At 34.4% G+C, this 72089-nt stretch overlaps 1 protein-coding gene across 1 annotated transcript; it reads left to right on the forward strand.

Moving 5' to 3' along the window:
• The first annotated feature begins 24389 nt into the window (after window positions 1-24389).
• LOC149532427 (uncharacterized) lies at window positions 24390-25010 on the forward strand. The gene has a single exon (XM_089805715.1). The coding sequence runs from the start codon at window positions 24390-24392 to the stop codon at window positions 25008-25010; it is 621 nt and encodes a 206-aa protein (XP_089661841.1).
• Window positions 25011-72089: the final 47079 nt, after the last annotated feature.

Consider the following 72089-nt stretch of genomic DNA (forward strand, 5'->3'; position numbering starts at 1 on the left):
GTTAATACTGATAGATGAATGATAAGCTTAGTAGCAACTATAGAGCTTGGTAGCAATATAACCAACTGACTAAGTTTTGAGTCACTACTAGTTAAATTGACCTTAATGTCAACAAAAAAGCCATTGTAATTGACTCAAGGTCTTGATGAAGATGAAGAACAAGACAATGATGATGAGGAAGAAGAAGCAAAAGAGGAAGAAGCTGACAAGGGTAAAGCTGTTGGAAGCATGAATGCTAATGAAATTCCTATGGGGGAGTATTTTAGAAACATGATTAGATCATTATCATGATGATATGTTACATTCATGAATGTGTTTTTCATTGATGTCAACATAGCAGTTTTCTGTAGTATCTGACATAAGAACAACAAAAAGATCAAGTTGGCACAGATAGATAATCAAGAATTTTCACTAAGAGAGGTTAAAGGGAGATACTACTAAGTGTCTAGTATATGCAACTAACCTTGGAAGCATAAGATATTAAGTCTAGAAGAAGTTATGCAAGTTCTGGTGAAGAATGTTCCGAGATAGAGTTTACAAGGTCGGATATAGAAAATGCAGTTGGAATTGTTGCAAGATTTCAAGCTGACCCCAGAGAAGCACATTATGTAGTAGTCAAAATGTATTTAGATATCTAAAAGGAACACTAGAGTTTGGATAATGGTATAATAGATCTAATGATTTCACTCTATATGCTTATACTAATGCTGATTGGGCAAGTAGTATGGATGACATAAAGAGTACCAGTGGTCGAGCCTTCTTTCTTGGAGGAAGATTGGTTTCTTGGTTAAGCAAGAAGTAGTATAGTACCTCATAAACTATAGTAGAAGAAAAATATGTTGCAACAACAAACAATTGTAATCAAGTTGTTTGGATGAAGTAGATGCTGAAGGATATAAGGAAATAATTTAGTGAACTTGTTGTCATACATTGTGACAACACAAGCACAATAAATATGTCTAAGAATCTAGTGTTGCATTCTAAGACTAAGGAAATTTCTATCAAGCATCACATGTTGAGAGAAAAAGTTGCTAGAAAAGGAAATTCTATTGGAGTATGTAAGCACTAAAGCGTAGATTGCAAATATTTTCACTAAGCCTCTTCCCAAAGATACTTTTGAGTATTTGCGAGGTATGCTAGGGGTTATGCCCCTTCCTACATCAGAGAAGATGATGTAATAGTGCATCAGTCCAGTGTAACAGAGCACTATTTTTTGTCTGGACTGAATACTGATGCTTCCTATATGAGGGAGTATCTGTGATGGACAGTGTCATCTAGGACTCTTGTTGGATGTTGTTTTAATAGTATCTTTGGACACTTGAGTAGGTCAGAGACAATTGTTGCAGAGATTGTTAGTTGCTGAAACTTTTGAAATTGATGTCAATAGGAGAGAAATTTAGCATGGAAAATAGTTTGAAAATAGTAAGACAAATTAGCATGGAATATTTTTTTGGAAAAATATAGCATGGAAGAATGATTGATGAAGATGATTTGAAAAGAAAGGTTAACAATCTTTTGCCTTTGGTATTCTTGGAACTAGATGTTTTTAATCTATGTTGCCATCAATACCAAAGGGGAATATTGTTGGAAGCATGAATTCTAATGATATTCCTATGGGGGAGTATTGTAGAAATGTGATTAGATCATTATCATGATGATGTGTTACATTCATGATGGTGTTTGTCATTGATGTCAACATAACAATTTTTCGTGGCCTCTAATAGAAGAACAACAAAAAGATCAAATTGGTACTACTGAAATCTAATTGAAAAGATCATTGATTAGAAAGATTTTTATAAGGGATATTGTTATGTGTTTTAATCATTTTTTTGTCATTGACATCAAACTTGCTATTTACTGGTAAGACAATTGCTTATATGTTTCAAGTACTATCACTTTGTTGATTGATGAGGAGGATTTGATCAACAAGATGTAACAAAAGCACCCAGAGGAAAGGTTGAGTTATGATTATGTAATGAAGTACAAGGATTAGTTAAGATAGTGATGACATCATACATTGATGGTCTACTTAAGGTTTCAAAATGGCTGGCTACAGTTAGAAAGTTTAGAAGAATAAATTAAAGAAAGTTTGTCTGCCAAGCTTTGCCGAGTGGATAGTAGGTGCTGAGAAAAGTTAGTACAAGCTGAGCAGAAAGTTAGTTGGAGCTAAGTGAAAGAAAATTCTAGTGGATGCCAAGCAAGATAGTGGATGCCAAGTAAATTTTAGTTGATTCCAAGAATTAATAAAATCTAGTTGATGCCGAGTGATTTTATAGTTGAGGCTAAGTAACACAGTATGTGTCGAGCATCAGAAGATTGATAATGCTGAGCTGCTGAATTATGAAAAAGATCGAAGATTTTCCAAATAAAAGCTAACAAGTTTATTTTCTTGGAACTTGTGAACTAGGAGGAAGATAAGATTGATAAGCTAGTGGCACAAAATTTTGTGTAAACCGTTTTGGAGGCAAATTCAAATAAATTCTAAGAGAAGTTTCTAGAGAAGACAAGATATGGGGTTCTTGACTAATCCATCCAAAACCCTAATTTAGACGATGGATAATGAGCAAGAAAATATCCTAATTTCTTATATATAGGAGTTTTTGGTCATGAAGCAATAGAGTTGGAGAGTTTTGTGTGAGAGCCTAAGGAGGAGAAGGAGAAAGGGTTTTGCTTCATCAAGTGACCCAAGAGAAGTGTCTACAATGGTGTGCTAAGAAAGAAGGCTTAAGGAGATGCATGGTTGAAGGGTGAACAAGCTATCACAGCTATAAAGAATGAAAGCCAAGTAGAATTGAGGACTGAACATAGATCTATAATCTACAAGTGAAGTTGTAAGTTGTATCAAATCAAAGCTCTATTGTTACTCTCTAACAATTGTATTAGTCTAGGGTAAATCCATTGGATTAAGGTTGACTTAATAGTCATTGGAAAATCCTTTAATAGGGTGACATTCCAAGTGAATGGTCTAAAGTCCTCTGACAATACTCACTTTTAACAGGATGATTGAAATCCCTTAACTGGGTCACATTTAACAGTGTGTATTGTAACATTTAATAGGGTTGGCCTTTCACAAGGCATCACTTCAGAAGAGTTGTGTCAAATGTGCTAATGAATGTGTTGTGTTTCATGCTTTAAATTTTTGTAAGTTGATTTAATAGTAACATATAAGTTTCAGTAGATACACAATGAATGCATGCATGGGTATGAATGTTTTATGGGTTCACTGAATTATGAGAAAGGTTTTATTTCTTATATCTAGACCTTGAATAATTGATTCACCCCCCTCTCAGTTATTCTAAAAGATTTCCAAAAATTGGTATCAGAGCCATCTGCTTAAGAGGACTAGTTTTAAGGTACTAGAAGCATAATGATCAAGATGTCTAAAGAGAAGTACCCAAGCTTAATAGAGATAACTTTTCTACATGGAAAAGTTTGATGAAGCTACACCTTGGAGGACTTGGAGATCATGCACAATCTTCCATTATAGTGGAGCATGTTGATCTAGTAGGAGCCCTAACTATTGAAGATATGAAGAAAAAGAAAGAACACAATCAGGCGATGTTGGAGATTACCTCTACCCTAAGCTATGCCGAATTTGATGATATCAAAGGTCTTGACAGTGCAAAGAAAATGTGGGATGCCCTAGCAACCATCTATGGAGGAGACAAAAATGTTCAAAGAGCCAAGTTTGAGAGTCTCAGAGGTAAGTTTGATGACATGAGAATGGAAGAAGGTGAGAATATTGCTCAATATGTTGCTAGGATAAAAGAAGTTGTCAGTGCAATAAAAGGTGCTACTAGTCAAATAGATGTTGATATTGTGCTAAGTAAAGTTTTGAGGACAATACTGCATGTTTATGCTATTAGAGTTTCTGCAATCCAAGAGTTGAGATGTATACTAGGAAATAATCTAAATGTTGAAGGTCTGGTAGGTAGACTCACTACTTTTGAGCTATCTAATTTTGACAATTATAAACCATAGAGTCTTGAATCAGTTTTCAAAGCTAAATTGTTATTGAAGGATTTTGAGGAGGTAAAGTAGAAGACGAAGAGAAAGAAAAAATATGCATCCAGTGACAATAATAAAGATGAGGAAGATATTGAACAATTGGAAGCACTAATGGCAAGAAGATTTCATAGAGGAAGGCAAGTTCAAAGGTAAAGTTACCCGTCATTTGTTTCAATTGCAATGAATTTGATCATATTGTCGCAAGATGTACACTAGAAAAAGAAGTACAAAGAAGGAAACAAGCACAAAAATAGAAGAGAAGATGATGGCAGAGATTACAAAGACAAAGGCAAGAAGTCATGCTACATTGATGATGAACATGACAATAAAGTGGTATATGTTGCAATGAAGGATGAATCTGATGAGGATGAGGCAACTATACTTGTGACTTGTGTGAACAAGAATGATAAATGGATCATTGATAGTGGATGCTCACATCACATGACTGGAGACAAAAATAAGTTCATTACCTTAGCTTGTTATGATGGAAATAGTGCAAGGTTTGGCAATGATGCACCATGTTTGATAAAAGGAAAAGGGTCTATCAAACTCACAAACAAGATTTCATGTGACAATGCTTACTATGTTGAAGGATTAAATTATAACTTGTTAATTGTGTCACAATTGAATAATTTGGGATGCAAAGTTGAATTTGAAAATAAAACTGCCAAGATATATAACACAAATGAGAAACTAATTGGAAAAGGTTATCAAACTAGAAGTAATCTATTCTATCTAGATATAGAGGATACTACTTGTGTTATTGCAAAATTTGATGATGTATGGCTTTGGCACAAGAGATTATGTCATGTTAATTTTGATAATCTGGTTAGTATCAGTAACATGAAAAGAGTTAGAGGTTTGCCTAAGTTGAAGAAACCTGATAATATAGTATGCAAACAATGTCAGCTAGGCAAAATGACAAAGTCAAGCTTTAAGAGTAAGGTTTATACCTCTAAAGAAATATTAGAGATTGTTCATATTGACTTGTGTGGACCTATTGAAGTGCAAAGCTACAGAGGAGATAAGTACATAATGCTATTTTTTGATAATTACTCTAGGATGATGACAGTCATGTTTCTAAAATAGAAATTTGATGGTTTTCAAATGTTTAAGTAGTAGTTGCCAAGAGTTGAAAAAGAAACAGGTAAAAGTCTAAAATGCTTGAGATCAGACAGAGGAGGAGAATTCACTTCAATAAAGTTTGAGATGTTTTGTAATGATAGAGGAATCAAAAGATAGACATATGCACCTAGGACCCCTCCACAAAATGGAATTGCTGAAAGAAGAAATAGGTCCATAATGGACTATGCTAGAACACTTATGATGGAGAAGAATGTTGCTCTGAAATATTGGAGAGAAGTTGTAAGTATTGCTGTATATACCTTGAACCGCGTGCAAGTCAAGAAAGGTACACATTCAACACCTTTTGAACTATGGTATGGATATCCACCTAATGTGAAATACTTTAAGGTATTTGGAAGTAAATGTTATATTCCTAAAGATGTTAGGAATGGAAAGTTTGATGCAAAAAGTGAAGAAGGTATATTTCTTGGATACTCCACAAGAAGCAAAACCTACAAGTGTTTAATTACTAACACTAACAAAACCGTGGAAAGTGCAAATGTGAATTTTGATGAATTTATAGAAGTACATGAGGCTGAACCTATAAAAGAACCAAAAAAATACAAATCATTTGTATACTTATATGAAGGAATGCTTGTTGAAGAAGATGCTACAAATCAAGTTGCAAACCAACAACAAGTCTTAGTAACTGCCGAGTCACAACTTGTGAATGTTTAGTTGCATTCAAGAACTGAGTTGCATTCAGATGTCGAGTTGTAGAATGAAGAAAATGCACATTCTAAGTCTGAGGTCAGTACATATGCAAGAGATGCTGAAATACCTGATAGAGACTTACTTAGTGATACTGAAGCTGAGAGACAAAATGTAGTTATAAGAACTGAGCCAAGACTGTCCAAATATGTCAAAAGACATCATCCTACATATCAAATCATTAGAAACAAAGATGCAAGGCTAATGACAAGAAATTGATTGAGAAGTGAACCATGGTTGTTAAGCATGAAGGAACCTAAGATAGTAAAAGATGCATTAGAAGATGATGACTGGTACAAGGCCATGGAAGAAGCAATTCAATAGATAGAGAAGAACAAAACATGGAGTCTAGTTCCTAGACCAGAAGACAAGAATGAGATTGGCACCAAATGGGTATTCAAAGACAAGCTAGATGAGAATGGTGAAGTGACAAGAAACAAAGCAAGATTAGTTTGCAAAGGATATGCACAGGAAGAAGGAATTGACTATGGTGAGAAATTTTCCCTTGTTGCAAGAATGGAAGGAGTGAGAATTCTACTTGCTTATGCTGCATACAAAGGTTTCAAAGTTTATCAAATGGATGTTAAGTCTGCATTTCTGAATGGCATACTAGAAGAGGAAGTCTACATAGAATAGCCAGAAGGATTTGTTGATGAAAACAATAAGAACATGATATATAGACTGCTCAAAGCCCTATATGGATTGAAGTAAGCACCAAGAGCATGGTATGAGAGACTTCATACTTATCTTGTGAGGATTGGATTTGAAAGGACTGATGATAACAACAATCTATGCATGAAGATAGAATAAGGCAAAGGTATTTTGTTATTTGAAATATTTGTTGATGATACCATATTGGAGGACAAGATGCTTTGTGTAAGGACTTTGCAAATCAGATGAAGGAAGAATTTGAAATGTCTATGTTTGGAGAGATCAAATTCTTTGTGGGATTACAAGTATATCAGATAAAGTATGCTATATATATCACTTAATCAAAGTACATCAAAGAGATATTGAAGACATTTGGATTAGAGGTTTCCAAACTAATAAGTACACCTTTAGTGATAGGACTCAAGCTATCAAAGAATGATGATTCAACTGAGGTGAATCAAATGTTATATATATCCATGATTGGCAAATTGCAATATGTAGTACATAGCAGACCTAATATTGCATTGTTTGTCGGGATAGTTACAAGATTCTCTACAAATCCCAGAGAGAATCACTTGATGACTGTGAAGAGAATAATGAGATACTTAAAAGGAACATACGAGTTTGGTTTATACTATAAGAAGAATGAAAAGTTTGAACTGAGAGCCTACACTAATGCTGATTGGGCTAGAAACATTGACGACAGAAAGAGCACCAGTGGAGGAGCATTCTTCTTAGACAAAAGACTAGTTACATGGACTAGCAAGAAGCATAGTTGTACTTCCTAATCTATTCCTAAAGAAAAATATGTTGCTACTACTATCAACTGCACAAACATTGTATGGATCAAATAGTTACTTAAGGGTATGAAGGAAGAAATTAAGGAACCGGTGATAGTTTATTGTGATAATACAAGTGCTATCAATATATCAAAGAATCCAGTAATGCACACAAAGACAAAGCACATTTCCATCAAGTATCATTATGTAAGAGAATTGCTTCAAGATAAAGAGGTGAAGATGGAATATGTTAACATGAAGGAGAAAATTGCTGATATCTTCATGAAAGCATTACCTAAGGATGCTTATGAGTATCTAAGAGGCAAACTAAGGGTGATACCCCTATCAAAGGCTATGTAAGAGACTGAGGGATTGCCCTGCATCAAACAAGCTGATGATCATATAATACAAATTGATGTAGTGGATCTTACTTTAGGAACTGCGTAAAGTAATCACATAGTTGGAAACTTCAAATCAGTCACAAGTAAGGTGATAGAGGGAGAAATTGAAGAACTTGAAAAAGCCTATATCTACATGTATCAAAGATGCCAAGTGTTTGGTATATATTTTTGGCATTGTTATTAAAGAGGGAGAAAGTATATTAAACTGATCAAGTGCAAGAGGAATAGTGAAGAAAGTACATCATCAAAAGAAAGAAAGAGGGAGAAATAACATAAACTAATCAAAGGATCACAGAGGGAGAAAGATTGTAAAGGATTAGAACAAAGAAGGAGACATTGATTAGAGAGTTAGAAGGATCATTATCAGAGGGAGATATTTTGTTGATCAATTCAGTATGAAAGAGAGGCATAAGAAGGAACTTGGAGTTATATTTTGTAACCCAATCAAAAGATGGAAGTTGCTGATAGAGAGAGAAATTTCAATACAAGTTTTTTTTTGGTATTGTCTTACTATTTTAACCTAGTTAGTTTAATTGAACAAGATGTTCATCATTTGATTGACTTGGTTGATCAGTTTGGTTTGCCATCAATGCCAAAGAGGGAGATTGTTGAAATCTGATTGAAAAGATCATTGATTAGAAAGATTGTTATAAGAGAGATTGTTATGTATTTCAATCATTATTTTGTCACTGATGTCAAACTTGTTATTTTCTGGTAAGACAATTGCTTATATGTTTCAAGTACTATCACTTAGTTGATTGATGAGGAGGATTTGATCAACAAGATGTAACAAAAGCACCTAGAGGAAAGGTTTAGTTATGATTATGTAATGAAGTACAAGGATCAGTTAAGATAGTGATGACATGATGTATTGATGATCTACTTAAGGTTACAAAATGGCTAGCTACACTTAGAAAGTTTAGAAGAATAAGTTAAACAAAGTTTGTCTACCAAGCTTGATCGAGTGGATAGTAGGTGCTGAGAAAAGTTAGTACAAGCCGAGCAGAAAGTCAGTTGGAGCCTAGTGAAATAAAAGTCTACTAGATGTTGAGCAAGATATTAGATGTCGAGTAAATTTTAGTTGATGCCAAGCATCAGTAAAATCTAGTTGATGCTGAGTGACGCAATATGTGTTGAGCATGAGAAGATTGATAATGCTGAGCTGCTACATTATGACAAAGATCAAAGATTCACCAAATAAAAGTCAACAAGTTTGTTTTCTTGGAACTTGTGAACTAGGAGGAAGATAAGAGTGATGAGCTAGTGGCAGAAAATTTTGTGTAAACCATTTTGGAGGTGAATTCAAATGGATTCTAAGAGAAGTTTCTAGAGAAGACAATATATGGGGTAGATACATTGTATCCTACCTAATCCATCCAAAACCCTAATTAGAAGATGGATAATGATCAGGAAAATATCCTAATTTCCTATATATAGGAATGTTTGGTTATGAAGCAATAGAGTTGGAGAGTTTTGTGCAAGAACCTAAGGAGGAGAAGGATAAAGGGTTTTGCTTCATCAAGTAACCCAAGAGAAGTGTCTGCAATGGTGTGCTAAGAAAGAAGGCTTAAGGAGATGAATGCTTGAAGGGAAAACAAGTTGTCAGAGCTGCAAAGAATGAAAGCCAAGAAGAATTGAGGACTGAATAGAGATCTATAATCTGCAAGTGAATTGTAAGTTGTATCATATCAAAGCTCTATTGGTACTCTCTAACAATTGTATCAGTCTAGGGTAAATCTTTTGGATTAAGGTTGACTTAACAGTCATTGGAAAATCCTCTAACAGGGTGGCATTCCAAGTGAATGGCCTAAAGTCCTCTAACAAGGCTCACTTTTAATAGGATGATTGAAATCCCTTAACTGGGTCACATTTAACAGTGTATATTGTAACCTTTAATAGGGTTGGCCTTTCACAGGGCATCACTTCAGAAGAGTAGCATGTTACTGGAGGTTTTTTCCAAATTGGGTTTCCACGTTAAATCATAATGTCAAATCTTCTGATGAATGTGTTCTATTTCATGCTATACATTTCTACAAGTTGATTTAACAGTAACATATAAGTTTCAGTAGATACACAGTGAATGCATGCATGGGTATGAATGTTTTATGGGTTCACTAAATTGTGAGAAAGGTTTTATTTTGTACATCTAGACCTTGAATAATTGATTCACCTTCCTCTTAGTTATTCTAAAAGATTTCCAATAGGTATGGATAGACAATTGAGCATTTTCACTAAATGAGGTTAAAGTGAGATACTACTAAGTGTCTAGTATATGCAGCTAACCTCAGAAGCATAAGATATTAAGTCTGGAGGAAGTTATGCAAGTTTTAGTGAAGATTTTTCTGAGATAGAGTTTACAAAGGCATGTTCTAGTAAACTTGTTATATCTCTTAGTAGAGTTGTTGTTCTGAGAAGTTGAAGTTAAAGACATGAAAAAGACATTTTGGAGATGATGTAGCTAAGCTCGCTCGTCATAATGATACGTGTACAGAAAGATATTCAAGTTACAAGGTGAAAGATTAATATTATCGTTAAGTAATAACATGTTCTTAATGTGATCCTATAATAATTAATTGAGAAGGTGTAATAGCCGACTCAGGGAATTGTTGTATAGATTCAGTATAAAGGAAGGATATTTTCCTTTATCATGAGTGGATAAAAAGAAGAGGATTGTAAGCAACACAAAGAGTCAAATGCGAAGTTAAGTAGAGTAGAGTGAAGGTGAAGGAAACTTCATTGCCGAGGTTTTATTGTGTGATCCAAAGTTTGATACTTGGATCCGAGGTTCGTGACCTAGTCTACAAGGTCAGACAATGATTGGTCTGGTTGAAAAGATAGAGGAAAGAAGTTAAAGTACAATACACACAATTATTCTATAAGGAATAGTTGAGAGATTAGTTAGACAATTATTTTGGTGATCTTTCCCTAGAAGCTATTTGGATAGTGGGTCCTTCTGTCTTTTACAACTCCTAACAGGGTTGGGATCTTCTAATAAGGATTCAAAGTCTCCTAACAAAGACTCATATGTACTAAATGTTGTAATAGACTCCTAACAGGGTCCATCCTCTAACAAGAAATATTTATATTAGTACATCATCTTGTGGGCATCATTCCCATTAGGGTTTTCCCTTTGATCAAGGGTTTCCCCAGTTAACATATTTGATGTAATTGTGTATGTGCACCTTTGTATGGTTGCTGTTTACTTTGGTTGAATGGTTAAGTTTATTTGAGGTGGATAAATGTTTTAATTATTGGATAACTGATTCATCCCCCCCAATTATCTTGGTGGACTATTATTTAAAAAAAAATCCCTAGTTGTTGTCATGCCACCAAGAAAGAAGGCTCAGAGATCAAAGAAGAAGGAAATGACACCTCCACCACCAACTAAGCCAAGGATTAGGGTAACTGCTATTGCCAGGTAGTCTATGAAGTTGAAAGTAGTTAAGACTACTGAATCAAGTGAACCTCAAACCAAGAGAAGGAGATTGGTCAGAGGACCACCTATCAAGAAGATCAAGACTATTGAAGAGGTATGCGATAGCCTAAGAAGATCTGTAGGATTATCTAGTTTCAAATATGTGAGATTGATACAGTAGATAATAATGATATAAATAAAGTTGAGGAAGCTATTATAGAAATGATTGCAAATAAAAACTAGCTCCTAGTGCAATTGAGAAGAAGATACCCAAAGATTTATATGATAGATTAGAAAGAAGATGGCGACAGGATGAAGCAACAAAAAATCACATAAGAACTGACAAACTAGTCAAAGTTATGCTTGATCTGTCTCAAGAACAACAAGTCACATTTTTAAAAGATCATAGGAGAAAATTTGTTCTTAAACACTAAATGTTCTTGATACCACAAAATAAAGAGGTAGCTGTCCGAAAAAAAGTGAATTGTTGTGGAAAATCATTTTGGGCTTACAACAAAGAAGGTAGAAACTGTGAATAATGATGTTGAACACAATAGTGGACAAAGCTCAGGTGTCCTAAGCCCACAAGAAAACATGTCTCCTATACATGCCGACACTCCTAGCACTCCAGAAGTCTAGTGTTATGCCCAAAATATATGGGCAAAACACACAACAATTGTTTTTTTGAAAGTTAAAAATTAAACTACTCTAAGTTTGATATGTTTGTGTTCAAGGCTAAAGTAAAGGTTCTCTAATTACATCTTAAGATTATAAACTTGAGGAGAAATAAATCGTTAATTAGAACTCTCGCTATAAGATTGATATTAACATTTGTATCATTAATCCATTAGTCTAACATAACCTTGTTTTAAACAAAACATACTTATTGGTTAAAACTTTACTTAATTTAAATCTAAATTAATCAATCTGCAAACATCTACACGATTAGTACTAATTTTTATAAGATAAGATGTAACTACACAATGTACTTGAAACCCTTAGGATATACTAATTAAATTTGTTACTTAATTAAAACTAACATGCTAACAGAAGACATCTATCCCTTAATTACTTATTCTAAATTATGATCAATATACAAACTAACCTTATAATGAACTAATTAACTAGTCCCCTTTCTTAACTTAATATCTTGATCGACGTTACAATTAAAGTCATTTAACATTGAGAGAATTTAAAACTCTAAGAGATCAGTTAAATTTGACTATTCAACCCATACTAACTACTTTTTAAAGACTTTAGTCCAAAATCTAATCTCTCTTAAGGTGTACGCATGCAATAGGAGTAAACTTGTTATCAGTTATACTATCTATATTTTACTTTATAATATCCTCCAACATACCTATAACAATCTTATTTATTAATTCATCCTTTACAATTAAAGTTAAAGACTACGTTCAATTTAATAATCTATAAGTTAGTCTGACTTTAGCTAAAACTATTACCAAATTTAAATTCAACATTAGAATGCAAATATTGAAATCAATCTAATTTAACTCACAATAATATACGACTAGTTAATATAACACTAAAATTATTTTATTTAAAATACCCTAATTCCCTATTAAAACCTTTAAACTAGCTCTACTTAAATATTCAAACAACAAACAAATTAATATATACTTACATCTAAATTAACATGAAAAAATTATAATGCTACACTTAATTTAAAATTAAACATAATTCTAAATCCTAACTAACATTCTACTAAGCTATCCTAAATCTACATACTACTAGCACTAACAACTTAAGACTATCCTAAGTTAACACTAACTTATAATGCTAACTATTTTCTAATGGAGTATATTAACTACTGATCTAACCCTTTTAACATTGCAAATCTTATTTAGATCTGATAATAACTCTAACTAAAATCACATCATACTCTAACCTAAACTAGGTTACCTACTAGCCAAGTGGCCTAGCCACCACTTGGCTTCCCTTTCTTAATGCCTCACGCTCCCCCATGAGACCTCACGCTACCCAAGGACTGCTTGGGGCAAACTTGCCTCCCCTTGCATGTAATGTGATTGATTGAGGAAAAAGCAAGCGTAGAGGGGGGAAAGAATATGGGAATAAGGTTGCCATGAGGTATGTTTAAAAACAAAAACTTTATTTGCTTCCCCTTTGAGGTGATAGGGTCATCGGGTGACATCAACACAGTACACCAAGTGGCAGGTGTTTGGATGAAGTCACGCCTAGCTTCCAAATAATGCAAGATGTGAGGTGAAAACAAGAGAGTGCATTAAGTGGGTGACATTTCAAATTATTATTTTTTATTTATTAAATGACAAGATTTGGAACCCTAGGCAAGTACCTTGCCCTTTGTCACATGGAGTTTAATGCTGCAGCATTTAACCTGCGCCCAAATTTGGCAGAGGTGATATGAAACTTGATTTAGTGGAAGCTAGATGGCTAGGAGAGTAAAAGAAAAAAGTTTTATGGGTGAAAGATGTCAACAAGATTTGTTATCAAATATTTTAATTTCAAATATATTGTTTTATATTCTTTTTTTAAAAGACTTAATAATGATGTTTAGTTGAAAACCCAAGGAATAGTTTAGAGAATATTCTCTGTGACCAAGGGGGAATTAAAATTTTTCCCATACATTTTTCAGAGAGGTTTTTCACTCCTGGAGATGTACATTTTCTTTTAAAAACAATTTAGTCTAAGAATTGACATGTTATATACTTTCTTGTTATACAAGGAATGAATATTAACCTATTAACAACATTGATTACCTATGAACACGCATACTAACAAGGATGTGTAAATAGGTTATATTTTCTTTTATCATTCATCCTACAATTCATGTTTTATTAATTATCATAAACAAGGTGTGTGTCCCATTTATCCAGAATTCAAGTGATGCATGTTTTTTAATCAAATCTGATTGAGTCAATTATGAAATTTAATAACGAGGGAGTTAACCTTGTGATCACAATGTAGGATTTTTATCTCTTCTTAATACTTAAAAATCAAATTGGAATTTCAACATATCAAATTGCTTTTCATTAACATAATTGAAAACTTGAAAGTTCATAATTTAAAGTCATTATCTATCAATCTATTTTCTCACAACATATGCAAAGTTTGAAGTCACATGAGAGCAATACAAGGAGGCTTTCATAATTTTTTTTTTCTTTCTCTATTATTCATCCTGGTTCAAGGCTCCATCGGGAAAGAACCAGTAAGAAAACCCGATGTCTTTGTCAATACATCAAAATTCAAATACATTTCAATTAATATTACAATTCAAAAGAAATCTCTTCAAAATCCTTCACAAGTACTCTCTTCCAATACCTTCAAAACTTCAAGGAAACACAAGGAGAAGACAAGAACTGACCTGGATGAATCATCACAACAACAAGAACAATTCAAGCATGCACCCTAACCCGATTTTGCACAATAGGTCCAAACATGGAACTTGACTAGGGGGGAGGTGGATTTTCCCAATGGGAGATGTCAATCACCATGCCATAACATAGCCCTTTCGAGGCTAAAACTTCAAGAACTTCTGTTCTTCTACAAGGCCCTTTTGAGGCTAATACCACAAGGATTTTCAGTCCTTTTCATATTCAAGAATTCACAATATCAAACAAGGCATGTGATGACAAGTAGGGGCCCATACACCCTACCCTCTTTCCCTCCTCTCACCATGAGAGGAGACTCTACACCATTGAGGTCCAACTAAGGCCCTACCCTTGTACATGGCCACTTTTTCCCTATCCAAGGGTGAGTAATGCCAAAATAATCCCCATGAAATCCCCTCAAAAATAAATCATCAAGAACAAACAAAAAATCCATCCAAATCCATCCCAACACACAAGCAAGCAAAAACAAGAACAACACAATACTTTATGCAAGATTCAAGCATGAAAAACATGAAGAACAAAACCAAAAGAGTGAAGAACTCCTACCTTCACGAAATGTTATGGCAACAATGGGAAGTCAATAAGATCTTTTCCCTTTTCTTCCTTCAATCTTCCAAACTTTCTCTAAAACTAGAGATTGGGTAACAACCCCAAAACTACTCCAAAATGCCTCTAAGTATCATCCCTTAACTCAACTAGACTTCAAGTAACTGAAGATGGAGTTTGGGTCACCAACTCATGTAGATGACAATCAATTTTCGCAATCCATCAAAAATAGGGCTTTTGAGTGACCCTAAAAGTCAAACTAAGAGGCTAAGGGGGTGGGAAGTACTCCCCACCCATACCCTTACCCCTAGGGCACTTAAATTTAATGATTTCAAGCCTTAAAGACTTAATAGGAACAAATAAAAACTAGGGGAATAATAAGACCAAATAACAACCTTTAAAGCAAGACAATGCAAGGATAGCACATTTAAACAAGGGGTTCAGTTCTGTCTTTCCTTTAGGTTTCTCGACTAAATTTTCCTACACACTCATTGCACACATCAATAGTTCAAGAAACACATGTATATATATATATATATATATATATATAAAGTACGCATTAAGAACTTCATGTAATTTAAAACATCCATTTTTCTACAATTCAATTGTTTATCTTATTCTATTCATTAAATTGGAAAATTCGAAGTGTTAGTTTTGCATTCATTCACTACATCATCATACATGTTTATAAAGCATTAAATGGCGAAAACAAATATCTAAAAGTAAAGCATCACACATCACAATAGTATAATAATGTTCAGTGCATCAAGTAATGTTCTGACATATCGAGTCATAAGTATCAAAATAATAATGTATCATCGATGCTAGGATGGGTCGGGGCGAGGCCTCACATCTAGTAGTCAAGGCTTACCAATGAAGAAGAAAATGATGAAGATGGAAATGATAAGATAGTTTCAACAACTCAAATTGAGGAAAATAAAGAATTAAATAAGGCTAAACCAAGTGGTACTGTTGTTGTCTCGAGCATCGATGCACAAGCAAGACTGAGTGGTGACACTCCCTCACCTACTCATAAGGCAGTGTGAAGAAACATCACCCCTTCATTGAAAAGGAAGAGAAAATAAATAAAGGATATTTCACCAGATAGTGAAGTTAGTTTCGATGAACATATTGAGAGGCCACAACTTGATTTGGCAAATCTCACCTTGCAACAAAACATTTTGCTACAAGAAATTTTGAAGAAGAAAAAGAGGCAAGAAGAACTCAGGAGAGAGCTAAGGTAGTAGCAGATGCTACAAGATGTAAAGAATATTTTTGTTGATACTTTTGACATACAAAATGTAGATGAAGAGACACCAATCCTTGATCAAATTGTACATATCATTGATCAAGTGAGTGCTAAAAATTTTGAATCCAATGAAAAATGAATGGATTGGTTAGCAAGAAGCGTTGAGACCAAGGTTATGGACAAAGTTTTCATAACTATAGCTGAGAAAAAGGTGTTATTACAAGAAAAGGAACAAGTGATGATGATTACTATATAGAGGGTACAACAGGTGTACACAATTTTGTTAGATGTGCCAAGATTTACAGATACTATTCAGACATAGGTAGATAAGACTCAAGCTAAGATGAAGGCATCCAACAATGTTATCTCAGAGCCAACAGGATCTAGCATAGATCACTACAATATTTTATTGAATGTTCAAGGCACAATGGCTGAGCTTCAGACAACTGACAACACTATGAGATCCAAATTGATCTCAATTTAGGCAATGTTGATACCTCATTTGGAGGTCATGTAGAGAGAATTGAAAACAACCCTGGATCTTATCATAGAAGATCATAACCTGTCAGAGGCTGAGAGTCTAATAAAATTAGCTGCAAGATTAAAACTATAGAATCAAATTTTGGAGGCAACAAGAACCACATGGAATCATAAACTGGCCATGATTACCAGAGTTCACAAGGAATTCATTGAAACATATGGATTACTTCAACTCTTTCAACCCTAGTAGTAGTGACATCAAGTGTTAAAAAACAAGGGGGAAATGTATACAAGGGATAATTGTATATAGAAGGAGTATCATGTATAGGTAATGAATAAAGGTTGGAATTAATTTTTTAATTCATTTTTCACAAGTCATAAGACTTAGGGGGAGAACTCAATTTTTGTATTGATATGACAAAGTGTTTTCCACTAATTTTAAAGGGGGAGATTGTTGGTATCTCTAACCATTGTTGTCTCTTAGTGTCAATCACTTAGTCATTTACAAGGCAAAGTCATATGATCATCACTTACAACCGAGCTACTCTACATAGGATGAGTCATGTACATAAGATAGTATGTACCGAGTAATTCTATAGAAGCCGAGTAAGTATGGTCATAGGGCAATTTTCTATAAGGACCAAGCTCATTCAACGACCGAGTGAAATTCCAAGTATATAAGTACCAAGTGGTATAGTATGTGTCGAACACAATATATGTTGAGCATTAGGAAGTTAATAAAGTCTGAGAAACAACAATGCCGAGTACCGATAATAGTAGAGGCCGAGCAATGCAGAGTCCACATAAAATTCAAGAATGGAACCAAGTTTTAGGAAAAATAATTATTAGGCTAACTTGAAAGGATTAGTTAAGTTCTAAAGAAGTTGTTATAGTTTAACATTTAATACTTGTTGAAGTTGTTACAACACATTTACATGGCATGGATCACATATCTTCATGTGTATGTTCAACGATCGGGATAAAGAGGCAAAACATAGAACCATCTACAAGACTCTTCATGGGATCTTTATATAGCAATAATCTTAACCTAGATCAAGTGTGTGTGTGAATATTAGAGAGAAGAAGATCATAAGTCATTCAAGGGTTCTGTTATCATCTAACAGAACAAGTGACCTATTCATAAGTAGTGGAAGTGGAAGGGAAAGACAAGAGTATCTAATCAGAGGAGAAGATTAGTTAGAAAGGAGAAGACTCAAAATTAGCTTACAGAGTAAACCGAGAGTCAGGTACTGAGTTAATTTTAATAGACTTAAATTAGGGTAAATATCTTAATAGAGTGATCATAATGGATCTTTATAAATCTCCTAAAAAAGTTCTTGTAAGTGTCAAATCCTCTAACAAGGTGAAACCTAACCATTTCTTAAGTCTTTAACATGAAAGACTCCTCATAGAGTAGATCATATATTATGGTCAAACATTGTAACCTTAACTGGTTAACTTTATTACTATAGTAGTGAAGATTTGTGGGTGTCATCCCCACCCCAGTTTTATCTTCACCTTGGAGGGTTTCTGGGTAACAAATACTGTGTTATGTGTTATTACTTTCATGCATGTGATTGAATTAATTTACATGTTACAACAAGTTTACATTTATAGATTTGCATGCATAAGTTATTGTCGGATGTGGGTGAATTTGTGAAAAGGTATAAATTGTTATAGATTTTGATTTACCCCCCCCAGTATCTAGTTTACTCCTCTATAAATCAACACATACAAGAATATACATTTTAATTTTTTTTTTTCCATGATATACAAAAATTGTGTAAACCACACATTGTACAAAGAACATCTACAACCAAGCTCTAGCTTAAAAAGTTATTCTAGGGGCTAGGCTAAGAATCATTAGTATCTATGACTCTACAATCATTATTATTTCTTCCTACATATTTTGTCTTCCATTGTACCCATGGAATGCACCTTGTTAGACTCTTCCTTTCTTTTTTAGTAAATTATGTTCTCCACAAGTTTTACCATTATCTTTGCAACCAATTTGGTCCAGAAGGAATGTCACATGCTCTAAATTGGACTAACTTTTGCTTTTATTTTCCTCCTCAAGAAGAATGGGTGAAATAAAAACATCATCATTATCATTAGTAAAACACAAACTATTCTAGTGATTTTCATCATGATATGAGAGATGAAGTATAAGAGTATCTTCACTAGAAAAATTGTATATCTGGGTTACTTGGCCTTCAAGTGGTGCACATGAATATTGGTGCGAGTTACCATTGATACTACATGTAGCTCACAACAATCTACTCATGATCCAACTTTTGCCATTTTTTCATAGTATTCCTCGAAAGACATTTCATCTTCTTGAGAAAAGAAAGGCTCAAAGTCTAAATGATGCTCCATAATGTAGCCCACCACCAAACCATGATACATTGAGTGTTATTTTTTATCACCTTCAAGATGATGTGATAATAAATAATTTCTATCTAGTATCATTTCCTCCATTCTCATCTTCAATTCATTCATCTTAGCCTCAAATTCCTCTTGACTCTTCTCTTCATTTTTCTCTTCATCTAATAGGGTACTTAATTGAGATTATTTTTCTTCTTCATTGGTGGAAATTTTGAGAAAAGGAAGAGATCCTATTATTTTAAGGTCAAAAAATTCTATTTTTCTCTCTATTATCTCATGGAAACCTAAAGTTCTAATTTGATGTTTTCCTTGTGAGTGGAGAGATTTCTAGCAATATAATACTCAAAATCTTGATATGATATTTAAACTTTTTCTAGATATTGCTTCTAAATGAGATGATTAATGAGAAGTCAATCATGCATAGTTAAAATAGACTCAATGTATATGCATTGAAGACTAGGGGATAAAAATATACACACCATTCATTGAATCTCATTGTTAATCCTTAGAAATGGGATTGATAATCAATAGAAACCAATAATCTCCCATAGTGCCATTACATTTAAACATATAGAAAGAAATGTCTAAAGACAACCATAGAATTAAAGCTAGACAAGAGTGTGCATACACGATATGGAAAGACTCATAAAGACAACCCACAAATAAAGTCACAAAGAGATCCAAAGATGTAGACAAAAAATTTAAGCTACTCAAGAGTTAGATAATAAAATGATATTTTCAACTAGAGGAAATAATTAGTTGCAATGGTACTTGGCAGATGGAGTTAGGGCTAATAAAGAGAACCAAAAATAAGTAATATGTTTTTAGAAAATTGTGTCAATAAATAAATATGCACCCTATATATAGAAAGAGATTTTAATAAGAAAGATGGTTAAAGTTAATGTTTAGTTCTACCATGATTACATGCATGTATCGATTAGAATGAGACATCGCCACATAACTTACCATCGTGGAAAGTTTTTATGATACTGTTACCGCATCTAATAATGGGTGTACAAAAATAATACACCAATTATATCCATATTACAAGCCATCTTTCTACACTAGTAATATAGTGGTCTCATTTAATACGGATATAACACTATCTGTGTAACCCCTTCACCGTTCAAAGATACATAAATATAATATATGAATTTTATAAAAATTGGATGTATAGGGAAAAAAATATAACACATTAATTTTAATTATATTTTATAGAATGATATCTCCTCTTTCTATTAAAAAAATTATTGCTTCAATTATAATGCCATAAAAGCAGGCGTAACTTGAATCGAGTTATGCTTTGCTTTTTTAAATGTGTAATCCACTAGTAATACATCATTTTTTGGTTGACAGGTACATTGCACTAATTTTGATAGGTACAATGTTTAACGACATTACGAGATCAATCAAGAATTTTAAAGATTCTCTTGCATGTGGATTTTTGTGATTGGGTGCAAAAGAATTTATAATCCACCTATACAATTCATGAACATTGAAATAGTAGAATGCAATTTCTAGAGACGTGTAAATTTTCAAGTGAATGAGAAAGCTACATAAAGAGATACATTGTATGAGGATGAGCAACGATGATAAATGATCATTTCATCCTCAATCTTCACCTTACCTTTCTAGAGATGCTAATAACTATGCATAGCCCTATGAAAAATAAAATCAGATATGTAATTTGGATACTTGAGATAGGAACAGTCATATGTCTTTGGCGACAATGTTTACAAACATTTTAAATGATAAGTTCTATTAGATCTAGGGCATAGAATTATTAACATGAAATTTGGTCTACATTTTATTTATTTATATAATAAAGAACTAGTGTATATATTCTTTTCAATACTAGTTCCAAATGCAAGATGACATTTTAGAGTCAATTTGAGTCAAGCTTCTAACATAACAAAAATATAGAAAATAATGAACTAAGCAATAAGAAGAGCAACAAGAGGAGGTAGAAGGTCCTCATCATCCAACCTACTCAAACATTAATGGGATATTGTCCACCGTCTAATATTTCAATGTTCTCAATTCTTGTATTGACTATATTGTATTTTAGTATATTTATGAGTTCTTTTTACTAATACCATTTTGAACCCATTAAGCTATCAAGGTAGTGAATGTGAAAGTATTACTAAAGAGATATTCTACATTATCAATTATCTATTAAAAAAATTAAATTTCATATATAAGATCAAATTCACAAGAATTAGGCAATAGCCTACAACACAAGGATAAATTGTGAGCCTCTTCTTTGAAAGGTCTTGGGTTCGAGTCCACTCGAGCTTAATAAATAATAATAATGAATTACAATACATAATAATTAATCTTGGCTTCAACCTCTTACCGATGAGAATAAATAAAAATAATTCACAAGAATCAAAGATCAAAGCAAAAAGGACATGAGATTAAACCTCATAGAATTTTAAAAGTGCAAGAAGTCTTACCTTATTCATTGAATAAAGGACAATCACTTTTTCCATTATCATGAATGTAAGCACCCTATCTCCTTATTTTAATATCAATCCTAATACCATCCATTTCTTAATCTGAGTAATTTATTCTAGATTAATTAGATGTATATTTATTAGAAATCTTATTCTAGATTTAAAAAATAAAAACCTATTTTTAAATATTTGTTGCAAATTCAAATATATTCATACATGTAAGCTATTGTTCAATATAAATGATTTGTCTCTTCTTTAACTTATTGAATTTTATTTTTTTATTATCCATTTCATATCTAATTTAGAATAACAAAGCATTTGGAAATCCTGGGAAGCCATTAAGCCTCGGCTTTGTTGGGCTGGAAATGAGTTTAGAGATGGCCTCTATATGAACCAAAAAAATTTGTGGTGGTCTCCCTTGTTTGATGTTCAAGGGATCCCTTTGGCAAAAGTCCAGTAGGCCAATGCGCTATGTTTTTTCAAACATGACATCAGGACTCCTCGTGATCTCTTTTCTAGAGTCACCATGAACCTTCTCTTGTGGGAAGATATGTAGGTGTAGTTTCGTCTTTCCCGTCTAAATCACCAGACATTTGATCTTCTAGTTTTTGCATTGCTCCCATATCTATTACACAAGATAGATATCCAATTTGTTAAACCTTGGTGGAAGGATTAGAAGTGGCATCTTGCGACCCCTATGACCAATTATAAACCCAAGTTGGGTTATCATTGGTTGGTTTCTCACTTGCATATAGTGGATGTGCTCAACCAGCGTTGGCATTTCCATTCTTCTTAGTAGACATGGTGTTATAGGTTGGCTACTGTGTGGCAAGCCATCATTGAGCCAATGATTGTGCACTTTGCTTGGTGCGTCCTTTTCCAGGGACTACCTTTGGGTGTCCCTAACCCCAAATACCCTTTTTGTGGGCAACTTGAGATATTTCTAAATATTTTTTGGTGTTGCAAACATACCCAATAGTATTGGCACTGAATTCATGAATTTTTCAAGCCTTTTTGCCCACAAGCTTTTTCTTGGTATATGATCTTGTTGGGGGATTTGCCCAAGCTTCCCTATAAGTACTCTCAAATATGACATGCTTTCAGAATGGAGATTTTATTCACTATATGGAAGGACATAAATGTTGTTGTGTTTTCTCAGAGCTCTCTTGATATAAATGTTTTAATGTATACTAAAGCTTGCGTGTACAACAATGTAATGATGTAGATTCAAGTACAAATTGATAAGGTGGCTCTAGAGGTGGCCCACTTGCAAGATCTTTTAGCTCATTGGGGGAATGCTCCCTGTATGGTGGCCAGGGTGCCGCCTAATGTTTCTAGAGACCGTATGCTTCCTTGTGGTTGTTGGCGGGGCCGTAGCTCTTCAGCCTACCACTCCCACACCCCTAGGTCGTAGCCTTCACATCGCTCACCTAGTGGTGGTTTTGGAGGTTGTTGACACTTGATTTCTCCTCCCCCGAGGCATGGTTCTAGCTGGTCCCTGATGGCTCCTCCTATTGCTCCTACTCCTGCATGGCCTTCCTCCAATATAGATCCTAAATGGTTTTTCCTCTAGTTGGATTTTGGCAATCTCGCCTCTGAGGCCAAAGGGAGATAAAGAAAGATAAAGGGAAGAATGATGACGCTGCTAATGAGTGGATTCCTCCTATACCCCCCACCAACCCCACTGATGTATGGGGCCATGATGATTGTGAACCTCCCCCCCTCAGCTGGCACTGCTCTTGCAGTTTAAGGGTTGTTTTTTTATTTTTATTTTTATGGATAGTTAAGTGCCCGACCTCTGGCCATTTGAACTCTCGCGGGTTGACCTTGTGTCCCCCAACCCTTTTTTTGTGAATACGTAACTTTATATTTAAATTAATAAAAATGGACTATTCATCAATTTAAAAAAAAAGATAATGTCCTTTCCATTTCATATTTTTAAAGGTTTTATTTTTCCTAAGAGTTAAGATTCATTTTGTCTCATTAATTGTATGAACCATATCCATGCTCAAGTTTGAGCACTAAGATTTCATTTATGATTGTTGGATTGATGCAAAGCCTATCATTGCTATAAACTAAGGTGATAAAACTTTTTTAAATGGATAAAGGCTAAGGTGAAGGAAAGGATGCAATTATCCTCCCACAAAAATGTACAATTGACCAATTTTCAAAAGATTGAAAACATCATAATTTTTTTGAAAATTTCAGCGTTTGATTTGCATGATCTGCATAGTTTGTAATCGAAAACAACAAAAAATTGGAAAAAAAAATTCACTATGTAAAAAACAAAGTTTGACTTTGTTTTGTCTTTGGTACTTTTTTGTGGGAGATTAACCTTACCCCTTTAATGTTGATTTGACAATTTTAAATCAACGGTATTTAACATATGCCTTTTTTTTAACAACATAGATTTATAAATTCTTTAAGGGGATGCATAATTGATTTGAAGTATGCGCGCCATTAGTGCACATTCCGAATAGAATAAATGGTCAACGTGATTTCCTTAGACCTGTCTGCTGTTGCTCGGTAGGGTAGTCGGAACCTTCAAAGCAGGCGCAGGCTTTAAAGAAAGGCATTGAAATTAGATCACATGTTATCAATGCAGCGTGAGATGGTACTGCACCCCCCATAAAGTACGTGCGCCATTATTCACGTGCTTTGAAAGACTAGCCCGCGTGTCATGCACACCATGCTTTATATGCCTCCACTGTTCCTCCTCTCATCCCACATTTCATATCATCTGAGTATTTTTCTGGATAACGAGCTCTTCTTTGAAGAACAAGGAGATTCAATGGAGGAGACAAGGCCAGGATGCTCTGTGCACCTCAAGTTAGACGTCATTGGAGCCACAAATATTGATCTTGATCATCATGGCTGCAAAAGAAGTCTGTTTGTTCGGTATTATCTCAACAAGAAGATCGCTGTGAATACGAAGGAGGTGGAGGCTTGCCCAGATCCACAGTGGGGAGAGACATTCAGCTTGGAATGTGAGGGAAAAGGAGTTGATGAAATGCTGTCTAAATCAGAGTCGGTTGTGTTTGAAGTGAGGTGGAGAAGAAGAAGAGGAGGAGGAGAAATATTTGGAGGATCGAAGAGCAAAGTGTTGGGAAGGGTGGAAGTCTCGTGGGAGGAGTTGTTGTCATCTCCCACTCTTTCTCTGCAAAAGTGGTTTCCATTGATGGGGAAAGATGGTGATGATCTGTGCATGCTTAGTACTCCTGCTTTGAAGATTGCAATGTCGGTGACAGTTGCAGCAGCAGAAATATTTCCTCATCAGAAAGTAAGCAAATTATGCAGTGAAGAAAGCAGAAATGAGAGCAAACGTTTAAGACGTTTGGAAAGGGATGAGTGTGGCTGTGGAGGAGAGCTGTGCGGGGCCGATAATGGGGGTCATATATTCAGTCAAGTTTAAAGGAAATTATGATGATGATGTTCATTACGAAGTCCAGAACTTTTGGCGATGTTTCTATTTTTAAAATGTTAAATTTCAATAACGTATTAATTGCTAATTATAGGATGCGATTATCCTTCGACAAATTGATCTTTAACTTTTTTTTTTCAAAATTATGATTTTACAACATTTTTTTACGCGATAATTTCAGGGTGAATTCGTATTGATTTCAATGGTAAATAGGAGAAAACAACACAAAATCTGCAAAAAAATTGCTGTTCTCAAGACCTTTTTTTTTGTTGAAAATTTTGACTTTCAGATGGTTTTGCCGGAAGGATAGCCCGCACCCTAATTATATAACCACCTTCAACTTGCTAGTGGAATGTCTAATCACCTTACATAAGCATGTGTCAACAAATTGTTTTGAACTGCTTTGCTTGGTTCAAATTGCAATGCAAGGATAGTCTAAGCTAACGTACACGTAATGATCATTTGTTAGTGTAATGAATAATTGTTATTCATACGTTTGAACTATGTAAGGCTCTCGTTGACTACACTTGCATGGTTGCACACAACTAAAACACAAGCAAAGCTCACAATGTCAAGAAGTATGCTAGACTGCTTAGTTGATTTAAAGATTTTGAGAGCACATCTTACAACCATGGCCATCCACGAGACTACATTTCTTTGAAGTATGTTGTCAAACAATCTAGGTGCCTTGTCTATGAATTCAAGAGTCTCGAGGCCCTATGCTTCTACATTTTGCATACATGTCTACCATGGAATTTGCAACTACAACTCCTGACAAAAACTCACCTTCCATTATGCTTTGATTGTTATCCATAAAATCCTTAAAAGATTCCATTTTGGTGTAGGATGGAAGGATGATGGAAAAGGTTGTGGGATTGGCTTTACATTTGCAATTTGCATTTCATTATAAGTTTATAAAGCCTTTTCAATAAAACCACTAAGCACACAATTGATAATCATTGTAGTCCACACTCCATGAAACTGCATCTCTTTGATGTGGTGTATCAAAAGGTTCACATGTCTTTCCCATGCTTCAGTGTTTTGTATACATGTCTATTAGAGCGCTTGTAACTAAAACATCCACTTGAAATTCCCTTTCAAATATGATTTCATGGATGGTTGTCCCCAATTCCAAACATCTAATTTGAGCATAGGTAGGAAGTATGCTAGAAGAAAATCTTCAAGAGTTTAGCTTTGTATTCACTAGTTGCATTTTTTAAGAAGTATTAGAAGCATTTTCGACAAACCCATTTTGAATATTATCCTCAAATTATATCAATTCCACAAGACATCTCTTTGATGCACTCTGTTAAACAATTTACAAGACATATTTTCACATTTTACATACATATCTACTAACACACTTACAACTATGTTTGATAAAAATCCCCCTTTCATTATGCTTTGAGATATATCAAAATCTTGTTTGAAAAGAGTCCAATTCTGGCACAGGCTAGGAGGGTACTTGCAAAGGTTGTAAATTTGGCATTTTTTCAAATAGTTGACATGTCTTGTCTATCCCTCCACATTTTACATACATGCCTACGAGGGCACTTGAAACTACAACATCTAACTAAAATTCCTCTTTCATTATCTTTTGATGGATATCCATATCCTTCTCCAAAGCCCTTATTATAGCACAAACACGAAGAATGTTTGAAATTTTGGCTTTACACTTGTTAATTGCATTTTCTTGTAATTTTCTAAAGCATTTTGAACATACAGGGAGTCAAATTAGAACCATTGTATGGTGGAGAAACCACAAACCTTAAATGCATACAAAGTTTAACATCCTAACCTATACATCAAAGTAATTAAGAAGGAATATGTAAAATATGGAAAAACACAACAAAAACTCCCTCAACTAGGCTTCAATGTATTTTCTTGCTTTTCCAAGAGTACATGTGTATCTCCCATGATGATTTTGCACTTATCCATGAAAGCAAATAGACAATAGAACTTCAATAAGATTTTGAAAGATGTGGTTAAAGAAATGAGAGAAAGTGAAGGCAATTTGTAGGATTATGAATCCAAATCACCAAATTAGCAAATGTGGGCACAATTGGAAATGTGACAAATTATGACATTATTGATGCAAAAAAAAGAAAGCACAATTAAAGGATATTGAAGGGAAAGGGATATGCTAGAGTAGTGGGATAAGGGAAGAGGAAAGTGTAAGGAATTCAGAGGCTAGAATATAGGAGGTGGGGGCTAATTAATAGGGATTGTATCCCATGTGGAAATGTGAAAGATTATTTCAATTTAAAAATTCAATATTCATTACAAATTAGTAATTAGGAATTAGGAATTTTGAATAACTAAAAAGTAGCTGGTTAATTAATGTGAAATTAATCAATTGTGAGACTTTGGAAAATGGATAAATAAATGAGATTTTGATAGGGAGGCCCTAGGAGTTTAATGTTTCTTGGACTTTCTCTACAAGAATACAAAAATCTATGATTTTTATTTGATGCTAAGGACATGAATCTTCAAGTTTTGAATAGAATTTATTCCCTACAAGGTTCCTCCTAGAGCTTCCTAGTCAATATTTAGGTAAAGACTACTTTCTCTTCCAAGCTTCTCTTCATACACCTACCAAAACTTTCTCAAAGATCATCATAGTTCATTAAAGAGTGGATTGACTCCAAAAACCTCATATCACACTTGGATCAACCTCAAATACTAGTTTCTTGAACCCAAAGTTCACTGAGACCAAAAACAAGCAAAATAGATCTAGTAGGACTAAGCCCCAATTAGGCCTTTATTTTCACTTTTTGAAACTTTACTACTTTTTTTCCCAAATAAACCTAAAAATAGATAACCATATCATAGAATATTTTGGGAGACCTAAAATATTTTCTAGTTTTTAGGGTTGCAACTTCCAATGTACAATACCCTAATCCATTTTTAGGCGTATTTTGCTTGTACAAGGCAAAGAACCAAAGTTTCTTCCACCAAGTTAACAAACTATATTCAACACAAGGTTTAAACCCTGCACATAGACTCTCCTAACACAACCAATACCACTAGATCATTACTTTCTCAAATCAATAAAATCTTGTAAATGATCTTGTTTGCAATGTTAAGTATCTAGTTGGGCACACTGTCTGCTCGCCTAGAGCTTGAATGCAAATTCACAAACATGACATTTATGCATTATACCAATTGTAAAATGATACACATGGCCTATTCTTCCATTTTTACAATGGCCATTATATTCCTATTGTGGATTTACAAGATAGGGGCCTTTTTATATTCAAACCATGGCAGTGCTAGTAACAAAGCAGTTACAATTTGAATTTTATTTAGGACAGGTCAAAATTCTGAAACTATGAAATAAACTATACAAAAAGGAAGAACACAATGAAAAATATCTGATTAGAACAAACTTAATCACTATTAAATCCAAAAACACACTAGTTTCTCATGTTGGAAGAAACTGTATGGGAAAATTGCAAAAACTATCATTTGTTCAATGTTGCAAAATGTGTTAAATGACTTCCAACCTTTGTCCAATTGATCTAGGAGCCTTACATATGCTTCCTAGTGGAATCAAAAAATGTTCATTTTGAGACAAAATGTGAATACCAAACCCAAATGCCAATTCTGGTTGGCACATCCAAATTGCATATTAGAAATTATAGAAATTAGCAAATACAAATTCTGCTTCATTTATAAAAAAAAAATGACGCCTTAATGATAATCATGCTCCACTTATTTCCAAAATAATACTTTTTCAAAAAATACCAAATATCTTATGACAACCTCTTACACTTTTCTTTTCGACTCACTGGTAAGATCTCTTACACATCTATGACACTCTCTTATATTTGCAAGGGAAGAGACTGAATAGCCTCTAGGGAGCCCAATGACCGACACAGTATTGATACAAATACCCCCCAACTAAAGCTTTTAAAAAATCCCCAAAAATCAATACACATACTAATAGTCAATAAGATGTACTAATAGCCAATCACACATGTTCTAATAGTTGATGCCTTATTAGCTTTCTTGGTTGTTGATATGTCCATTTGTTCCCAAAGTACTATTTTTGTTGGTGAGTGGTTATTGAGGGGTGAACATAATGGGAATGAAGAGAATGTTTTGAAATGACACATTTTGACCACTTTGTACTCCATTGCCTCTATAGAGAGCTTCGTAAATATGAAAACACCTAAACCTTAGCTTTAAGCTCTTTAGTCACCTACAGAGGTTCACTAAAAAAATTAGTAAATTTCAATATACATATTAGGAGTTCTAGATGCACAAAGTTAGTCTAGGAAGTTATTGGATTTATTCCCCTACTTGAATTATGTTGGTTAATTATTTTTTCTCTTCAAATTATTCATTAATTTGACTCACTTTAACCTGAATCTAGGAAACCAATTCAACCAACAATTACAAAAATCATTATTGAATTAACGATTTTCCTCTAAATTGTAGAGACACAACTCTTTTGTGGTGGATATGAAATGGATATTGTTATAATGATAGGAGTTTCTTTATGACATATTTGTGGAGATTTTATAAAGATTAATAAATTTAATATCCCACACTTAGCTGAAAACAAAATGCTAATTTCTGATTTAAACACAAGAGTTTTGTCAACGATGAGAACTAAATAAAAGTAAAATAGATAACATAATTCAATACACTTTCAAATCATAAAATTCACAACAAAGTTTAATGTTTATAATCCTTCTTCCCTTTCCTCCATTTATTAATCATCACGACACATAAATTTACAAATTGGTGAACAATTAGTCTCTTAATAATCCAAGACTTGATCAACCATGTCTCAATAAAAGGGGGGATTTTAGAAACTCCCAAATGCCCTTTCTTGAATTTTTCCCTCTATTTATGAGTTTTTTCCCCTTCTCATGACTCTTGGGTTCCCATTTCATAACTATCGTTCTCGAACAAACTGATCATCCCACCTTTTTAACTTCCTTATTCTGACTTGTCTTCCCTTGTGTAACTAAATATTAAGTGACGAGAATGTTTGAACACCGTCGAAGAGAGTGATCCAGAATATCCAAGGACTTCAAACTGAAAAATTCAAATTTTTAAAAAAATAAATCATATTTTTAAAAAGTTTTTTCTAGGTCATAATAAATGACTTTTTTGGAGGCCTTTTGCTCAAAATTTGAAGTTGAGAGTTTCATTAGTCCCTAAAAATAGGTTGTTGAAGGCTCCTTGTTTTGATTGAAACTAGATTTTTAGTTCTTCTTTCCAATGGTGCAGACAATTTTGAATTTTGAGCTCTAGGTCAAAAGTTATGACCTTGACAAGTTGGGGTAAATAAATACCTAGTTTTTGAATAGTTATTAGATAAATATTTTTATTTTGAAATCATGGTTGTGGTGACTTTTGATGTTCCATCATTGTATATATTCTTACATTTTCAAAGAATAAGATGGCTTTTGGTTGGCTGGTGTCGTGGACTATAAAAGCCCTTTTCCTTTCCATTCCTTTTTTGAGTTTTTGCAAGTGTCCAAAATTTGAACATTGATATCGCATGTTTTTAAATCATACTAGATGTTGTTGTTTCAGCCCATTTTGTAAATCAAATTAGTGGTATCAGAGTGGGAACGCTCTTGTATGCCAGCTAGCACAAGAACCGCTTATCAAAGATTAGGATTGGCCACACAATTTTTTTTTGAATACCCTCCTTTGTGGCACACAAAACCAAAGTTTTTAGATAATTCATCAGTCACTGTTAAGAAGATGACGGAAGTGCTTTGGCCTGGCAATGAGAATAGATGAATTAGTTTGCATAAATGTTACAGAACTAGCAATCACCCAGTTTGGTAGCACCATTCCATGGAAATACCCCATTTAAGTAAAGGTGAATATTTATATCCCAAATTTTGAAGGAAAAGTTGATGAAGATGCTGTTGATAATTGATTATCAAAATTGGATTGGCATTTCTCTATGAATCATTTCTCTGATGCATAAAAAATAATTTTTCCCTCTTGAAAGCTAAAAATCATGTGAAACTAGCATGGGCAATAAAAATGTTGAATAAAGAAAGAGAATCACTTTTTGGAGTAGGGTTAGAAATACTCTTTGATAACAAGTCCAAATGGGGAGAATTTGTGGAATACATAAAAGAAGCATATTGTCTAGAAGATATATATGAACATAAATATATAGAATGGCAGTTGCTTTGGCAAAAGAGGGACCAATCTGCACAAGATTAAAACATTACATTCCATGCACTTTTTGCAAAACTTGGTATAGAAGATTCAAAGAAGCACTGAATTTTGAAATATCACATGTAGCTTCATAGCTATATTCAAATTGAGATTTAATTCTTGAATATTGAAACATTAAAAACTCCCTTCAAATATGCTACAAAAATTGAAGAAAAATTCAATCAGCTCAAGGGAAAAGATATTACTTTTCAAATAATAAACCAAGGGGTGAAGGTAGCAATACAATTGTAGGAAAACAAGTGGAAAAGGAACCTCCCTCAAATCCACCCAAGAATACATGGTGAATTGCTAAAAAGACACAAAATGATACATGCATATGGTGTGAGATACATAAGAGCCCAACCCATAACACAAAAGAGTGTTGAAGCATTAAAAACTTGATGACAGAAATACAAGGAGAAGAAGTTGAGCCTAAATAAACTCCAATAGAAACTTTTGGTAAATAAGAGAATGATTCAGTGATAGAAGAAGACTCGTATGTTGTAGTTGCAACTACAAAAGTAGTGCCACATGAAGATGAAGAGGGATTATTCCATTCACAGATGTGGGTTGATGGAAAGCCTCTACATTTTATCATTGATAGTGGTAGCCAAAAGAACTTAATTTCTATGGAGACAATCAAAAGGTTAAGTTTAAAAATGAAAAGACACCCACAACCATACTTTATGGGATGGGTTAATGAGGAGAAAAACATTTAGATAAATCAATAGTGTCGCCTACCATACTCAATCAAACCATTCAAGAATGAAGTATTTTGTGATATAGTACCTTTAGATAGCTATACATGTATCAAATGCATGGGTTGTATGAATCTAGACCATGTAGTATCAAATATCACATGTATGTCCAACTCAAGCTGCTTCTTTGATTAGTAGTAAACAATGTAAATGTTTAATTGCTCAAAATATAACTTTTGTCTCCCTCATGATTTGTCCTAAGAAAAAAAGCCAGTTCTTCTTCACATGCATGCTAAGGTGGCCATGTAACAATATATAAACAAAAAGAGATGGAGTCAATTTTGAAAGAGTACTATAGTGTGTTTAAATCACCAGTAGGGGTCCTCATACACAATCACGTCAAGCACTCTATTGATTTAATTCTAGGAACACCTTTACCACATGAGCCAATATATAGGAGGTCAGTTTTGAAAAATGATAAAATTAAGCGACAAATTCAAGAACTGATTTAAAGGGACACATCAGACCAAGCGCTTCACCATGTGGGAATCCAATTGTTTTGGCAAGGAAGAATGATGGGAGATGGAGACTTTGTATTGATTATAGGGCACTTAACAAAATTATTGTAAAAAATAGATATCCAATTCCTCAAATTGATGATCTTTTGGATCAACTTAGGGTGGATAAGTTCTTTATAAAAATTGACTTGAAGTGTGGATATTGAACCAAGTACCAATTGATTAATAGATCCATGCAGATGACTGCATTCAAACCAAGGAAGGTGTATTTGAATGGTTGGTTATGCCTTTTGGCCTTAAAAATGTTCCTACCACATTTATGAGGTTGATGAATGATGTGCTTAGACCATTCATTTATTCTTTTACATAGTTGTTTATTTAGATTATATACTTATTTTTAGCAAATCCTGGTATGAGCACTTGCAACATGTTGAACAAGTGATTTTGACTTTGCAAAAACATAAACTCTGTGCCAAAATAGAAAAGTTCTCTTTTGGTATGCAAAGCATCCAATACTTAGGGTATGGAATTGATAATGAGGGTGTTCATGTGGATCCTATAAAGATACAAATAATTAGAGATTGGCCACTTCCTAAAAATTTCACAAAACTTTGCAGTTTCTTGAGTCTAGCTAACTTCTATTGCAGATTTGTATTTGTTTTTTCACATTTATCCTGGCCTCTTAATCAACCACTCAGGGGTGTAACACAAGAAAAATTTCAGTGAACAAAGAAAAAATAATAAGAATTTGAGGAATTAAGACTAAGATTATGTTCAACTCCATTATTGGTCCTTCTAGACATGCAGCTATCATTCAAAATAGAAACATATGCATCAAATTATGCTCTTGGTGATGTACTCATGCAATATAGGTACCCTATTGCATATCATAGTGAAACATTTTCTAATACAATATGAAGGTGCCCCACCTATGACAAGGACTTATATGCCATTGTCCAGGCTTACAAATAGTGGAAGCATTATATATTGGGAAAGGAAACTATGATACATATAGATCATAAACCTCTTCAATTCTTGCAAGCACAAGGGAAGTCATAGAATGATAGACATCAAAGGTGGTTAACTTATTTGCAACAATTTCACCTCAACATTCATCATAAAAAGGGGATTAGTAATAAAGTAGTATATTGTTTGAGTTGGCCTCTAATCATAGGATTCATAATTGTATTGGATTCCTGTTGCCATCAAACAAAAACTTGGGCTCAACTATATGGTAATGGTCCTGATTTTTTGACATTTGTAATAAAGTTTTATAAGGGAAGCAAGCTTCTGATTTTTATATACATGATGGGTTACTTTTTCATATTGGTCACATATGTGTCCCCAGTGAAGAAAGGGAGAAAGTGATATGGGAAGCACGCTATAGTCGGGTGGCAGAACATTATGGTATTGGTGAGACTACTGCAATTCTCCAAAAGTATTTCTATTGGCCAAAAATAGAATAGGATATATTTTTATATATAAAATCTTGTGTAGCATGTGTAATTGCAAAGCCTTCAAATCATAAATTGGGCCTTTATCTACCATTACCTATGCTTGATAAACCATGGTATTTGTAATGTCCACACTTTAGCAGTTAAATTAATTTCCTATAAAGTTATTAAATAAATTAAAAAATTAAAATGTGACTTTATATTTAATTAATTAAATTAATTATTGTATTACAAGGGAGAAACTTCTAGAGTGCGTATTAATTATTGGAAGAAGGGAAGCCTCTAGTAATTTCATTTTCTAGAAGCACAATTAATTATTGTATTGCAAGGGAGGAGTTTCTAGAAAGTGCATTAATTATTGGAAGGGGGAAGCTTCTAGCACTTGCAATTAATTAATGTTTTAGTTCCTTCTAGAAGGGTGAAGGAAAAGGATAAATAGGGGTGAGAGTCTCATTGTGTAACATCAGATTTTTGTGAATGACATTTGATAAGAACTTGGATGTGTGACTCACATATCTTTTCTTGGCATTAGAGGATATTCATCCTCTCTTGTAATGTTCTAGACATCATTCCCTTGGGGTTTGGCATTTGGAATACATTACGTTGTACTTGATTTTGTCATTTTGAGAACTAATATAATTTCAACATTGGTTCAATCTTTAGTTTCCATAAAAAATCTATTTCAGCAATTGGTTCAATTTCTGGGCATTTCTAGGGTGCCCATTATAGTGGTATCAGAGCTATAAGTCCTACCATCATGTGGAGGTCTTATAGGGAATTTGGAATAGTCGAATAGAGGGAAAAGTGTTTGAAAAAATGCTCAGATGGTTACTAGGTACATTAGAGGTGGGGCAACATTTGCAACAAGAGCAGAATAGGCAAATGGATATGATGTTGTAGCTAATGGCTAGACAGATGGGCATCAATATTGGAGATTTTTATGTTGCTCTAGTGCATGAGGTAGTTGATTCCTCAAATGGGATCAAGACACCACTTGAAAAAGATGTTGGTAATTGTCAGGAGTCCGCATATGAAGCTTTGTTAGGAGATGGTGATGCAACAATAGTGGAATTAGAAGAATGTGAGGATATTGTCATATCAACAGCCACCTCTGTGTTCGTTGAAACATCCGATGAGGAGTTTAGTAGTATGCATGTAGTGGTTGATGTATGTTCTAATAATGGCACACATGTTGATCATGAGTTTTAATCAACTACAGATTCGGTTAAGTTTTCTATTGCAGCAGTTAGTGTTGTTCTTATGTCCACATATTTCAATGCAGATAGACCTATTGTTGATACCATTAGCATGAGTGCATATGGTTCACTTGTCTTTACATCTTCGTCAATACATGTTGGTGATGATGGCGATTCCAGTCCAATATATATTATGTGGGTGGATACAAAGAAGAAAAGGTTACAAAGATCTTCTACAGAGTTACCTTCTAGTGACATTTTGACTTCTACATCATTAGCACAAGTTTTGGGTGCTAGGTTGTAGGATATGTGGTTGGTCCTGATGGTGCTGGTTTGCAATTGGTTTAACGTCCACAAGAGTGTCACATACTACTTCATTTGGGATCCAGGTGGAGATTGGAGTTCATTGTGTCGCTGGATTGCTTGAGGACAAACAATTTCAAGGAGGGCAAACTGTAATGTCCCCACTTTAGCAGTTAAATTAATTTCCTATAAAGTCATTAAATAAATTAAAAAATTAAAATGTGACTTTATATTTAATTAATTAAATTAATTATTGTATTACAAGGGAGAAGCTTCTAGAGTGCATATTAATTATTGGAAGGGGGGAAGCTTCTAGTAATTTAATTTTCTAGAAGCACAATTAATTATTGTATTGCAAGGGAGGAGTTTCTAGAGAGTGCATTAATTATTGGAAGGGGGAAGCTTCTAGCACTTGCAATTAATTAATGTTTTAGTTCCTTCTAAAAGGGTGAAGGAAAAGGATAAATAGGGGTGAGAGTCTCATTGTTTAGCATCGGATTTTTGTGAATGACATTTGATAAGAACTTGGATGTGTGACTCACATATCTTTTCTTGGCATTAGAGGATGTTCATCCTCTCTTGTAACATTCTAGATGTCATTCCCTTGGGGTTTGGCCTTTGGAATACATTGCTTTGTACTTGATCTTATCATTTTGAGAACTAATATAATTTCAACATTGGTTCAATTTTTAGTTTGCATAAAAAATCTATTTCAGCAGTTGGTTCAATTTTTGGGCATTTCTAGGGTGCCCATTACAGTATTATATTTCAATGGATTTTATGTCTAGACTTCCAACTAGCCAGTGGGGAAATGATTGTATAAATGTGGTGGCAGACATATTTTCTAAAATGGCTATCATGGTGGCTTGTAAAAAAATTGTTTCAGCAGAGGAGACTGCCAAGCTATTTTTTGAACATGTTTAGGTTTTCAAAAATCATTATTTCTGATAGGGATAGTAGGTTCATCAATAATTTTTGGTCTTCACTATGAGCTAGAATGGACACAAAGTTGACAAAGTCTACAACATTTCATCCTTAAATAGATGGCCAAACAAAGGTAGTCAATTGAATGATTGTTCATATCCTTCGAATGTATCATTACAAACACCCATGTACATGGGATGAGAGCTTGTCTTATGTACAACATAGCTACAATTGTGCACTCCATAATAGAATAGGGCACAATCTATCTAGGGTTTGTCTTGGTTATCAATCATTGGTACCTATAGATGCAACACTACCTATCTTGCAATCTAGTAGTCCACTAAACACTGAAAAGAAGGCAGATAAAGTAGACAAAATTATTGAAAAGATTAGACAATTGCAACAACAAGCTCATGATATTTAAGAGCATAGCAATATAAAGTGTAAGGATAGACATGATAATCATAAAACTCCCCATCATTTCTAGATTGGTGACAAGGTATGGCTACATATTCAGAAGGAAAGCCTTTAAGGACCTAATAGAAAGCTTCATCCTATTCATTATGGCCCATGTACCCTAAAGAAACAAGTAGATGAAAATGCTTTTGAACTTGATTTGCCACAATGTTTGGGATAACATCCAATTTTTAATGTGGAATTTTTGTGACCTTATTTTCCTCCACTATTGGACATCTCTCAAGCTGTTGAACATATTTAGGCTATAGATTTGAATCCATCCACTACTACTCCATTATAGTGTGATCATGTCACTGAAGTCATGCTAAAAGCTTTGAGAAATCAAAAAATTCCTCCCTATTGTGTAGTTCAAGCTAGTCAGTTCTCTCATCAGGGCAAGTGGTTAACCAAGGAATAGATTGGAGCACAACTCCCTCATATGTTGCAAAAGCTTGATCTTAAGGGGGAAAATGATCTAGAATATCCAAGGACTTCAAATTGAGAAATTGAGAAATTCAAAAAGTTTCATATTTTAAAATATTTTTTCTAGGTTTTAGTAAACTACTTTTTTAGAAGTCTTCTACTCAAAATTTGAAGTTGAGAGTTTCATAGGTCTCTAAAACTAGGTAATCGAAGGCTCTCTATTCTAGGAGTGAAGCTAGATTTTTAGTTATTCTTTTCAACATTGCAGGTGGTTTTGAATTCTGAGCTCTAGGTCAAAAAGTTATGACCTCGGCAAGTTGGGGTAAATAAATATCTAGTTTTTAGATAAATATTGTTATTTTATTATAGCCACATATACATTTTGACTTTTAATGTTCCATCATTGTATATATTCTTACATTTTTGAATAATAAGATGACATTTGGTTTGTATACGACTATTTTCAAATTTTTACAAGTGTTTACAAAATTTGAACATTGATAACACAAATAATGAATCACACCAAACATTGATCTTTCAACCCATTTCATAAATCAGATCAGAGAGACAAAATGAGTATCTTTAGCTAATTAAGTAGAATTGCAGATAATGATAGAGATATTATTTTTCCATATGCTATCTACAATCATCGTGATCCCCTTAATATTATTAGTCCCTGCCTTTAAAAAGGCAGAGACTATTGTTTTCATGCGAATTATAAACTATTAATATGTGCTTCCGAACTTTGAAAAGAATCATATATCGTATGTTTCATGGTGTTTAATATCTCCAATTTGTAAGTAAATTTGAATTTGTCTATTTTCCTAATGGTCCATTGGATTTTTCCAGTGGTTTAATTAATTTTCTAAATGAAAAATATATAAATGCGGCAACATTTCCAAAAAAAAGCAAGATAGCTGTAAAGCTGTCGTTAATGTTGGAGAGGATAGTTCACATGCTTGAATATTAAGTCTCTCCGTTATTAGTATTCATTGCCACATTCAAACCTAGAGCTGGCTTTTTTGGATGCGATGAAATCCATAATCCAAATTTTCTCAGCATTCATGTGATGTGGAGAGAGGTCCAATGCAGAATGCAAAGACAATTTATAGAGCCGTGCCTTCTAGTCCGCACCATAATTTCTCAAGTAAGTTCAATTTTGGAATCGATTAACTTCATGATTTTTTTGCATATTGGTGTTTTCGACGGCTATGTTGATTGTAATTATATCATTACATTAATTTTGATAGTCACAATTTACTTTCAATTTTTTCCAGTGCCCACAACTGCATTCCACTTGAAAAAGTTTTTTAATTCCACTAATTTTGGTTCTGTTCACTGTGATATACTACCCAGAGAAATAAACCCTAATGTATGACCTATTCATGTTTCAGTAGTCATTCCAAAAAATCATGCTTCATCCTAAATTCTCATTTTCTACACATAATTAGTTTAACTGTATGCTTTCATCTTTTGTTTAGTCTGCTAAGAAAGCAACATTAGAGCTAAAGGTTGAAATCTTTATCGAATATGAAACATCAATTTGGCAAGTGCTTCAAGTTTAAACTATACAAGGGATTTTAATTTTACTAATGTTAGAGATATTGCCTTAATCTCCCATATTTTATACACAAGATGTATCCAGTGTAAATCCATACAATAACTAATCTCCCATATTTTATACATCTGCTTTCTATGACAATTAGTGAATATCAAGCCCTTCTTTGAAAGTATTGGTACAGAGACTTGTGATATCCATAGCTTGTTGCCTCCACATCAATTGTTTATGAAGGAAAATTAAGCTTGCTTGCAACTCTGTCAACTTTGAGCAACATTGAATTTCCAATGCAGGAGCTTGGGAAACTTTACAAAGAGCACCCAAACCCATTTAGCTTTTCTTCAAAAGAACTACAAAATTAACTACAATTCTATTAGAATCTCAAAGATAGTAAGGCTTTTGTTGTGAGAATCATAATGATTTTCAACCATTTTGGAATAAGATGCAGGTGACTTTCCTTACGGCAGCTCAACGAATTTAGAATGATTTCGATGAACACTGACACCAACATTTGCAGTTGCTGAATTCTCTTGGCGGCTACATTTTTAGGGCTTACCAAGACAATTCATGGCTGGATGATGTGTGGCCCAAGTTTCGATCCTCTGTTCAGGGGGAAAATCCTTAGCTGTTTGGCTTGCTGCCAAAGTGCTTTAAGGTATTGTAATTACTACACATTTTTTTAATCTTTTCGTTTGGTGATTTGCTGGGGTTTTGTTTGAAAATCAGATCAAATGTATAAAAATATTGAAATTTGGGATAATGGTGACAAGTATTTTTTGGTTTTGGTGGAGGCGATGAGTGACAGATGATTGTTAGAAAAAATTAATAATTTTTTTTGCAATTCGTATAAATTTTTGAATTTAATTACGCTCCTAATCACTCACTGATGCATACTTAAATTCTGTTTTCCTGATTACTAACAGATACAATTTTACTTCCAATTCAAAAGTTTTTTAAATTTGAAATTTTTTATTTAGGTATTTTTCAAACAGCGTTTTAATCTTTTTATGTTAAACTAATATTATTGATATGTAGAAAGAAAGATACAACATAATATAATATAATTTAAGTCTATTATATATATCAAACATAAAATAGATATAGCAAAATATTTTATTGAGACATAAAGAAAAATATTAATAAGTAATTGAAATTGAATTCTCTTCATTTGAATTTTGTATCTTATTCCAATAAAACTAAAGTAAAAAGAAAAAGAGAAAGTTGAGAGATTATATCTATTTCTTTTGAGCAGTGTAGTGCAATATCATGAAAACTAGTATGATCAAATAGTTTGGCACAATCCCAACCTCATCCCTTATGATGAAAACAAGTATGATCAAATAGTTTGGCATGATCCCAACCTCCCTTAGAATGTCAGAGCCTTGCACTCAGCAAGACGACCCATTGACATGATCAAATAGTTTTATCTCTCTAAAAGATGTCAGAAGAATCTTCTATGTATAATAGAATTATCTTCAAGTTGAGAAATATAGAAGGTGAAAATATTTCTAGTCCTAAAATTCTAAATCTCGAACTAATCAAATCTATGAAGGTGGGTGTGGAAATTTGCAAAGGCTGGACTATGCCAGGAGGCAAGATAAGAAATTGATTGTTATAGGGTAAATTGATTAAGCTCTTCAATACACATAGTTGGAATGACTTTTGAAAAGAAAAAAACTTCTGCATGCATTAAAAAGCATCTCAATTATGTGAAGCTGATTGCTCCATCATGCCTTGATGATTAAGAATTCAATTTATTTTATTAGATGTAGTAAATGTAGTTCATAAAGCCAGTTAAAAAAATCTAGAAAATATTGACTTTATACTATTGGATGGAGTAGATGTAGTTAGGAAAGCCCTTCCAAATGATTTTCAAAGCATAATGATAGAATGAGGAGATTAGAATGACCAAGTTGTTGACAACTTTCAACAATAGCACTCTGCACCTATTCATGAACTATAAATTTGGGGGTGTGGAAGAGTTCAACTCTTCTGATTTTTTTTTTTTCAAAAATCAATCAAGTCAATATAATTTCTTGTGGAACATTACCTGTTATTAGAGTTTCAGTTTTTGGACTTTGCTCGGTGCTCACCATACAAGCTTCTGTTTTCGCACATCCCACATAATAAAGGCCTAAACTTTGTATCAAATGAATTTACAAAATCTGAATATAAAAGACCATCTATTCTAATTTATTGTTGTATTAGTTTGCAAGTCTCATGCTATGATGGGATTGGTATTTTATAGATTACAACCAATCAAACAATTTACTTTCATAACAATGCCTATCATTACATAATAGATTTGGGACACAACTTCTAATCACTTTTTTGTGGTTCGGAATATCTTAGCTATTCAGTTTCAGTTTGTCAACAATTTAAATTATAAGATCATTGGTAGAATAATTTTTATATTCTCAAGTTTAGTTTATAGCTATGCAACATTTCAGTTTTAAAATGTCTTGGATTTACCCATCAGTAAGTGATTTTACCATTTTATAATACTATGGATTCCTGAAGTGTCTATATTTAAGGTTGATCAAGACAAAAATAGTGATCATTAGACATGTCCATCTACAACATATCTGATCGGGTATTGGGGCCTCAAGATTTAATTTGAATATTTTAGAAAGTGCTAACTGGATTTTATGTTCAGCTTTAACGTGCTCATTTGATCGGGTATTGTGTCCTTGCTTAGTATTATCTAATAAGCATTTTTTTTTTGCTTGCTGAAGTCATGAATAACGGAGTTTTTTTGACACTGGTAGATAAACCTCCATTTGACCTTATTGACTTATCACATTCTACAATATATGCACCAAACAATGATTTTGTCATGCAACTTGGAACTGCTCTTGTTAGCTTATTACACAAAAAAAAGAAGTCAAAAGAAGTTGTTCATGAGACAGGAATATTTTCAATCAATTTGGATTGCAAGGCCCGAAATGCACAACTACAGTTTGACTGGAAATCTTTTATTTTTTGTTGTTTGGCAATTACTGAAACCAAGAAGCAACCAAGAAGCTGAAGCACAGATGTGAATCTATAAACCTATCTACAAATACACAACACTAAATCATTTATACTAACTAAATCTAATAATTTATCTCTTTCTTCTTCTTATTGCAATAGGCAGGAACTGTAGCTCCCACTGAGCTCTTGTTACCACATGGGCTCACTTCAATTCGTGTTTGAAAATCTTGTATCTTTCCACAATCTGCTTGTCTTTTTTTTTGAAATTTCAAAGGCACTTTATAATAAGAACCGATTATGCTATGTTTTTTGAAACTTTATGTGACAAGAAGATTAACTTGTACTATGGGATTCCCACATCTTTTCTTGATTGATCTCTAGAATACTTAGTACTCGCTTCATGATCTTTCAAAACCATCATGGGGTTGGGCTTGAATTTATCTGCAAACATACCGAATAAAAGTTACGACTCCCAACTAGACATATTATTCGTAGGCCTTGAGGATGACTCCACATTCTCCGATTCAATTTTCTGCAACCCATATCACAGAGTGAGAAACTGATATGTAACTGAAAAACTATGAGTGTCTTCTTCATAATCCATGATCTATATATGACATGGACAAACACCAGAACTCACGTCTATTCATTTTCCCTTTGGCATTTCTTGTTTATACTCAATGACTACAAGAACTCTAGCTACCAACAAATTTAAGATCAATTTTTTTTTCAGATTCAATGTGCTAGTTCAGTGTGCTCAGTTACTATTAGTCAATAGCGCAGCGTGAGCCTAATGTATAACAGAGTAGCTGGGCCCACTGTTATTCAACCCTTCCAGGCTTTCAGTGTGCGGGTTGAGCCTGACTCAAAATATGCAGATCATGAAAATCAAATGGTGAAAATTTCAAAAAGAAATTCTATATTTTTCGATTTTTTAAACTTTGATCAACTGTACATTTTTTAAAGATAGATTTCGATTTTTTAAAATTTGATCAACTATGCATTTTGTAGGGAGGATAGCGATATCCATTCGGCATTGCACCAGGAGATAAGGTCGAGGGTCGAGGCTATCCTCTTGATAAATTACACTGAAAATTTTCAGTTTGTATTTCTGTTGATTTCAACCGTTAAAATAGCAAATAACACCAAATCTCAAAATAAATCAATAAATCAATGTGTTTTCACAGATCGGAAGCAAAAAAAAATTGAAGCGCCCATCAAGATTGGATGGTATGGTATGGTATGGTATGGCCTGATCTGAGAATCACGATACTTGTCAGGTTCTAAGGGTATCCCTTTTAACACTACTCATTTTAGGCCATCTCATCGTGCGTGAGTACCATGTTGTGGGTTATTCCAGCGCCCTATCGAGTTTCAAAGAAAATGTCAACATTCATTTACTCGGCCGTAGGCATTCCCTATTTGAATGTTGCCAAGCTAATTCTGCTGATCTACGGTGCAATCTTGCTTAGATCCTTTGGACGGCCATCAAACTGATCGTCACAATTGATTTAATTTTGCCCCTGTTCATCTGCCACTTTATTACAGAAATCATTGATTCATTAAGAGAGTAATAAAGTCTAATCGTAAATGGTATTCATGAACAAAAAATCTGATTGGAAAAGAGAGTAATCAAGTTGAATCATAATTTGTGAGCAGAGAGATCTGCGATAAGGGAACGAGAGCTTTTATTGGGGAAGAGAACAACTAAAAAGGCAGCAGATATGAGATGGGGTTGGGGAAAGAATGGTCTGACAAAGTCACATGGTTAAAGGTTATTTTCTGCTGAAAGATTTGAACTATTTACTTAGCGCTGATACGTATAACTTCCTTTCTTATCACATCTACTAATTCCCGACTCTTCGTTTCCTTGCCCTTGGATTCAGCCTCTCCTTGTGCTTCAAAAAGACAAAAGACAAAGGTGCAAAGCCTGCATTGCAAAAACCAGACTATATTAGAATTGTTAATTATTTAATAAAAGTGACAAGTAAAATTTAATTTATGAAAATAAAAATGAAATATTCTATAAAGATTATAAAATATAATATTTATATTTTCTTTGCCAAAATGAAATAATATTATACATTATTAGCTTATCCAAATCCATTTTATGAATGAAATATTAAAGTAGAGAATAAAACTCAACATCATAATATTTATAAAAAAAATGTTTTTCATTCACTGTCCTGTTGCTCCCACTCACAGTGCATTTCAAAATGCGGATGTTGCTGCCCACCGTCCTCCTATTGCTACGAATGCCGTGTTTGGGGGTGTTGCTCGTGAGAAGTCCTCTACCCATGCTGCTATGTCTCCTAGTGGTTCTTCTGGGCAATCTTAGACGACCTGCTCCAGGTTTCAGGTTGCTGTGGGGAGGTCTGTGATCTCTTATGTAGATGTGGCTGCTTTTGGGGTAGGTCTTGGTGGTCCTACCTCTGTTGGGAGAGGGGGTCTTCGTTCGGCTATGCCTGTCTCTGTAAGTAGCCCCATTGTGATTAATCTTGATTCAAAAACTATTGATGAGATTTCCAAAAAAGTGGAGGATTACTCTTCTACTGCTGCTATGTTTCGTTTTAGGGGTTTTTGACCCTCTCTTTCAAATTTACTTGATTGGATTTCCAAACACTGGGAACCAATCATAATTGATACAGTTCAGATTTACCCTGTAGCAAAGGGTTTTTTATTGTAAAATTTGTAAATGTTGTAGATAGGAAAACCATTTTGTGTAATAGTTGTTTCCCTTAGGAGGAGAGCTTCCCCCCGATGGCCAAACTTTGGTATTAGGGATTTGATCCGGCTACTTAAGATACCTTTATGGGCAAGATTGTTGAATCTTCCCCTTCACTTTTGGTTGGATTCAGTCTTGGAGTCTGTGGGGGAGGCCATTGGGGATTTTTGGATGGTTGATACAAAGTCTTTTGATATGTTTAAGATGACATATGCTCGGATTCTTGTGGAGGTTGATGTTTCTGAGGGTCTCCCTAAACAGATTACTTTGTCTTCTCCAAATGGTTCTTGGATCTAGAATCTTGATTATGAGGGTATTCCTTTCAGATGCAGGAAATGTCACAAGACTGACCATCTCACTGCATGATGTTCCTTTAATAAGGTTAGATCGAAGAAAGCACCTTCTTGGTGGTTGGGGGGTTTAGACCATCATTATACGGTTCAAAAAGTTTCCAAGGAAGGGGAAGGGGTGGATTGCTCACCTTAGAATGATCTTTCTTTGGCAGATGATAATGTTGCTGTCTTTGATGATACAAATGTTTTCTCTAAGGTGACTTTGGTTTAGGATGTTAAAGCTGTTCCTTCTCTAGAACACTGATATTGGAGCTGGTTTAGATGTCTTATCCCCTGTTGTTGTGGGTATTGATGTCCATTTTTCTTTTGCAAGGGTTTTGGGGGTTAGTAGTGGTGCTACCCCTTTCCCTCCTATGGATACCAAGTTTATCTTTGGATTGGCAGATGACTGCTGAAAAGGTTGAAGATGGATGGACATCAGTTAAAGGTGAAAAAGTCAAATCCTCCAAACCTTCGTTTGATATGTCTTTACGTTTTTAAAAGACTAGACCAAAATATAAATCTTGATGGTCTTTTTTTTTTGGGGTTGGTTTTTAGCCCTCTTGTTGGGAACTATGGCGTGTCCCTCTAGTTTGTTGGGTGATGTTCCATAGTTGTGTTAAGATCCTTCATTGCTATATCTTCTATGTCTCTTTGTACAAGGTTTTGGGTCCTTTTAAAACCTATTTTACTTAATCAAAAAATCAAAAAATATTGTTTGGTAGATGATAAGAGGTGGATTGCTCACCTCAAAATGATTTTTCTTTGGTAGATGATAATGTTGCTATCTTTGATGATATAGATGCTATCTCTAAGGAAACTTTGGTTCAAAATGTTAAAGTTGTCCCTTATTTTGTTATTGGCTGTGTCCAGAACATTGATACTGGAGTTGGTTCAGATGTCTTATCCCTTGTTGTTGTGGGTATTGATGTCCATGTTTTGTTTGCAAGGGTTTTGGGGGTTAGCAATGTTGCTAACCCTTTCCCTCCTTTGGATACCCTTGTAGTTTGCCCTAGGTCTTCAGGTTTATCTTTGGATTGGTAGATGGCTGTTGAAAAGGTTGAGGATGGATAGACATTAGTTAAAGGAAAAAAAGTCGAATCCTCCAAATCTTCGTTTGATATTTCCTTACATTCTTAAAAGACTGGACCAAAATGTAAATCTTGATGATCTTTTTTTAATAGCTAGGTTGGTTTTTAGCCCTCTTGTTGGGAACTATGGTGTGTCCCTCTACTTTTTTGGGTGGCGTTCTACAATTGTGTTAAGATCCTTCATTGCTATATCTTTTCTATCTCTTTCTACAAGGTTTTAGGTCCTTTTTGTTGGAATTACAAGAGGAAAGGTAAACTTTGGCAAGGGGGGGTGAATCAGTAGTTTAAACTTTGACCCATAAAACATTCACCACACATCCATATCATATATTCAATAAGTAAATTGAAATACCATGTAAAGCATGTACATCTAAATCATGTAAACAAATAAACATTCACACATATATGACACTAGACATGATTACCCAGAAACCCTCCAATGAGAAGGTAAAATTGCGATGGGGATAATAGCCACAAATCTTCATTACTGCAGTAATAAAGTGTATCTAATGAAGGTTACAATATTTGATTATGAGGAATAATCTACCCTATGAAAGGTCTACCTTGTTAAAGGCTTACAAATATTGTTAGGTCTTACCCTGTTAAAGGATTTCAACACCCTATTAAAAGTGTGCCTTGTTAAAGGACTTTAACTCTCAATTAAGTAAGCACCTTGTTAGAGGATTTCAATAAATCCTATTAGGACTACTCTATTAAGAGATTTAATTGATTCAACTATTAGAATGACTCAGCATTGATCCTACGGTTAGCACTTTGTTGCTTGATGATAGATCACCTCTAAACTGATGTATTCTTGATCCTTCTTGATCAAATGTCTCTCTGTTGTATACTATTTCCTTCCTTTGTTCTCCTTTAACTGATTCTTCAATGCAATTTCACTTCACAATTCCTTAGTCACCATGAATGCTTTGTTTGCGCATGCAAACTTCTCACTTCGCTCCTTCCACACTCATATGAAGTTTAGGGTTCTGTCCTCCTTAAGAAGCCCTAGGTGACTTAGGGTTAGGTATGAATCAACGATTGTGATTCATCCATTTTGCTACTTAAACCTTCCCTTTTTTTGATTGGATGCATGTCCTTCATGGGGATTCCAACTTAAGATTCATCCTTATCATCAAAATATCGTAATTCAATCTGTAAGTCGATTAAAAAATGGTTTACATAGTAATTTGTGCCGTACAAACAACTATGACAAAACTGTGTTACTCGGCATCTATAGTCTTTGATGCTCAACATATACTAATTTCTATATTGTGACTCAGCATCTGAATGACTCGGTATGCACTGCTTGCTCGGCTCCTGTATCACTCAACATTCATTATCTACTCAGCACTTGAATGACTCGACACATGAGTAACTCAACACTCACTATGAACTTGATATGCTATATTTTATACATGTTGTGCTCGACATATACTACTTGTTCGACATAAACTAAGCAAATGACTTAAGTGTGTAGACACTCACTTTTCAAAACCAATCTGAGATCAACAATCTCCCCCTTTGACATGAGTGTCAAAAACACTTGGTCATGCATTAATATCCTTATTCTTATGAGCATAACATATCTCTTATTTGACTTATGTACAAAATTTCAAAATATCAAAATTTTGCAACAACTTATACCTCAAAATCTTATACTCCCTCTGAGTTGTTTGGATCTAGTTATGTACTTAAAATGTTGCTCCTGCTGAGTAGATATGTCTCAACTGATACTCTTTTACTTCATACTTGCTCCCCCATGCTCTCTTTCTCTCCTTTGCCTAAGCTGACTTTTTCCTCCTTTGGCTCTGGCTACTCTTTCTCTCCCTTTTTACTTTCTCCCCCTTTTCTTAGCTCTCTTTCATCTCCCTCTTTTTGACACTGATGTCAATGGGCTATACACTGATAGTGTGTTTTTCCAAGAAAGATTTATGGACCTCAAGAATAATTTTGAGAGCTACATCCCAATTTTCACAAGTTACATCCAAACACTTAATTTGGATGGCCAACTTGTCAGCAAGGTGGACTAGGCTATCTAATGTAGAAAGATTAGGGTCTTTTCTCATAAGAGTTTTTGCATAGCCTAACTCCTTGTGCAATATCTCCATTTGAGGAGTCAATGTTGTTTGGATGCTAATCAGTTTGGCCCTTATGTTGGCTTCTTTGATAGATAATGCTGCTAACTGACTCTGGGTTTGCAATAAAGTTCTGAAATGCTTTTCACTTTGAGTTGGAGTCATGGGAAATTTAGCTCTTGATGACTGTATGTTGATCTCCAAGCTTAGTATGTGATTCCTTGTTTCTTGTGTGAAGAGTGTCAGATTGCACAATTTAGTGTACAGTGAGAAAATGTTCTCAATTACCTTCTTCACGCTCTTTACCTTAGTTGCTAGTGCAACGTGTGTAAGTGCTATATCACCATATATTTTCTCATTTACTTTACTTTGAAATTTCTTTTCAGACCATTCTAATAATTTTACATTAGTGTCAAGGTTTGCATCATTTACCTTTTCCACTATATTTGTCAATTGTTTAATCAGTGGCTTGGTTCCATCTGGAATAGGCAGACTGAATGCATCTAGAAAAAAGTCTTTAATATCAAGCAAAGCTTACTTCCACCTATGCTCCCTTCTAAGCAGTCCTTGATGCTTCTTTCTAGCTAGGGCTTCTTGTAGTATACCCATATGCTCTATTATTATTGTGTCATAATCATATTTTGGTAAAATAATCTCTTCATCTAAGCTTACATTTCCATATGTTATGACCTCTTCTGCCTTTGATGAACTTGGACTCAACACTAAAAATTGCAAAGGTATTGCATCTGTGCTCAGCCTCTAAAGAGTGTGATTGGAAGGAGTGCTAGATTTTGGTAAAGTTACCAAGGCTTGGATTGCTGCTTGCTCCTTTAGCATTGGTGTCAACTCGGTCTCTTTAGGCTTGTCCTTTTCTAACACAATGCTTTGGATTACACCTTGAACTTGTGCTGGAGGTGCAAATAAATCTATTTGACCTATTTGACTCTATGTTTCAATAGTGGCTTGAGTTTCTACTTTATCTGCTTCAACTGTATCAACTTTTGTTGTTGTAACTTCTGATACTTTATCTAAAGTTTGTACACTAGTGACTTGAGGGGTGATAATAGGTGGTTCTTGTGTACTCACCTCTTCCCTTGTAGTGTCAGTCACTGACTTCTAAATTTCATCTACACTCACTAATACAGGGTTGTCACACAATTTATCTTGTAGTGTAGTTTTATCAAGTATCTTTTTCAAATATTCTTCTGTAAGGGGATTGATGTTCTAAGAAATGAGATTAGAAACATCCTTTACTATAACTATTTCAGTATTTATACTTATTATTTGTTGAGGGCTGACATTTGACAATTGTATATCTTGTAAACTGTTCTTGTTACTACTCTACCTTAGCTGTTGCCTGGTCAACTATATTCATTTTTGTTCCTCCCTCAACTATGTCTTTATTGTTGTCATCTTCTTCATCATCCTTAACCTCAATAAGATCTTGATCACCTGATTTTACTGTAGCTAATGCATATGTGACTTTCCACATTTGTGTGGTCTTCTTTACAACATCTTCAATATTGTTCTGCAATATGCTAAAGGCTCTATATTTGGGTACAAATCTAACAACATATTTCTTCACGACTTTAGCAACTTGTACCTTGCTAAGTTCAGGCATAACTTAAGCAAGTGATGTCTCCCTAATTTGTCTCTCTACACTCAAACAATAATGCCATTTTTTCTCAACTCTTTCATATAAACTTTTAGGCATAGAGTTTGCAATCTCTAGTGGGGCTTTTAAATTTTTTTCCATCATTGCATATATTGCCTCCTCTACTTGATTATTTTTAAATAAACCAAGATTATCAAAATCAATATGAGAAAATCCTGATAAATCTGCATTATTTTTTACATTCTCACATAGATTGTGTAAATTTGAAGATGGATTGTGACTCACTGCTTTGAATTGGCTATTGTCATCAGATTCTTTTCTTTCTTCATTAGATTCAACTTGAGCAATGTACTTTCTCTTTGGCATTTTCTTTGCTCCTCCTTCCTGCTCTATAGGTTTTGCCTTCTCTTTAGCTTTTTGTGCAGTGACATGTGCACTAACCCTTGTGTTAGGTGCTATAGGTTTGAGCTGGCTTGGTTTGACAATATTTTTGGGTCTTGTCCCTACTTGTGCCTTAGCCTTTCTCTTCTTCTTATAAGTAGGAGTAAGTGCTTGCTTGGCTTCTTCTCCCTTAGTACCTTCTACAATTTTTGTCTCTTTGTCTTGCTGATCTTCACCCAGTCCTTGTGTTAATGCAAGTGGTGCTTGGATCTAAGTGTCTTCTTCTTCTTCATCTTCTTCCTCTTCATCCTCTTCCTACTCGACACCTTCACCAAATTTAGCTTTCAATTTCTTTACCAACTTCTCCTTCTTCTTGATGATAGAGACAGTTTTTAGTTCCATGGTAATCTTGGATTTAGCCATTTCATAATTACCAAATGCTTTGGTATTTTTTTCTATCTCTTTTGCAAGTAATGTTGTTGTTGCTGTAGAGGCCTCATCTACATTAATTTCAAATGCTAATGGCCTTAGCCATCTTACTCTTGGAGTTGCTACTTGAACAAATGTATAATCAACATCAACTAGGAAACAAACATCATCATAATATTTTTTTACTAATAATATTGGAATTCTCAATCTTTTCTTCATAGATTGCTTGAAGTCCTCAAAGTAACTAGTCATTATTGATTCAAAATTATCACCTAACTATTCAATAAACTCACCTATTTGAACTACCATAGAACTGTTTGTCTTCCATGCCACAATGCTAAATGTAGGAAATGTGTTTTGAACATAAAAAAAGATACATATCAAAATTGATCCAAATTTGCACTGAGCACTCTTTGTTTTCCTTATTGCTCCTAGGTTTTCAATCAATTGCTATAGCTGTAGCTCGACAAGATCATATATATGATCCTTCTTCACAATATTATAACCCACATCTATTGTAATACAGGGCACACTATTCAATCTGCTTGATTGGTAAAACTTATGTGCAATTACCCTTACTACAAAATCTATTAGAGGATATGTGATGGTGTCAATTTTCATTCCCCTCTTATTCCACACAACCCTTGTGCTCTTCTCAATAACTTCTTTGGATTCACTCCTCATAATCTTAGGTTGATCTAGGGTTGGATACCTTGTTACCCTATGGATTATTCTTTTGGTGATTTTGATAAGCCCATTGTCTAACCATAGTGAAATATCATGAATCCTACTTAATACAATCCTGATCCATTCAGTTTTGAAAACATTAGGGAAATCTAGGGCATGAGTTAACCCTTTCTTTTCTACGATCTTGTATTCTTCCCTTAACACTCCATTTTCACATAATTTACCATACACTTCTCTGATTTTCATATCTCCAATACTACCAATCATATAGTTGTAACACTTTTCGACATCTTGAATCATTATAACTTTTGGTGGTATCATTAATAGTGCATTGGAGGGACTTTGTTTGTATGCTATATCTAGTATGACTTTGAAAATAGGTTGTTTAACTTCATTACTAACCAACTGAACATTCAAAACCTCCTTATCATTTATGCCCTTTGAACTAGATTCTATTTTACAAAACTAGGGTTTACAAAATAAGAAACAACGTAGCTCGACACACAATAAATACCTTGCAAAATCTGATGAAATGGTGTCAAATTTCTATTCAAATTGTTTGCAAATGCTTCAGATGAGTTTTAATATTTCCTCTAGCTCTTCTTACTCTTTCTTGATTTTGAGTGATGTAAAAATGAGTTGAAATTGATCAAATACCCTTTTGAAATACTACAATTAATGTTGAGTGCTTACATAGCTATAAGCTTGACATCAACTAATTTCAGGCTCACTCAACATCCACTAGTCTTTTCATTCATTTGACAACCATTATGAGCTCAACAACAACTAGCCAGTCTATTAGCTTAGCATCCTCTAGCATTTCACTTGACAATCATAGGAAACTTTTCATGCTCGACAATAACATGAAAAACTTAAAGATTTTCTTTGATTCCTAATAACATCTTTCATCTTTATTCATGCTTATGTAGTTTTTTCAATACTAAATCATTTTTGGAGCTAATGTATGATATAACCTTTGAATATTAGTCCCACATACCTCTTAATTGCTTAGTTTGATGAGGTTTGATCACTAACCCATTGGGTGAAGTGATCCCTTCTCCACTTGATGTGTTGCAATCCTCCTTTTTCTTCCATGTCTTGTTCATATCGTTTCTAAAATTTTCAACATCTGCCTTGCTTTTGCCTTAATTGAACTCACAACTTGGTGCCTTTGACCTTGTTGGACAATATCAACTTATGTGACCAATCTTAAAACAACTAAAACATGTGGTTTGACTCAACCACCTTTTGTAATGACTTGTGAAGTGTGTCCTAATGCAATTCTTAGGAGCATGTCCATACTCTTGAAAATAGTGACAACTATACCTTGTATTATAATCCCAGTTGTAAAAGTTGCCATTGTTCTTTGCCTTTTTTTTCCTATCTGATGACCACATGGGTTTGGATTTGCACTCAAAATCTCTATTTCTATACTTTTGATAGTTATAACAATATCCTTCAAATCTTTGTGTGTACATGGTCTTGGTTCTGTATTGATGTGCTTGATGACCTTGTTTTTTGCACCTATGGTAGTGAACCATGCTCTTATGCTTGACAACTATGACAAAACTATGTTACTCGACATCTATAGTCTCTGTTGCTTGCCATATACTAATTTCTATACTGTGAGTAAACATCTAAATGAATTGACATACACTAGTTGCTCGGCTCTTGTATCACTTGGCATACACTATCTACTCGACACTTGAGTGACTTAGCACATCATGAGCGATTTGACACTCATTGTGAACTCGACATGCTCTATTTTATATATGTTGTGCTCGACATATACTACTTGTTTGACATGAGCTAAGTAAATGACTTAAGTGTGTAGACACTCACTTGTCAAAAGCAATCTGAGATCAACACTTTCAAGACCTATTTTTACTTAATCAAAACATCATAATATTTAATTAAATAGATCATGAAAAGTTAAGGGAAATCATAAATTTTCTTGATTAAAATAGCTAAAGAAAAATGGACTCATCCATACACAAAGAGCTTGATTAGGGCAAAGAGTGTGCATATTCATTAGAGATGTAATGAAGGCACCATAGCATAAAAAAATGAAGAACTATTATTAGAATGTGGTCTACTATTGATCCTCTTCTCTTAAAGTGGAAAAATATTTTCTTTTAATCTTTCAAAGAAAATAAGATTATGTAAGCCATCCTAGTAGCCATTTGTTCTTACACTAATTTTGAAAATGGCACCAAATTAGTCAATGAGAAAACTTCTCAGCATATGAGTGACAATTTCCCTTAGAACAAGTGGACTTCTAATTTTCCTCTAAATAAAACATCCAATCTATGAATATAAACATTCACACAATCAACAATTGTTGCATAAGTTGTAGTATAGATTGCTCCTTCTGCAACTTTCTCTATTTTAGTGACATTTGATTTTAAATTTTTTTTAGCATCAACGTTTCAGATCACACACAGTGATCACTTATTTTCTATTCTCTTGCTCTTCATCCTAATGATGGATCACTGTGTGTGATCCAAAACGTTGATGCTATATATATATATATATATATATAGACAATCAAATCCAAAAAACTTTGATTATTTCTCTATTTTTCTCCAAACTAACATTTATCATTAGATATATATAGACTACTGTCATTCAATACAAAGTACAACATTCTACACTTTTACAATCTTATATTTCTTTCTTGATTGAGTGAAAGTGAAGGCAATAAACATTGAGATTACAAACAAGTGTCCATTCATAGTATGAGAAATAACATTACTAGGTGGAGGAGAAAAATGGTCCAAGGGTAGTGTTGGACCTTTCAAGTTTCTCCTACAAGAATTCATTTATTAGAGGGTACAAAAATTAACAATTTAGTATTAAAAGCTTAAAACCACAAAAATCCACATATAATTTATTATAAAATTGAAATGAAAAAAAAGAAGAAGATATTTTCAAAATAACATATTCTAATAGACGTTCTATTGTTAGCATTAATTTCTTGTTTTGTTTTGTTAACTCCATCTGATTCATGACTCATAGGTGGCAAGACTATTTATTTTCATTCATGACCTATGTAATTGGGAATGATCACATTCATTATAATTCTAAGGGAGAACCATTGCTCCTCCTCATAATTTCAATTTAAAGTGTGCTTTAGTATTGTATAACTCATGCTTTTTTTGTACATAATGTAATCAATAAAATTTTAACATTCTACATGGTATCAAAGCCCACATTAACCTCTAAGAATTATATATTATATAAATAAGGAATAAAGAATCACCATATTTTCTAAGATGTGATTATAAATGAAAAAATTAAATGGTTAAAAAGTAATAATATAGTCTTTGAACTATAAATAACAAATTTTCAATACTCCTTAAAAAATGTATCATACCTATTGCACACCAAGATGTGATTGCTAGTTTTACAATGACTTGAGTAGGCATTCAGAAATGTGCAAGCCACTCGAACTTTCAAGAGCATGGGTGATCAACTACTACTTTAGACTTTGACATTTCTAACCACTTATCATGATTTGAATAGAACATATATTGATCCTAAATTCTTAACTTTGAAGGCTTTATAATTATTGTTGGTTTGTTAGTGGGTTAATATTGTTCTAGCATTTTAATTATTAAATTAAGGCCCAATAAAAAAAATATTATTATCACTGGGTTTGATAGAAAATATTGGGAAAAGTAGTTGTTGGGTAGCCTTGGATACCTTCATTGGAAATCTGGACAATGTCAACAACTATGTTTGAATTAGAGCATAGAGAGTACAATCCCAATAAGAGAAAAGTATTGAGTTTTGATATTTTTGGATTCTCTTTATAAGGTAACTATTCCCAAACATACTCTTGGCCAGGTTTTCACATTCTCCCCTTCAACAATGTGATTTGTAAAAGGTTTAGAATTGGAGCATAGAGAGTACAATTCTGATACGAGGAAAGTACTAAATTTAATGTTTTTTGGGGATTACAAGGCAACTATTCTCTAACATACTCTTGCCTGGGTTCTCATCTTCTCTCCTTCAATACTAGGATAAGTGTAAGAGGTCACTATTACTTGTCCAAAAGTTATCTATCTTTGGAGTTTGTATGTATAAACAAGTTCAAAGAGGAAGATCCTAAGGGCATGTTTGGTAGACAGAATTGCATAGGAATTGACATTTATAATTTTGAAAAATTTGTAATACATAGTTTGCCAATTTTAGAATTAGAATTTGGATTTGGTATTCCCATTTACCCCAAATAGTGGAATTCAATCTTGTATCTAAATAGATGTTATCGAAAAAATTCCCATTCTAATTCTAATTTCACAAAAATGACTATTGGAAAATAAGTGAAATTTAAGTATTTTTTAAGTCCGCCTTACTATATTTCATCTTTTTTATTTTCATTTTTGACAAATGTTTGGCAATTCCTTCCTACAGACCCATAATTGAACTAAAAATGATGAATAATTTAACAATGTCAAAAGGCAAGCTCATGTGGGACACGAGGGGAATTAAACTAGTGAGCTTCCCTTGAGTTTAAAAAAAACCACCTAGAGATGCCAATTTCCACGATCTCTCATCTCAGATTCTAGTAAAATACATGTCAAGATGAGATTTTTCATAAACCCAAAATTGAAAAATGTGAGAGAAGGCAACAAAGATCTCAAACCGCTCACAAATAGAGATTTTCCTCTGCCAAAAGATAACTTTAGCTTATCCTATTTATCATATTTCAAACTAGGCACACGTTTTTTGCTCCCATGGAACACTTACATATGAGGCATAGATTATTTCAGCTACATTTACTCTGGGAAGTAGGTAGAATGAGTGTTTTTAGTGGGCAATACAAAAGAGATGTTGTATTCCCAAAGAACACAACTTTCAAATTATTTGATTTCAAATTTCCAAAGAGCCTCATCCAACAACAAACTTCATTTAATTTCAATTGGGAATGCGATATTTTTCTATTTAATAAAATAAAATGCCTAAATATTATTTCAGGTCAACAAAACTGGTGGAGAATAGCAAATTTAGAATATCAAATCTACAATATAACAAAATCTAGAATATCCTAGAATAGAAAATTCACACAACCAAATGAGCCCTAAGTTTCAAACCTTTGACTTGTTACTTACAAATGAACACTTCACCACCTCACCCTTACTTAAGTTTCAAGAGGAAATGACATTGAACATTAATACCTTTTAACAAACATACCAATGAAAATCCTTTTGTTCAAATCTTTACATAGACCTATTTTCCTTTATCAAATTCTTAGTATGAAACTTGTATGGTTGGGATGGAATCTTTTAAATTATTTTCAAGATTTGAAAAATATTTGAATATTGTGAAAATTTAAATTGGTGTCAAAAATTGGGCAACAAATTACACATTGACCCATTATAGCCTAAGTTGCTCATAAATGTGTAAAAAAAGTTAGCCATTTGTATGACTTTTGTGTCTCTTTTGTGACACCTATGTAGATGTCACATATGTGTCACCTCCCAAATCCCTTCCAAAATCCTACAAATAGAACCCTTATCTCAAACAAATGAGCCCTCATCTTTTCATATTTTGGATCCAGTTTTATTATGCTACATAGTTTTAGAATTTGCTTGCATTTATTTTAGAGATTTTATAACTAATCTATTTTGGTTGAATGCATTCATGGTAGTTGCTGTTTCTCCTCTAGATATTGTTGCATCTAGTTTTAGTCTCATATTCTCTCCATCCTTAAGTTGAATTCTTAAAGTAATTTGAATAATAGCTACTCTTTGAATCATTCAACACCATTATCAACTTGGCTTTAGCTTTGCATTCATTATCTAATCTAGTGAGATTTATACATTGGTTTGGGGGAGTGCACACACAAATATCTCAAAGAGAAAATAAAACAAGGCTTAGGTTCACATGTTTTTACTCATTTGAGGTTGTGGTTAGAGATTTTTGGAGTGTGCAAGTTTTAGTTAATGTGTTGAATGTATCTTGAAATGTTTTCAACCTCTAATGTTTAACATGTTTTGTTAGAAATGTTTAGAATAACTGAGCGGGGGCTGAATCAATTACTCAAGCTCAATATATACCACTTAAACAATTTTAAATAATAAACACTTCAATGTTATGCTTATCCTGTTGTTTCTTAGTCTATATTATAAAACTGTCATAAACATAACTTGCATTGCATAATGAAAGAATTATCAAACGTAAACACACATAAAGCATTCATCACAGTTTTGACACTAGGATTTTATGTGGAAACCCAATTTGGGGAAATCCACTAGCAACATGCCACTCTTTTTCACTCTTTTTAAGTAAGCTTTGTTAGGAGCTAACCCTATTAAATGTTACAAAACACATTGTTTTTGAAATTAAAAGCAACAAAAAACAAGGGGGTCGGCCCTTAACAGTCAAAAGGCTAGTAACCATCACATTACCAACTAGTAACAAAAATAGACAAAAAGAATAGGAGTACCAGTAGTTAGAGACAAAAACCAAAAACCAGAGAGCTAGAACCAGAAAGGAACCCTATCAACTAACCAAAGTCCAACAAGGCACCTAGGCCTTATAAAAACTTAAATACAGCTAATAACTAGCAAAACCATAACTGCCATAACAGTATATAAAGTCTTTGGATCCTTGGACCCCATAATTGAACAGAATTAAAAAAAGACTTAGATTTATTTTTTCCCTTTTCCTCTTGCATGAAGAAGAATCTGGGCCCAGTCGTCGGCAAGGAACTTAAAGAGTAATTTGTTGTCCTCCACATCCAAGCCAGCTTCCTCCTTCTCCTATGCCAGCAATTGGAGGGTAGTTGCAGCAGCAAGATTAACTTTAAGTCCAAACTTGGAGAAGGTGAAAAAACCCTCCTCCAAAGCATTGACCCTTTCCTCCAGGTTCATGTAATGCTCCTCCACCATCACAGTCTCCTCTTTATGCTCCTCAACCTTCTTAGCAGCAACCTCCTTCATTTTCTATCCCTATGGTTTATCTTGCAACACTCGTGGGTTAGAAGAAATCTTCGAATTTTCCTTAATAGGGGAAGAAATGGTAATTGGGGAATTATCCTTTTTGCTCATCTCATCACAAAAATTAAAGGGTTTAAGTGAGAAGCTAGCTGAAACATGGGCTGTCTCAGTATTCCTTTCTTTTTTGTCCGACACTTGAGTTTGAGTGTCATCCATCAAAATTTTCCCAGAATTGAAACTTTTTTCCCCCTCCTAATTACCATCATCCTTTTTAGAGTTGGAAATACTTTCCTCCCTTCTGTCACTGTTATTCTCTGAGCTATCTTCTTCAACTTCCTCAACAGGGTATCTGATTGACTTCTGCTTACCCCTAGCTTGGGACTGAGCTAACCTATCAGACCTTCTTCTTGATTTTCCCCCAATATCTTCACCAGAATCCTCTCCAACAACCTCAACCACCTTATCAACTTTAAATTTCTTGTTTCCCTTTTGTTCTAGGGCTATGTCAAGTTTTTTCTTTTTCTTAGTATCCTTACTAGGAGATGGCCTAGGAGTATGGATTTTCGTTCCCTTATAGGAGCTCGGGGGGGAAATCCTACTATGGCAGGGGTTTTCCACAAAAACCTCTCTGGGGGGACATAAAGCTAAGTGGAATTGATACAGATGGAAAATTAACCCCTGATGAATATGGTGAAGTTTAAGCCTTTAATCTTTTTTTCCATAATATCCTTAATCATATCCTCAAGCGAATGCAGAAGGAAAAATAGAATGGAAATGAAATCCTTATTTCTAAAGTGATTCAACAAAGGAAAATGATACTAATAGCACACTCCAAACCTGCCTTCCAGGGTGAGATACTTCATCAGGACCAGACACACATCATCCCAGGGCTCAGGTAGCTTATCCCTTTTAAACCCTCCTCTGTAGCAAATCGGCTCCTCATTCTCCACAAAGAAGTTTTTCATGCTAGTCTCATCCGAGACTTTAGTGACTTTCTTCCATTTTTTCCCCTTCATTGTGAGTCCTATTGTCATGGCAATTACCTCCTCCATGACTTGAAAAGTAATGCCATTGATTGTAACCTTCCTATCATCCCAATTATTCACAAATTGTAACGCACAATTTTCATCATGCCCAACCATGGACAACATATAGGGAAAAAAACCCCCTTCTTTCAGAAGATACCAGGTCGCCATCCTGTCCTTGAAGTTCTCTAATCTCGTTGGTTCCAACTGATTCAAATCACCTCCCATATCAATTCCTCCACTATCTTGCCTCTCTTCCTCAGAAATATGCATCAGAACTTTATCACTTTCAAATTCTTTGTGGCTGCTCTCCTGCTTTAATCCTTTGGGGGAATAGGGATCAAAATTACAAACCCACGTATGGTGTGCACCAGAATCCCATAACATCTTATTATGAGATTCGTGGGTATTAAAAAACCTAATTTTCTCTTCCCATCGATTTCTGACATCCCAATCCATAATATCTATCGTACTTCCATTTGGGAAGCCATTCGAAGCTTGCCCCGAGTTTCCATAATTGTGAAAAGACAATTTCCTTAACTCATAATTACTCCACTTGTCATTTGTACGACCACGTCTGTCTCTTATTTCCAAAATGCTAAAGTTAATTTTAGCAACAAAGTTCTCCATCTTGCCAAAATTGGCCTTACTTTAAAATTTTTGGATCATCATTTTGAATTCTGTTGCCTTTTTCCTTGGATATCAACATCCTTAGATTTTCGTTGATATCAACTAAATTTCCCCAGCACGTGATTGCCCTAACGTTAAACCCCATGGTAGCCGCAGCGTCTACCACTTGATTACCCTCTCAGTAGATATGCTACAGGTGGACCATTCTCATTTCCTCCAATATATTTTTAATATCCAGGATGATATTTCTAATCTACCATCCCAATTTTGCCTCCCCCTTTACCCAATCGATCACTAGTTTGGAGTCCCCTTCTATAGTTAACTCTAAAATGTTTCTTGCCCTAGAGAGTTGAAGACCCCATAATAACGCCATAGCTTCTGCCACATTATTGCTACCAATCCCCACCTGGCCTGCATAAACCAATAGTACATCACCATTCCCATCTCTCAGCACACCACCAGCCACTCCTTGTCCTCCTTTCGCAGCTTCATCAAAATTTAGTTTATACTATGTGATGGTGAATGGTCTCCATATTTTTTGTTGTCTCCTCCTCCTAGCGGAGTTATCAAAAAGGAAGAAGTCCTCTTGACAACCCCAATTCTCTGCCACAATACCTTCAAGTCTTCTGGGTTCCTCCTTTGGCATCTTGTATTTAGCTACCCTTAGATTTTCCTTCAATAGTTTGTTCATCACTCCAAAAACCACTTCAACTGTCCTATTTTCTCCCTTGAATATCCTGTTATTCCTTTCTTTCCATATGTGCCAACATACATATGGTGGGATAAACTTTCATAAAAGGATTAGTCTTGGATGATGGAATGGGCAATCCCAATTATCCACAAACTGTCCCAAGTTATCTTTCATGACCCATACCACCCCCAATCTTTCCCAAACCTTAGTCTAGATGTCAACTGCAAACTGACATTCAATGAAAAGGTTGTAAATACTTTCTTCCTTTTGTTCACAAAGGCAGCAACGGTTTGTTATGTAGAATCCCCTTTTTTTCAAATTATCGATTGTTAAGATTTTTCCATGTTGAACTGTCCACCAAGAGAAATTAATCTTAGGTATAAGCTTACTGATCCATACCTTACTCCACGTTGTTGGGCATAGTTCCTTACTGAACATTAGGGTATAAGCAGATTTGATAGTGAAGTTCCCATTCAGAGTTAAATCCCAAGCCATGACATCTTCCTGTGGCAATATTGGGATCCTCTGTTCCTTTATTAGTTCTTCCAGTTCCTCTGTGAGAATACCTATCTCCTGCGGATAGTCCTCGTTAAATAGCTTCTTCCATCTGCTCCCTTGATCAATGTAGTCTCCCACTCTAACCCCTATGTCCTCCTTAAGGAGTTCCATTAAACCACTATATTTACTTAAGGCCAATGGTTTCCCATCCATCCACTTGTCTTTCCAAAACCTTATATTGAAGTCATTGCCCATAATCCACCTCAATCCTTCTCTTAGCAGTCCTCTATTTCTAACAATGTTCTGCCAAATCTTTGAACCACCCGAGAGGTCATTATTATGTAGGTTCCACTGAAAGGAGGTATTAGACAAATATTTAGCTTTCATAATGATTTCCCCACCCCGTGTTTCCTTCTACTAGTTTTCATCCAATTTTTGTGAGGAGAGCTTTATTAAGGTCTTTCATTCTTCTAATCCCAAGCCCCCCCTTAGCTTTTGGTTTACACACCTCCTCCTAGTTGACCAGATTCAATTTATTTTTCTCTTCAGTCCCTGACCACAGGAAATTCCTTTGAATTCTCTCAATTTTCTCAGCCATATTAAGATTAGTCTTAAATATGGATAAGAAATAAATAGGGATTCCCTGAAGAGCAACAACAATCAGTTAAAGTTTTTCGACATTGCTTAATATCTTCCCTTTCCACCCTACAAGCTTCTTTTGAATTCTCTCCACTATCGTATTCCAAAATTCATTAGAAACCTCCTTGGTAGTGAGGGGGAGGCCTAAATAAGTGTCTGGGAGGCAAGCGGATTGGCAATCCAATATTTTCCTAATCCTTTTTTGAAGTGAAGAATCAATGTTAAAGAAATAAATCTTACTTTTATGGTAGTTCACCCGTTGCCCTGAGCTTTCTTCATAATTATGTAAAATCATTTTCTAGGCTTCAGCCTCCATGATTGAAGATTCTCCAAATAGGAAGGTATCATCCAAAAATATTTGTATAACCTCAGCTTCAACATTAGTGGCTGGTTTCACACCTTTAATGCAACTCGAATCAACTAATTTATAGAATGACCTTCCCAAGACTTCTGCTACCATGATAAATAGGTAAGGTGAGAGCGGGTCACCCTATCTTAAGCCTTTTCCTGCCATTATTTTACCCCATGGGGACCCATTTAGTAGGATAGAGTATTGCATTGAGCTCACCATCAACATGATTAGGTTTATAATCCTATTGTTAAATCCAATTCTTTCTAGTACATCTTGAAGGAAGTCCCACTTGACCTTATCATAAGCTTTGGAAATGTCTAACTTGAATGCCATTCCAGATTGCTTGCTCTTTTCCATTGAATGGAAAACCTCATGGGTTGTAATAGCCGCATCAAGGATCTGCCTTCTTGACACAAACCCCTTCTGAGGACTACCAATAATTTTTTCCAAGAAAGGCTTTAATCTGTTCACTAAAACCTTGGCAAAGACCTTATATATAGTATTACATAGACTTATAGGTCTAAAATCATTCAAATTCAGAGGATTGGAATTTTTAGGAACTAGTGCAATAAAGGTCTTATTTATGCTCCGTAGTAGTTTGCTAGTTTTGAAAAAATCCCTAGTCGCCCAAATTACTTCTGATTTGATCACCTCCTAGAATTGCTGAAAGAAAGCAGGTGGGAAACCATCGAGGCCTAGGGCCTTAAAAGATTTCATTGAGAACACTTCCTTTTTCACTTCCTCTTCCAAGATCTTACCAAGAATCCAATCATTTTCCTCTTCTCTTATACTCCTTGGGATTGAATTAATCAGACTTCTCCTGATCACCTGGTTCCCAACAAAGTTATCTTCCTTAAGCGCCTTACTGAAGTGATCTACCACTAGTTTCCCCATTTCCTCCTGCTCTTTCAATACCCTTCCTCCTTCTTCACATAGTTTTGAGATAGTGTTTCTTCTTTTGTGGTTAGAAGTAGATCTATGAAAGAAGGTAGTATTTTTGTCCCCTTCCTCCAGCCATTGAATTCTAGATCTTTGTTTCCAGAAAATTTCCTCCTTTTGGAGGATCTCCTTCCACCTCCTTCTAAGTTTTTCCTCTTCTTGAATATTCTCCTCTGAGTTATTCCCTTCTACAATAGGCCCTTGGAGTTTTTAAAGCTTTTCCTCTACTTCTCCTTTACCTTTAAATAGATCCCCAAATGAACTTTTAGCCCAAGCTCTGACATTTCTTCGAATATTATCTAGTTTTTGGGTAAGTTTGTACATTGCAGTACCATCTATTCTTATATTCCACCACTCCTGAATCTTATCTTTGAGTTCCGGATGTGATTCCCACATTATTTCATATCTAAAAGGTTTCTTTCCCCCTTTATAGCCATCCTCCCAATGGAATAAAATGGGTGAGTGGTCAAACACCGTTCTGTTGAGATTTTCCAAGTAGGAGTTACCCATGATATTCCAATTCCCTTATAGTAATAATCTATCCAACCTAATCTAAATGAGATCCTTGCCTTTCCTATTATTAGTCCAGGTGTATGGGTTACCCCTCAGCTCCACATCCATGAAGTCCAACTTCCTCATAAATTCACTTAGATCTTGCAAGCTCTCCTGACATTCTCTGTTGCCTCCCCTCTTCTCCGAATGGTAAAGAGGGGTATTGAAATCACCCATACACATCCATTGCTCCTCCAACATAGTTTTAGATATCCTTATCAAATTTTCATACATTTCCTTCCTCCTTAATCTGCTATTAGGTGCATAGATATTAATCAGTTTCTAGCTATGGCTATTCGATTGGAAGTGAGTAATTATAAAGTTTTTTTCCTTCCAGATCTCATAGCCCTTCAACAAGTTTAGACTCCACATGGTAGAAATTCCCCCTGAAGCTCCATCTGAATCCCTATGTATATACCCTACCCCTGGCTAGATATAGCTAGCAATTTTATCAAAATTTGAGCTAGACATTTTTGTCTCTTGAATTAACACACAGTATATTTTTTCCTAAGATATTAATCACTTAAGAGCATACTACTTTTGGGGATTATTCAATCCCCTTATATTCCATGAAAGGAGTTTCATTTCTTACCTTTTGTTACTGTCTCCAGTGTAAGCTGTTTACCACTGGCTACATCTCTAGCAATTTTCTTTGTCCTAGTAACTCTGCTTGATGGTCTTCCTGCTGTTCCTGAAACTCCAATATTTGGTTTTCTCCCTCCCCTTTTCTTCTTCTTTTTCACTTCCCATTCTCCATTATCCTCCTCCTGAGGCAAAGAGGGGCTCATCTCCTTATCCATATTATCAATGCTTTCCATTACTCTCGCCGCTATCTCAGCTTGCGAGGCCTTGACTATCCTCAGAGGGGAGCAAACTAACTCCCTTATATCACCTTCCTTATGCTTATGGTCCCCCCCCCCCCGTGTTGTTGAGGAGCCCATAAAAGTTGGGGTTACCCCTTTCCCCTTAGAAGGGGTTTCAAGCTTGCTCCCCCCAAAATGGATTGTTGTCAAATCCTGTAGAGTGTTGGTTCCTTCTATTTCTCCATCTCCCAAACACTCCTCCACCGAAGACCTTGCCAAAGGTGAGCCTAGAAGATCCTCCAAATCTCTTTTGAAAGGGTATTCCTCCTATGCCTTCTCATCTTCCTTAGTATCCTTTCCCCTAGGACTCCTATCCTACGTGGAGGTCATAATGGGCAAGGTCATAGGAGGTTTCATTACTGTCTTCTCAGTCAGTACAGAAGGTTCCCCAATGGTCTCCATAACTATCCTTGGAGAGCTCTCCTTCTGTTTATCTTTTTGTATTTTAGCTTTGAAATCCACAATAAGATGACCAAATTGCCCACATATTTGGCAAAACAAGCCAGCATTCTCATATTCTATGGGCTAAAATCTCTCACCCCATTTAGTTTTTAAAGTGACCACAGTAGGTAGTGTTCTATTCAATGCTACATTCACACAGAATCTAGCATAGACAAGTCTTAATTTTTGCATTGTCACTTTGTTAGTAGTAACAAAATGACCAATAGAGTTCCCCAACCATCTTAATATCCTTTCATCCCAAAATTCCATAGGGAGGCTAGGTAATCTTACCCAAACTAGGGAAAGTTTGTTTAGCTCCAAACTAGCATCAAAGCCCAGATGCCATCTAGTTAGGGCCAGACAGTGCTTCCCAAAATACCAAGTCCCTGACATAACCTCCATGAGATCTTCTTCCATGGTGAATCTGAAACAAAAAAGACCACTTGGCATGGCAGAAACACTTACAGTTCCTTTGAACTTCCACTTATGGTCCACCCATTTCCTTACCGTCTCGATAGAAGGGCGAAAAGCAAAAAATCTGCCAACAACACAAAGTTTGAGGCCAGAAGTCACATTATCCATCATATCATCAGGGAGTGCAATCACAAGACCCTCTTGTCCACGTGTTACCATGGGATTTTCTGGTTGGGGTTGGAAATCTTGGTACCCACGAGCACATTCTTCCATCCTGACAGAGAACCCACATCCAACTTTTGGGCACCTCCTTGCTGACAACATGCAAAACTTCCTCCCACCAGCTTAGTGACGTCCACACTTGACCATTTATCCTCCAAATATGACTTGACATTCCCTGACCCATCAAACACCATGGAACCATCACCAATAAACTGGTAAACATCTCTACTCATCGCAAGCACCAGTTGCAGGTCTGGGCAAGAAGGCAAATTCGGTCGTTTAGGGCCCTCCATCGTTCAAAATTTAAAAAGAAAATGGGCAGCAAAGTTGCAGACATAGACGAAAACTTAGATATAAGTAATTGTTAAATGTGACTTGGTTAGAGGAATTATTCAAATTGTTAAATGTGACCTTATTAGAGGAATTATTCACCTTGTTAGGAGTGCCCTTGTAAGAGGACTTTGATCATTCCATTTAGAATGTCACCTTGTTAAAGAATTTACTTAGAATGTTAAGTATTCAAATGACTATTAGGTCAATCTCTGTTAAAAGGATTTCAATACAAACTGTTTGCAATGACTAGAAAAAAAACAATAGGTTTTGATTTGTGTGATTACAACTCACTTTCTTGGTTCAGATCTTTCTTTGGTCCTTGTGCTATCTGGCTGATAAGTTCTTCACTTTCATCTTTGATCTTGATTCACTTGGAGATCCTTCTGTTGACAATTGCCTATATGTAGATATGTAAATATTGTCATTAATAGAAACACATGATGTACATGCTTTAGTAAACCTAAAAAATAAAGGTGCTTAGTTTTTAGGTACTCAGAAAATTGTCCAACTATGGTAATGGTTTACAACATTGTATTGTTTTATGTATAACTCATTTATACGATGTTATTCTTAAGAGATAAGATATATGAAAGGAATATACATGTTGATGATGATGTTTATAACCTCAGATATTAGTATAGACAATACATAAAAGAGATATTTAAGATGTATAGAACATCAGAATGAAAGGTAAAGGAATAATTTTGTTTACAAAATAGTTACTTGACCAATTAGGGATGATATCCTAGATGTTTACTCTAAGTTGGGAAAGTTCATATGGTCTTAGCTGACCTAGCACCAATTTGTGAAAAGGCATGGTATTTATGCAAAGACATCTTGTGAGATTATTTGGAAGTGACATGCAAAAGTTGTGAATGTGAAGTTTTGTATCATATGTAGAAGCAATTTTTTGATAACCTAATTTTGTGATCCAAGATTGAGCTAAGGTCAGAGATCAACTAAAAGAAGGTACAACATCCATACTTCTATATTCAAGGAAATTTAATTACTTTTTTGGGTAGTGAGATCTTCCTGTAATGAAAGTGCATGTTTGGGCAGTGAGCTCTTCTTGAACACATTGTACCACAACTCCTAATTGGGTTGGAATCTCCTAACAGGGATTCAAAGTCTCCTAATAGAAACTCATATGTACTAAATGAGTTTATAAACTCCTAATAGGGTCCATCCTCTAAAAAGAAACATTTATATTAGTACATCATCTTGTGGGTACCATTGCCACCAGGGTTTTCCCTTGGCCAAGGTTTCTCTAGTTAGCAAAATATGGTGTTATAAGTTCTCTTTATGCATGGTTACTCTTATTTTTTAGCATTACTTGTTTACTTTCTTATGCATGGTTCAAAGTAATTAATAATATCCAATTGGTGACAAAAGTTTGTAGAATATTGATTCATGCCCCCCTCTTGGTATGACATATTTCTAACACCTTCATGACAATTAGTTCACTCTTCTCAATAACACTTAAGCCTTCTACTTAGATTCACTTATCAACATCAATGTCATCTCTGAAATCTTTCTCTATTAGCTTCACAATCACTCACACTCATGTGTTTCTTATTAACCTTGCTCTATATGTCTCTCTTCACATACAAGCTTTGCACAAACACACTCACATGTACTTCACCATACCACTTGTTTGGCTCTATATCTCTTTATATATGCAATACATACTTTACCATTTTCTACATCCATCAAAGATTTTAGGGTTTATGATTAGGTTCAACTTGATTCACTATATCTGTCCATCTTTTGAATCTTCTTCTAGAAACTTCTCTAGAATTTGTCTATTAGGTCTTTACCTAATACTTTGCTTGAATTTAATGATCCAACTCATCAATCTTATCTTCAATGCAGTTTGCATCTCCCAAGAAACTAACTGATTCAACTTGATCTTGTTGAAAAGAGATTGTTTTGAAGTGAAGAACCTATAATGGAACAATCATTATTTTGTCAATGATGTCAAACCTGCTACCTGCTAGTAAAACAATTTCTTTTTGGTCTAAATGTTATCATGTGGTTGATTGATGAAGAGGATTTGAAAATAGGAGATAACAAGATAACCTAGAGAAAGGTTGAGTTGTTTGGTGTATAAAAGGAGCACTAAGACCAAGTAAGACATTGCTACTATAGTGTATTTTATATCTACTTAAAGTTTAAATTGAAAGATTACTCAAGTTAAGACTGAAAGGAGATCAAGTAAGAAAAGTGTCTACCAAGCCTTGCTGAGTAGTTAGTGCAAGTCGAGTAGAAATCAGTGGAAATTGAGTGAAAATCAATAGGTGCCAAGAAAAGAAGACAAATAGTGTAAGCCAAGTGAATGTTAGTATATGTTGAGTAAAGTTTGGTTGGTGCCGAGCATCAGTAAACTTTAGTGTTTTCCAAGTGCCAGAACAATATAGATGTCGAGTGACAATAAACAATGTTAGATTGAAGATTTGACAAATCTAAGCCGATGAATTTGATTTTTTGAATTATGTGAAGTGTGTGGAAGATAACTATGATGAGCTGGTGTCATAATATTTAAGCTAAACTATTTTGAGGTGAATTCAAGGAAGATTGTAGATGAAGTTTCTAGAGGAACCAAATGGAAAAGTGGGTAGATTCATTGAATCCTACCTAACCCTAAAATAAAAAATTGTGGTTAAGCAAAAAAAGATTTAAATTATCTATTTATAGAGATAGTTGGTTAGAAGAGAAGGTTGTCATGTGCAAGAACCTAAGGAAGATAAAGAGTCTAGTGTATTGCTTCATCTAGTGGTCGAATAAAAGAGACTATAGTTGGAATACAAAGCAAGAAGGCTTGAGGGGATGAATAATTGAAAGGTGAACAAGCTATGAGAGCTTAAGTGTATGAATGCCAAGTAGATTGGAGGACTAAAATAAAGATATGTAATCTATAAGTAAGTTGTAAGTTTTTGTTAGATCAAGTCCTACTGTTACTTTTGAATAACTCTACTAGTGTGGATTAAATCCTTTGGATTAAGATTGACTTGAAATTTATTTATAAATCCTTTAACTAGATGACATTCTATTGGAATGGTCTAAAGTACTCTAACAAGGCTCACTCCTAATAGGGTGATTGGAATGCTTTAACCAGGTCACATTTAACAATGTGTATCATAAATTTTAATAGGGTTAGCCTGTCACAGGGCATCACTTTAGAAGAATGAGAATTAGTAGCATGTTGCTGGTGGTTTTTCCAAAATTGGGTTTCCACATAAAATCCTTGTGTCAAATTGTGTGAATTTTCTTATGGTATTCCATGTTTACATTTTTGCAAAGTTATTTTGACCTAGGACAGTAACCTACAATGTAAAAGTATTGTTTAATCTAATGGATGCATGCATGTTAAGGTTTTATGGATATAGATCTAATTAAAATTGAAAAGTTTTACTTGTACATCTAGACCTTGGATAATTGATTCACCCCCCTCTTAGTTATTCTAAAGAATTCTAGCAAACCTCACAATTTCCTTGAATTCATTCTTATACTGTCACTCAACAATCTCTAAATTTTGGCACTCAATCATTACTGAATCCTCAGTCATTGTAAAGATTTCTAGCTCATCATCAACTATATTCTTCATTTGATGCTAATGCTCAGTCAATAATAGATTTTCTCAGACTAACTGTAGATTGGTTGACACTAGCATTACTCAACACCAACTGTATTTTATACTTCTCCTCAACTTGGTTTAGCTTTCTTGATATAAACAATCACTTTGCTTTATCAAAGTCTATCTAATCAAATATCTATTGTAACTTCCTTTTCATAACTCAACCTTTCCTCTAGGTGCTATTGTTATGAGAAATTTCTCAAATCCTCTTCACCAATCAAATAGATATGATATTTAGATTAGGTAGCAATATATCTTATCAATAGATTTGACATCAATGACAAAACAACAATTGTTCCAATTGTAAGTTTCCAACAATCTCCCTCTTTGGCATTGCTGGCAACATATCAAACATCTTAATACTAACTATAGCTTAGTTACCATACAATAAAAAGATTTTGTCTTAGGAGTAATTTCTCCCTCTTTCTGTAATCTCTCCTTCTGTAAATTTTTGAATTTCTCTCTCTGAAATTTCTTGTTGTAGTAAGTTCTCCCTCTTAAGTAATCTCCCCGCCTTTGACAACAATGTCAAAGATGTGTAGTTGTCTCAACTTCAAATTGTTCATACATAAGAATTATGTAGATTTAGCATGTCTTGCTAATATTTGTCATCCGTCTATGACTGATTTGTTATTTTGTACTAAATTATCTACCTTGGGCACTTCCCAAAGTAGATTTTTATTGCATCACTATGTAGGATATTCTGATTAGTATATGTGATGTAATGCACCTTTCCTACTTAAGTTGGTTTGATTAGGGGAATCACCCCTAGTTTACCTCTAAGATATTCATGAGCATCTTTAGGCAAGGGTTTTTTGAATATGTCTATGATCCATTCTTTGGTATTCACATAATCTAGCTTCACTTCTTCGTCTTGAACTAATTCCCTTAAGTAGTGATACTTGATAGCGATGTGCTTTGTCTTAGTGTGCATCACTCGATTGTTTGAAATTTTTATAGCACTTGTGTTATCAAAATAGATAACCACTGGATCTGTGATTTCTTCTTTCATGCCTTTCAGTAACTGCTTGATCCACATAAATATTTGAATAGTTCACTATAGCTGCCACATACTCGGCTTCAACTGTAGATTGAAAAATACAATTTTGCTTCTTGATTTTCCATGACACTAATCTCTTTCCTAGAAAGAATGCACCTCCACTAGTGCTTTTTCTATCATCAATATTGCCTGCCCAATCCGAGTCAGTAAACACCCTTAGTTGAAACTTATCATTTCTTTTGTAATACGATCCATAGCCTTCTGTACCTTTCAGATATCTCATTATCCTTTTCAATTCCATCATGTGGTTCTCTTTAGGATTTGCTAAAAATCTAGCAACTATCCCAACTACCAAAGCAATATTTGGCTTGCTGTGAATACCATATTGCAATTTTCCAATCATGGATCTATATAGGGTCTAGTTCACATTAGTAGAATCATCAGTCTTAGATAGCTTATGTCCAGTAGACAAAGGTGCACTCACTGGCCTAGAATCTTCCATACCAAAAATCTTTAGTATCTCCTTGATATATTTAGATTGTATAATGAAAATACCAAACTTCATTTGACACACTTGTAGTCCAACAAAGAATTTGATTTCACCAAACATAGACATTTTCAATTCCTTCTTCATTTCATCAGAAGATGATTTTCATAAAGCTTATCTTCGTCCAAATATAATATCATCAACAAATATTTTAGATAATAATACTTCATTATTCTTACCATTCTTCAAATATAGGTTACTGTTATCATTTGTCCTTTCAAAACCAATCTTCACTTAATAGTTGTGTAATCTTTCATACCATGTTTTTGGGGCTTGATTCAATCCATAGAGGGCTTTGTTTAGTTTACATACCATGTTCTTCTTGTTTGGAATCACAAATCCTTCAGTCCATTCAATGTATACTTCTTCCTCCAGTATACCATTTAAAAATGCAGATTTGACATCCATTTGATATACTTTGAAATTTTTGTAGGCTGAGTATGCAAGCAGAGTTCTGACCCCTTCAAGTCTTGGCATTGGAGCAAAAATTTCTCCATAATCAACTCCTTCTTCTTGAGCATAATCCTTCCATACTAGTGTTTCCTTATTTCTTGTTACTTCTCCATTCTCATTGAGCTTGTTCCTTAAAACCCACTTTGTCCCAGTGACATTTTTTTTCTTTAGGTCTTTGCACAAAGGTCCAAGTATTGTTCTTCTCAATATGCTCAATTTCTTCATTCATTGCTTGGATCCAATATTCATTGTCTAAAACATCCTTTGTTGACTTGGGCACAAACTCACAAAGTAATAATGTATTATCTTTGAGTCTTCCTCTTGTCATAACACTTGATTGAACATCACCAATGATTTTTTTAGTTTTATGATGTCTTCTCACATATTTTGCTAGAATAGGTAGTTTCCTTCTCTAATCTTCTATAGGTTCATCTTGAAAATTAATTTTAAGTTCATTTTCTCTTCCTTGCTCTAGTTTTGGCTTAGGTTCTACATGCTCAACATTTTCTGTCTAATGATTGACATTTCCTGTCTGTGACTCAACATCTTCAATTTTTTACTTGACACCCACTCACCACTGCTCAACAATTTACATTTGCATTCCATCATTTCGTGTCTGATGGGAACTTGTAACTTGACTTGTCTATTCACTTTGAGTGCTAAGAGCATCATCATCCACACAAATGAATGTATTGTAGTCTTCAAGTTCTTCATTGCATGACATGTCACCTATTTCTACAAACTCATCAACTCGCACATTTGCACTTTTCACAACTTTGTTAGTGTTAGAATTTAAACAGTTATAAGATTTTCTTTTAGTGGAATAACCTAGGAATATGCCTTCATCACTTTTT

The sequence above is a fragment of the Cupressus sempervirens genome, chromosome 10 (genome assembly GCF_028749045.1).
Source record: "Cupressus sempervirens isolate cs-2001-9-10 chromosome 10, ASM2874904v1, whole genome shotgun sequence".
NCBI lineage: Eukaryota > Viridiplantae > Streptophyta > Pinopsida > Cupressales > Cupressaceae > Cupressus > Cupressus sempervirens.

Bases quoted from the DNA above. Each gene is read 5' to 3' on its own strand.
- LOC149532427 (XM_089805715.1), top strand. From the start codon at position 24,390: ATGGAGGAGACAAGGCCAGGATGCTCTGTGCACCTCAAGTTAGACGTC.